The sequence below is a fragment of the Liolophura sinensis genome, chromosome 11 (assembly GCF_032854445.1).
Source record: "Liolophura sinensis isolate JHLJ2023 chromosome 11, CUHK_Ljap_v2, whole genome shotgun sequence".
NCBI lineage: Eukaryota > Metazoa > Mollusca > Polyplacophora > Chitonida > Chitonidae > Liolophura > Liolophura sinensis.
In genome coordinates, this window is record NC_088305.1 from 26,176,142 (window position 1) to 26,227,079 (window position 50,938).

Consider the following 50,938-nt stretch of genomic DNA (forward strand, 5'->3'; position numbering starts at 1 on the left):
GACCGCATGGTGAGAGTCTTCTGGGGAATTACGCTGCGCTAGCGCGCTAATCAACTGAGCCGCGGAAGCCCCCTTTTCAAATACTAGTACTCCAAATGTTGCCAATGTGAGAAAAGAGTGACGTCATCAATGCTCTTAGGGTACAAAATTGAACAGCAAAATAGAGTTTGTACTAAGGTGAACTGGTGGGTCTAATTTGTGGCATTCTGATTGCGAACATTTTGGATATCTCGAGGCCTGGTTATGTAAATGTGACAGAAATTGTATAATCTACCACCAGACTTACACAGATTGTATGTAAGCTTAAATCAATTCAGATTTACTTTTCCGCATAATTAATCATAGATCAAGTCACTCAGTGTACCCATGTCGTGACCTATAAAGAGTACAACCGATTGGCTAAAACATCCATCGTGACGGTGTTAAACTCAAACTTCATGTAACACTGTCATGAAAGATCAACCCCGTATTATTTTAGCTATGCAAATAATGCGGCTCAGCCAGCACGATAAAGCATTCGTTGATGCTAACTGTGATGTACCGTTGTTGTTTTTTTTTTATATATATTATTTGTTTGAAATGACACCGCGCGAATCTTGGAAAAGAATCGGTAGTTATTACATTACTATAGTCTATTCCTTTTAGAGAGTCGCCTACATTCAGCTGTCTGTAAAATTAATCATCCTCGTCACCACAATTGCCTTTAGTCAGTGGCACTTTACAACATGAGCTCTACGCATTGATATGTGGAACGTCCATATCATTGCAAGGACAATAAAGTTAGAACACTGTTTCTAATTCATGATGTTAAAGTCCATATGCTAGGTTTCGACGGCAAAAACCCATTTCCTCAAGTGACGTCATAATTATATAAAAACCAAATAATACAGATTTGTGTTTTACTGATGATCGTACTGGGCTGTCTTGGCAAGTTCGGGGCTTTGTTCGCTACTATTCCTATACCAATAATGGGTGAGTGTTCGTCATTATGTTTGGACATTCGACGGTTTTGTTGGATTTCTGAAATATTTAAATCAGTCTCAGTTGGCTTCAATTTAATTTATTATGTTCTTAGATTAACCATCTTCAATCTTTTGTATAACAGCACGTTGGTGGCATGGACCAATGTATACATACATAAATACCATAAGATCGAGTCATTGGCAGTCAGTGATATGGCTAACTTGATATTTTGTGTCAGAAAATTTTACCAAATTTAACGACAGAAGAGTATCGAATTCAGCCAAAGAACGAAATTAGGATTAAATGACATAAAAAGCTCATCCAAAATGTGATACGAAACTTCTCTTAATTGACGTATCAGCATGGATGGTAGAGAAGCAGAGTGCTGTCCATACGGGTGAGTTCAACATGCCTAAAGAGGCTATAACGGAGCACTTCGGTAAACAAAGTCCATATTATTGAAATCAATGTTTGCCGTTTATCAAACATAGCTCAAATTATTGTTTTTAAAAAAGATCGGACATGCATCTATACTATTTGTGGTATTAAAATGATCCTAAAACTTAAAAACATTATAAAGCGGCCAGTATTACTATAAATTTTACGAAACTTTATTACAGATTTTGAACGGGAATACATGCATTCATTTGACGAGTATCGTGTGCAGGCAATTATTTGAGCTTTTCTAAATTAATAGTAAAAATTTGATCGAATTTTTGTTCATGGATTTTTAGCCAAAAATCACCTGTAATGTCTCTTCAACCCGCCCCATGTTTGTAAACCGTCTGGCTGGAAAACAACCATCAACAAAAATTCTCTTGACATTAACATCCCCAAAGCTTAAAGTAAAAGGAAAACAAAACCTGAAAAATATGTCACTGGAGAAAACAGTGAAAACATTGTCCACAATGAATTATTACATGTATTTTAAGATTTTAGGTTTTTTACGGAACAAACGATAGGCTGATGGAGCGTTTTGCTTTGAATGACGCAACAGTAGCGTTTTCATCCTATTTAAATCGTTCATAAAAATCAAAAAATGTTAAGTAAACTTTTCACACCTGACCTGTTCCCACTCTTACCTTTCAGGAAGTGACATCGCAGACCAAATTTTAACAGTGGCACTGGAATTTTTGTTGGCGGGGTTTTCTGGGTTTGTCCTGGATAACACTACTCCAGGTTAGATGAAACGAAATTATGGCGGCAATCATTGATTGATTTATTTATTTGATTGTTTAAACGCCGTATTTAAGAAATTTTTTATACTATGGCAGCCAGCATTATAGTGGGAGGAAAGCTGGCAGAGCATTATGGTGGGAGGAAACCTGGCAGAGCCACGGGAAACCCACAACAAATCCGCGATTTTCTGACAGACCTACCGGCATACATATACAGCATGAGCTGGGCTTGAACTCACAGTTACAGCATTGGTGAGAGGCTTCTGGGTCATTGTGCTTCACTGGCACGATAACCAATTCAGCCACGGAGCCCGCCCCAAACTCCTCAACCTCGAGTAACTTTTTTTCTATTTTTTTGGCATATCTTTCTTAATTTTCCATAAAGTCATATTTTTCATGTATTCTTCAATGAGCTGTTGGCTTCGAGAACTGCACACTATCGGGGTCACTTTCATGAACACGTTCAGCGTGGCTGACAGTGATCTCTCCAAGACGGACTTATGGACTTATGGACATTCAAAGTTATTAATGTGGATATATATGTATCATTATTTATTTGATCTATTTGGGTCTAATTCATTGGGGTCTTTTCTGTCCTTTTTTTGTTTTTTGTTTTGTTTTTTTTTTTGTTTGTTTGTTTTTGTTTTGTTTTTTGGGTTTTTTGTTGAGCAGGTTAGCAGGAGCCTCTTACCAATGCGGTCACTGTGAGTTCAAGTCAGCTCATGCTGCCTTCATGCAGGCTTAAGCCTGTTTAACCTATAACTCCTATAATTCATAGGCGAATGTAGTATATAGATTTTTATCTGAAAATATGATGGATTCGACGAACACCTATATACGTCTACGCTGTGCGATTCCCCCATCTTCCGGTATACGCGCGAGCCACGAACCCGCTTAAGCCCTACAGCTTCGGGTTTGACCGAGTGATCGCTGGACTTAGACCGTTTATTATTGCCGCCTTGGTGTTACTTTCCACACGCCCTTAAGTCTATTCTACATGTATAAATTTCTTTTGATTTTGTACACACAAAATTGATAACAAAATGTGTCTGAACATACTATAGAACTAGACAAATATACGATAAAAGAAAAAAAATACAGCATCCCTTTCTTTGGTAAGCAGACTTTGATCATTGAAACACATAATCATTGGATTCAAATATCAAATTATTGAGCAAAAAACCTGACTTTCACCAAGAAATGAACCAAACTTTGACTTAAGTTAGGCAGGGCTTTGTGGGAATCGGCACCAGAGTTCATATTTCTCAAGTGTCTTAAGATTTAAATGAAAAATTCAAACACTACTACAGTTAAAATGACTTGCTCTAGGATGTTTATAATTCGTACACATTACACATTACACAATATCACATTACAAACAAATTGTTCACCACGTATTAAGTTTTGCAAAGATATTTATACAGTCGACTAAAATGTACACGATTATGCAGATTCAAAAATTTACATAAATATCCGTTATGAGATGAACAATGAATTGCATGTTGATTTTGGGACACAATTAATTATACTTTTTAGAAAACAATTTATTAGGATTCGGGCTGGTTTTTTGCAGGACAAGACACATATGCTTGCGCTTCAAATAGTGCCGGACCAATTCACGTTTTATTCGGAACACATCACAAACTACTGGTGACAAAAAGGTCCTTTCTGAGGCCTCTGCTACGAAACTCTCAGCCATAACTATTATTTGTTCTATACGCCCATAAACCAAAATACTATGAATATTAAAAAATAATGATAATAATTAGCTAATAATTCAGTTACACTGTAATTTAATCCTAATAAATGTGTTGCAACGCCTAGCGAAAAACTCATCACCTTTTATATACAAATATATGGGGTTTTTTCTTTCAAATGCAATATTGTAATTATTCATTCATGGACGCTTGATTACTTAAATGGCGATGAATTACTTTATATGACGACGGTAAGGTTTTCGGCTTTTTCGCTTTCACTTTCACTTTCACGGTATCAGTTTAATTAGTGAAGGAAGTCAGAGCGTAAACCACTGACCTTTATTAAGTTACTGGCGAACTTTCCCGCATGTGACGTACAGATATGAATACCCACCAGTGAAAGACAAGAGTGCACAAACGTCATCAGGAGTGTCGCCCACCGCTTAATGACACAAAAACGCCGCAAACAGTAACAGAACGTGCCCTACCAATTTTGGTTTACAACGGTACATTGTCGACGCAAAGGCCAATTATGCAGGATCTTGGATAAAAACATTATAACTAATTTAGAATAAATTCAGCCTTCTTCTGAAAGTATAAACTTGTTACCTCCAGAACGTGAACAGAGCCCATTACATTGTTTTTTTATAAAAAAAAATAAGTGTAAAACTATCGCGTTAAGGTAACCACCTTGATCTATATAGGCTATTCCGAGTCAAGACAGAGTTCATATATAGGCTGCTGTGTTTAGACTTGTTTTTATGCAAAATAGGTGAATGCGATACCATACATTTACTTTCGTCGTACCTTTTATGGCTTTATCAATGACCCAGAATGACAGTTACATTGGTGACGTCCATCATCCTGACTGGCCGTTACACTGGTGACATCCATCACCCAGAATGACAGTTACATTGGTGACGTACATCACCCAGAGTGACAATTACATTGGTGACGTCCATCACCCAGAATGACAGTTACATTGGTGATGTCCATCACCCTGACTGGCCGTTACAATGGTGATGTCCATCACCCAGACTGAAAGTTGCATTGGTGGCGCTCATCACCCAGACTGAAAGTTGCATTGGTGGCGCTCATCACCCAGACTGACAGTTACATTGTGGAGCTCATCGCCCAGACTGACAGTTACATTGGCGCAGTCCGGTTATACTAGACCGTACCACTGTAGCTTCAATGTGTAGACAAGATGTTATTGTTCGGCTAGCAAGATCCTCTATATAGCCTATCTACAATGGGTTGTACCCTGGACGCTGCTCCAGGCTATATATCGTAGATAGATGATAGTCGTATACATGTATATCACCTTTGGACATACCACCAATCAGCACGACTGTACCAACCCACTGTGTGCAGGCAGTGCAAATAACACACGACTGGCTTAAATAAAGGCCATGTCACTTTATGATTATTTACAATTCAACATCACCTTTTCACCATATATGTAAGGCGTCATTGAGAGCGCAACGCGACGAGAACGCCTTTGTATTACCACTGTGTACACATACTTGTTAGTGTCAGTTTCACTATCTCAGAGCTGTGAGTCTTTCAATGAATTTCTGCCACACGTTGATGTCCCACTAGCTAGACTTGCAATTCTAAGGGTTTTTCTGAACTGTGGACATCTGATTACTCTTCCAACCCTCCACCCCCCCCCCCCCCACCCCCACCACACACACACACACCCCGGAAAATTGATTTGATTGAAGAACAAATCTCGTCGGAAAGAAAGTACACTTGCTGTTTCGTTCAAAAACGACGTCACATCATAAATATTTATAACACGGAATCATCAACATTGACTGAGCATTATTGTATGTTCGCTGTGCTGTCTTTGGTTTGAAAACTGTACTGCAGAGATGCAGTAGCGCGTGAGCATGTTCTATCACTATGGTTACGAGTCGCTCAAGAAGTGTCCACGAGAATTTCCACCACTTTGCATTTGTTGCCAAAATATTCTTACATTCTCGTGTGTCTCACAAACCACTTGTCACAAACCGCTTGTCACAAAGAACTTGTCATAAACCACTTGTCCTAAGCCGCTTGTCACAAACCACTTGGTCCCTTCAAAACCTCTTTACGTGTTTCACCTCTCTGACGTCACTTCCTTAAGTCCCATTATGGCGTCATCAGTAAGGTAATCCTTCAAACAGTCAAGCGTGTATTTCCACAATTGCTCTTGGTATTCTGTATTTCTGGAACAGAGAGATAAACGAAACTAATTGCTTGAATGAAGATTTATTGATTTATAAGGGATGTAAATTAATTGATTGTTTGAATCATGGATTAACCGATTGGACCCCAGGTGAAACAAAATGATGGATCACGTGACCAAACCCAAAGCTTGTATCCAATGTGCTTAGCTTACCTTTAAAGAGTGGAACCAAGCCTTAGCCTGCCTTTAAACAGTATAATCTATGCACATGTATTAAGCTTGCTTTGAGGGAGTGTAATCAATGTGTTTATATTGCTTTGAGAAAGTGTAATCAATGAGATTGTATTGCTTTAAAACAGTGTAATCAATGTGTTTAGCTTGCATTTAGAGAGTCTAATGCACGTATTTGTCTTGCTTTGAGAAAGTGTAATGAACGTGTTTGTCTTGCCTCGAGAGCGTATCATCATTGTGTTTAGCTTACCTGGATTCCCGAGACGATGTGGCGGGTTTGGCGTCTACAAAATAAACACCTGTAGTACCTCTTAGTTCCGGGTTTACTGCACAGGTCAGTGAGGTTGCTGAACCTTGGTACAGATTCCGGACTACACCTATGTGCAAGTAAAAAAAGAGAATTTTCCGAAATTTAATTGATTTCAGAGAACATGCAGAGTTACGGGGTTTTTAATTCAGGTACTAGTGCATAACAGCAGTAAGATAGGCCTACAGGAAATGTACCACATCCGCATAGTGCTGTATACAGTTACCGGGCAGTGCAACTTGAAGATGTTTTAAACAACCAAGCAATGTGCGGGAAGTTTTTCTGTCCAGAACTATTTAAATAGCGTGCGGTAACGAAGTCCTGCTAGGTAATTAACGTCTTTGATGTGAGGAAGTCGGCCTACAATAAAACTTTTTAAACAAATGACATCTCACCATACAATCTTTCAAAAGACAGACTGTGCTTTTAATCTTCAGTATGTATGTTATGACAACCTTATGGAACGTAAGTACGGTGTTTAAAGTAATAACAAATGAAAATTTATCAACATGAATACCATAAAAGATTACAGCTAGAAGAGTGGAATTTATCATTATGAATGACATAATAGATTACAGCTAGAAGAGTGGAATTTATCAGTATAAATAACATAAAAGATCACAGCTAGAAGAGTGAAATTTATCAGCATGAATAACATAATAGATTACAGCTAGAAGAGTGAAATTTATCAGCATCAATAACATAATAGATTACACCCAGAAGAGTGGAATTTACAGTGTGAATAACATAAAAGATTACAGCTAGGAGAGTGGAATTTATCAGCATGAATAACATAAAAGATTACAGCTAGAGGGGTGGAATTTATCAGTATGAATAACATAAAAGATTACAGCTAGGAGAGTGGAATTTATCAGTATGAATACCATAAAAGATTACAGCTAGAGGAGTGGAATTTATCAGTATGAATACCATAAAAGATTACAGCTAGAAGAGTGGAATTTATCAGTATGAATACCATAAAAGATTACAGCTAGAGGAGTGGAATTTATCAGTATGAATACCATAAAAGATTACAGCTAGAAGAGTGGAATTTATCAGTATGAATACCATAAAAGATTACAGCTAGGAGAGTGGAATTTATCAGTATGAATACCATAAAAGATTACAGCTAGAAGAGTGGAATTTATCAGTATGAATACCATAAAAGATTACAGCTAGAAGACTGGAATTTATCAGTATGAATACCATAAAAGATTACAGCTAGGAGAGTGGAATTTATCAGTATGAATACCATAAAAGATTACAGCTAGAAGAGTGGAATTTATCAGTATGAATACAATAAAAGATTACAGCTAGAAGACTGGAATTTATCAGTATGAATACCATAAAAGATTACAGCAAGAAGAGTGGAATTTATCATTATGAATACCATAAAAGATTACAGCTAGAAGAGTGGAATTTATCATTATGAATACCATAAAAGATTACAGCTAGGAGAGTGGAATTTATCAGTATGAATACCATAAAAGATTACAGCTTGGAGAGTGGAATTTATCAGTATGAATACCATAAAAGATTACAGCTAGAGGAGTGGAATTTATCAGTATGAATACCATAAAAGATTACAGCTAGGAGAGTGAAATTTATCAGTATGAATACCATAAAAGATTACAGCTAGGCGAGTGGAATTTATCAGTATGAATACCATAAAAGATTACAGCTAGAAGAGTGGAATTTATCAGTATGAATACCATAAAAGATTACAGCTAAAAGAGTGGAATTTATCAGTATGAATACCATAAAAGATTACAGCTAGGAGAGTGGAATTTATCAGTATGAATACCATAAAAGATTACAGCTAGAAGAGTGGAATTTATCAGTATGAATAACATAATAGATCACAGCTAGGAGAGTGAAATTTATCACCATCAATAACATAATAGATTACACCCAGAAGAGTGGAATTTACAGTGTGAATAACATAAAAGATTACGGCCAGACAAGTGGAATTTATCAGTATGAATACCATAAAAGATTACAGCTAGAAGAGTGGAATTTATCAGTATGAATACCATAAAAGATTACAGCTAGAAGACTGGAATTTATCAGTATGAATACCATAAAAGATTACAGCTAGAAGAGTGGAATTTATCAGTATGAATAACATAATAGATTACACCCAGAAGAGTGGAATTTACAGTGTGAATAACATAAAAGATTACGGCCAGACAAGTGGAATTTATCAGTATGAATAACATAAAAGATTACAGCTAGAAGAGTGGAATTTATCAGTATGAATACCATAAAAGATTACAGCTAGGAGAGTGGAATTTATCAGTATGAATACCATAAAAGATTACAGCTAGGAGAGTGGAATTTATCAGTATGAATACCATAAAAGATTACAGCTAGGAGAGTGGAATTTATCAGTATGAATACCATAAAAGATTACAGCTAGGAGAGTGGAATTTATCAGTATGAATACCATAAAAGATTACAGCTAGGAGAGTGGAATTTATCAGTATGAATACCATAAAAGATTACAGCTCGAAGAGTGGAATTTATCAGTATGAATACCATAAAAGATTACAGCTAGGAGAGTGGAATTTATCAGTATGAATACCATAAAAGATTACAGCTAGGAGAGTGGAATTTATCAGTATGAATACCATAAAAGATTACAGCTAGAAGAGTGGAATTTATCAGTATGAATACCATAAAAGATTACAGCTAGGAGAGTGGAATTTATCAGTATGAATACCATAAAAGATTACAGCTAGGAGAGTGGAATTTATCAGTATGAATACCATAAAAGATTACAGCTAGGAGAGTGGAATTTATCAGTATGAATACCATAAAAGATTACAGCTAGGCGAGTGGAATTTATCAGTATGAATACCATAAAAGATTACACCTAGAGGAGTGGAATTTATCAGTATGAATAACATAACAAATTACAGCTAGGAGAGTGGAATTTATCATTATGAATACAATAAAAGATTACAGCTAGGAGAGTGGAATTTATCAGTATGAATAACATAAAAGATTACAGCTAGGAGAGTGGAATTTATCATTATGAATACCATAAAAGATTACAGCTAGGAGAGTGGAATTTATCAGTATGAATACCATAAAAGATTACAGCTAGAGGAGTGGAATTTATCAGTATGAATAACATAACAAATTACAGCTAGGAGAGTGGAATTTATCATTATGAATACCATAAAAGATTACAGCTAGGAGAGTGGAATTTATCAGTATGAATAACATAAAAGATTACAGCTAGGAGAGTGGAATTTATCATTATGAATACCATAAAAGATTACAGCTAGGCGAGTGGAATTTATCAGTATGAATACCATAAAAGATTACAGCTAGAGGAGTGGAATTTATCAGTATGAATAACATAACAAATTACAGCTAGGAGAGTGGAATTTATCATTATGAATACCATAAAAGATTACAGCTAGGAGAGTGGAATTTATCAGTATTAATAACATAAAAGATTACAGCTAGGAGAGTGGAATTTATCAGTATGAATAACATAAAAGATTACAGCTAGGAGAGTGGAATTTATCAGTATGAATACCATAAAAGATTACAGCTAGGAGAGTGGGATTTATCAGTATGAATACCATAAAAGATTACAGCTAGAAGAGTGGGATTTATCAGTATGAATAACATAAAAGATTACAGCTAGAAGAGTGGAATTATCAGTATGAATAACATAATAGATCACAGCTAGAGGAGTGGAATTTATCAGTATGAATACCATAAAAGATTACAGCTAGAAGAGTGGAATTTATCAGTATGAACAACACAAAAGATTACAGCTAGAAGAGTGGAATTTACCAGCATGAATAACATAAAAGATCACAGCTAGGAGAGTGGGATTTATCAGTATGAATAACATAAAAGATTACAGCCAGAAGAGTGGAATTTATCAGTATGAACAACACAAAAGATTACAGCCAGAAGAGTGGAATTTATCAGTATGAACAACACAAAAGATTACAGCCAGAAGAGTGGAATTTATCAGTATGAATACCATAAAAGATTACAGCTCGAAGAGTGGGATTTATCAGTATGAATAACATAAAAGATTACAGCTAGTAGACTGGAATTTATCAGTTTGAATAACATAAAAGATAACAGCTTGAAGAGTGGAATTTAACAGTATGAATAACATAAAAGATTACAGCCAGAAGAGTGGAATTTATCAGTATGAACAACACAAAAGATTACAGCAAGAAGAGTGGAATTTATCAGTATGAACAACACAAAAGATTACAGCCAGAAGAGTGGAATTTATCAGTATGAATACCATAAAAGATTACAGCTCGAAGAGTGGGATTTATCAGTATGAATAACATAAAAGATTACAGCTAGAAGACTGGAATTTATCAGTTTGAATAACATAAAAGATAACAGCTTGAAGAGTGGAATTTAACAGTATGAATAACATAAAAGATTACAGCTAGAAGAGTGAAATCAGCCCGGCCACCACAATGTGATACTTCGCAAATACTTCTATGGTCATGTAACATTCCAATAAAAAATTCTCTGATTATAGAAAATTTACGGCAAATAAATGATTAAAAGACCCCTTTCTCCCTATTCCTCAACCATTTAATTATTCCTGAAAAAACGATGTAGGCCCGGCTATAAACTGCATGCACAGCTATTTAAGCTTCGTATCACTTTATTTCCATATACTGATCAAAGTATTCCAACAAATATCTGTTATATCTAATTTAATATACTAATGTATTGTTTGACAGGGGGCAAACCAGTCTCTGATCAATATGGGAGCATGGCAAAAGTTTTCTTACCAAATAATCTGCCAACTGTGTAAATGTGCTTGTAATAAAATCGATCTTGGAAATTTCTGGAAAGCTCTGAGTCAACGATGCCCGGATGTAGTGCCGTCACTGTGATGTTACTGCCTTGCAGACGACGAACCATGGAATACATCTGCATAATCTGCAAAAGGAAAACAAATTCCGTTTTTTATTGTTTATAAATGTAGAAATGTGGTTATAAATGTAGAAATGTGGTTATAAATGTAGAAATGTGGTTATAAATGTAGAAATGTGGTTATAAATGTAGAAATGTGGTTATAAATGTAGATTTTATGCCATTGATAAGCCTTGGAACCGCGTCACGAATATGAGAATGTCTCATTATTAGGGAAATTGACAACTTTTATTTGACATGTTTGAAGCAGCCGCAAACGTCCGACGTTCATTCACCTTATCTTATAACATTGTCACAAAATTCAAGCCAAAGGAATTTAATCGGAGTATCCTTGTAAACTGCTTTTCACGCGTCTAACAATTTTCACTTGTTCGTGACATCGCCAAGTCCGTTCTGATACTCACCAATCAGGTCGATGCTTACCAAGCCAAACTCAGAACAGGAAAGAATTTATATTGTGGTTGGTACATCGTCTTATGGTAAAGAATCAACCATAAACTTTCTAGAGCAAAATATTTTATTTCTAGCTGTGTTTGAATTTTATGCACAAATCTTGAGTTTGTACCTTGCCAAAGGTTGGTGCTTTACTCCACACATTTCTACCTCTCCCACAATAATGCTGGCTGCTGTCCTATAAGAGAAAAATTCTTGAGTACGGCGTAAAACACCAATCAAATAAATAAATACCGGTAAATATACTAATTCGACACATTAATTACCCTTTGTATGCATTTCATTTCTTGAGGTTATCCTTTCATACTTCAACACTAGATGCTTCAGTGAACTCACCTGGTACATCTTGGAGTTGCCGTAGTACTTCATTCTGTTGAAATTGCTCACCTCCTTGCCTTGTATCGTGCTCATGCAAAAGCTTGCGAACTTGTGAGCAATGCTAGAGACGAGGATAATCCGACAGTCGTCACCTGACCTCTTCATGACCGGTAACAGGTGAGCCATGATGAGAAACTGACTCAGATAGTTCACCTGTGCAGAAGACATAACACAAAAGTGGGTTATGAACTGACTTATATAGTTCACCAGTGGCGAAGACAATAAGCAAACGTGTTATGAACTGACTAAGGTAGTTCAACTGCGGCGAAAACATAAAGCAAAGGTGAGTCATGAATTGACTTAGGTACTTCACCTGCGGGGAAGACATAAAATAAACGTATATCATGAACTGACTGAGGTAGTTCACCTGCGGGGAGGACATAAACTACACGTAAGTCATGTACTGTCTTGGGAAATTCACCTGCGCGGAGGTGTCGTGAATTGAATCAGGTAGGTCACTTGCTGGGGACGAGATAAAACAAACATGAGAAACAAATATTAGTCATAGGTAGTTCACCTGCGGAGAAGACTTAAAGTAAAAGAAAGCTAAAATATGAACTAAGGTCCACCATACAGACAACTTAACACTATGCACAAGTATACTTTGTTTTAATCTTTTATAGTTTTCTTTGTGCAGAGAGTTAAAACCGTTTAACCCTCTGAATCTAAAGTGACTTTGTGGACCATACTATCAGAGTTTATGACCTCACCGAAGGTTTTTCCCATGAGTAAAAGATTACTGAAATAATGTTCTCAAAAATTCTTTCCTTCTGATGAACATCGGGGAAAAAAGGTGATGTGACGTCAGAGTTCCTAAATACAGTCAGTACAGCCCATAAAGTAAGCCATAAAGGTCAAAATTTTGAATGCCTTTCAACTCTCTTTAAAAAGTCGACCACACTGGTGGTCATACTCGTGCATACCTGCCGCCGGTGAGCCGCAAGAGTTGTTGCTCATTGGCAAAAACTCCAACTCCATTATTATAATAATAATAATGATAAAGCCAACACTGAGGCGATCGTGGAGGAGGAATTATTATAATAATAATAATGCTAAAGCCAACACTGAGGCGGTCGTGGAGGAGGAATTATTATAATAATAATAATGCTAAAACCAACACTGAGGCGGTCGTGGAGGAGGAATTATTATAATAATAATAATGCTAAAACCAACACTGAGGCGGTCCGTGGAGGAGGAATTATTATAATAATAATAATGCTAAAACCAACACTGAGGCGGTCGTGGAGGAGGAATTATTATAATAATAATAATGCTAAAACCACACTGAGGCGGTCGTGGAGGAGGAATTATTATAAATAATAATAATGCTAAAACCAACATTGAGGCGGTCGTGGAGGAGGAATTATTATAATAACGATAATGCTAAAGCCAACATTGAGGCGGTCGTGGAGAAGGAATTATTATAATAATGCTAAAGCCAACACTGAGGCGGTCGTGGAGGAGAAATTATTATTATAATATTAATAATGCTAAAGCCAACATTGAGGCGGTCGTGGAGGAGGAATTATTATAATAATAATAATGCTAAAACCAACATTGAGGCGGTCGTGGAGGAGGAATTATTATAATAACGATAATGCTAAAGCCAACATTGAGGCGGTCGTGGAGAAGGAATTATTATAATAATGCTAAAGCCAACACTGAGGCGGTCGTGGAGGAGAAATTATTATTATAATATTAATAATGCTAAAGCCAACATTGAGGCGGTCGTGGAGGAGGAATTATTATAATAATAATAATGCTAAAGACAGCATTGAGGCGGTCGTGGAGGAGGAATTATTATAATAATGCTAAAGCCAACATAGAGGCGGCCGTGGAGGAGGAATTATTATAATAATAATAATGCTAAAGCCAACACTGAGGTGATCGTGGAGGAGGAATTATTATTATAATAATAATGCTAAAGCCAGCATTGAGGCGGTCGTGGAGGAGGAATTATAATAATAATAATAATGCTAAAACCAACATTGAGGCGGTCGTGGAGGAGGAAATATTATAATAATGCTAAAGCCAACATTGAGGCGGTCGTGGAGGAGGAATTATTATAATAATAATAATGCTAAAGCCAACACTGAGGCGGTCGTGAGAAGGAATTATTATTATAATAATAATAATGCTAAAGCCAACACTGAGGCGGTCGTGGAGGAGGAATTATTATAATAATAATAATAATAATAATAATGCTGAAGCCAACAGAGAGGCGGTCGTGGAGGAGGAATATTATTATAATATTAATAATGCTAAAGCCAACATTGAGGCGGTCGTGGAGGAGGAATTATTATAATAATAATAATGCTAAAGACAGCATTGAGGCGGTCGTGGAGGAGGAATTATTATAATAATGCTAAAGCCAACATAGAGGCGGCCGTGGAGGAGGAAATTATTATAATAATAATAATGCTAAAGCCAACACTGAGGTGATCGTGGAGGAGGAATTATTATTATATAATAATGCTAAAGCCAGCATTGAGGCGGTCGTGGAGGAGGAATTATAATAATAATAATAATGCTAAAACCAACATTGAGGCGGTCGTGGAGGAGGAAATATTATAATAATGCTAAAGCCAACATTGAGGCGGTCGTGGAGGAGGAATTATTATAATAATAATAATGCTAAAGCCAACACTGAGGCGGTCGTTGAGAAGGAATTATTATTATAATAATAATAATGCTAAAGCCAACACTGAGGCGGTCGTGGAGGAGGAATTATTATAATAATAATAATAATAATAATAATGCTGAAGCCAACAGAGAGGCGGTCGTGGAGGAGGAATTATTATAATAATAATAATGTTAAAGCCAGCATTGAGGCGGTCGTGGAGGAGGAATTATTATAATAATAATAATGCTAAAGTCAGCATTGAGGCGGTCGTGGAGGAGGAATTATAATAATAATAATAATGCTAAAGCCAACAGAGAGGCGGTCGTGGAGGAGGAATTATTATAATAATAATAATGCTAAAGCCAACACTGAGGCGGTCGTGGAGGAGGAATTATAATAATAATAATAATGCTAAAGCCAGCATTGAGGCGGTCGTGGAGGAGGAATTATAATAATAATAATAATGCTGAAGCCAACAGAGAGGCGGTCGTGGAGGAGGAATTATTATAATAATAATAATGCTAAAGCCAGCATTGAGGCAGTCGTGGAGGAGGAATTATTATAATAATAATAATGCTAAAGCCAACATTGAGGCGGTCGTGGAGGAGGAATTATAATAATAATAATAATGCTAAAGCCAACAGAGAGGCGGTCGTGGAGGAGGAATTATAATAATAATAATGCTAAAGCTGCATTGAGGCGGTCGTGGAGGAGGAATTATTTAATAATAATAATGCTAAAGCCAACATTGAGGCGGTCGTGGAGGGGGAATTATTATAATAATAATAATGCTAAAGCCAACACTGAGGCGGGTCGTGGAGGAGGAATTATTATAATAATAATAATGCTAAAGCCAACATTGAGGCGGTCGTGGAGGAGGAAATATTATAATAATGCTAAAGCCAACATTGAGGCGGTCGGAGGAGGAATTATTATAATAATAATAATGCTAAAGCCAACACTGAGGCGGTCGTTGAGAAGGAATTATTATTATAATAATAATAATGCTAAAGCCAACATTGAGGCGGTCGTGGAGGAGTAAAGGCTTTATAATAATAATAATGCTAAAACCAACACTGAGGCGGTCGTGGAGGAGTAAAGGCTTTATAATAACAGGTTAACACTTCCTAAAGAACTGTCAAACTTAACACATTAAACATTAATTAGAAAATCCGTGATTTAACAATATCTTGTGTTCAAATTAACAGTTTCAGATTTTGTTTTCTGCATAATGTTTAAAAGCTTATTATCTAATTTATGCTAACAGCTACAAACAATAACAGCGCGACGAAACACTAAGATTTTTTTGTAAAATTCATATGTTACAGCATTTCAATATGTTTCTATTATTTTACCACTTACAAAATATTGCCATGTTAACATCTGCATTTTAGAGTTTAGTAGATTCTTACAAATATTTATTTATGTGACATGTTTTACACCATATTCAAGAATATTTCACTTATACGATGGAGGCCAGCATTATGTTGGGAGGAAACCGGGCAGAGCGGGGGGGGGGGGGGGGGGAACCCACAACCATACACAGGTTACTGAAAGACCGTCCCACGCACGGCCGGAGACGAAGCCGGCATGAGCTGGACTTGAATTAACAGCGACTGCACTATTGGGAGGCTCCTGGGTCATTGTGCCTCGCTAGCATGCTAAGCACTTCGGCTACGGAGGCGTCACACACGAAGAAGACGCATCGTGACCGTATATGCATGCTTGCATGACCTATTCTCTTTTCGACCTCGACAAAGGTATATTCTGAGGAAAGTTTCGAGGGATCAGAAATCCAGCTCACTGACAAAAATTACGGGCGCCTTGGGTTTAAATTAGAATGATATATTTATCCATTACGAAATACAGTACTACCGCCATGTGTTCGTAATCAGTAAACGGCATGGGGTGTGTTCAGTTAAGCTCCCCCCGCACACGCTATCCCGGGTCAAAACAAACAACAATCGCTTGATCAAAATTCTTTTTGAAATTCTGTCAGTGTTTGGTTTCCGCCTGCGCAATATCAAATTCCAGCTGGATGGGGTTTCTACTAGCGCCCTCCTACGGCTGAGTATATTGGAGGGTGAAATGCTTCAAAGCAGGCTAATTGCCTTAAAAATGGGATATGTCAATTTTAATGGAAAACAACCTTCCCTGATTAGGAATACACTAATGCGGGTTAAAGTGAATGTAGATTGTCTCAATGTGGGCTGTCTTGTGCAATTCCAATTAATCTATGGGCCATCTGAGCTAATCATATTGCGGCACAGCAAATGTTCTACGTTCAATCTATGCAATATTCACCCGATGACCGGGGCCGCCCAAGATGAGAGGGGGCAAATCGCTGGTTCGCTGCGACTAATATAACTTGCGCCTATGACGTCGCAAGTTCGAATCCAGCTATCGTATTATGGGTATGCCTGAGAATTTATTATTTATTTGATTGGTGTTTTATGTCGTACTCAAGAATATTTCACTTATACGACGGCGGCCAGCATTATGGTGGGAGGAAACCGGGCACAGCCCGGAAGAAACCGCAACCATCCGCAGGTTGCTGGTAGACCTTCGCACGTACGGCCGGAGAGGAAGCCAGCATGAGCTGGACTTGAACTCACAGCGACCGCATTGGTGAGAGACACTGGGTCATTACGCTGTGCTAGCGCGCTAACCAACTGAGCCACGGAGGCCCCGGTATGCCTGAGAAAATGGCCATTTTAACTGTAAATGATATAAATTAGATAGTCAGTATACATCTTTAGCTATAGTAACGAATTTTATTTAGGGTATAGTATTGACTTTTAAATTTGATAAATGAAAGAGACACTATAAAATCATAACTTTTCCAACCCTCAAATCACATTCATATTTAGACCACACTTTGGTAGATTTAAAAAAAATAATAAAGAAATACTTAAAAAGGCCGCGCATAGTTATAATTTTAGCGAAGTTCTTTGGACTACATACGAAATCAAAATCATGAAGCCGCATGTAAAATTGCCTGTGAAATGACCCATTATACGAGAATCAACGTTTTTCCACAACTGGGGTCAGTTCTAGTTCAATTAAATTAAACGTTGAGGGTCTATTTCAACAATTTCTGATATTTACCTGCCTCAACGTGTTTTGAATTCAAAAACTCGGCAGGTCCATTCAGCTTAGGACTTTCGCATCGAAGTTGCCGTTGAATCCACTCCAAAACTGCGGCACACACCGATTTCTAGTGAGGACTAAGAAGATATGGTCCTTTTCGATAATTCCTGCAAGTTTCAATCAATTTCAGACGAGTGACATGCAGAAAATCTGATAAAGTGGTGATTTTTCTCTCTTCAAAATCGCGGCGTGCATGCACGACGCATTGGGTTCATACAAAATCCGGATTTTAGCTGAGGCCACGGGCAGAAAACGTGGATAACGAAGCAGTTGCGCACATGATAGCCGGAAGCCTTAACTGGAACCTTCAGAAGCGTGTGCCGCAGTTCTGCGTGGACTTGACGACCAAAATCGTCCCACAAATTGCCTTGCGGAATAGGAATGCTGTGTTTTTTTAATTCCATGATTAAACTTTGAGGCAGGTAAGTATCAGAAACTGCTGAAAATAGACGTCAACTTTTAATTCAATTGAACTGGGGTCAGTTCAAGCGGCCTTCTAATTTTGCTACGAAATTTTGAATTAATTTTCCCAGAAGAAGTACTATATATGTATTTATATATTTATAAAGTCCATATAGAAACGGACAACAGCCTTTCCTGTGAGTATATTTAAATGCATAGTTTGGCAAAGTTCTATCTCGTCAACATAGGGTACCTACTACATACACCTACAAATATACAGCATCTGAAGTTGGCAGTTATCTTTCCCATTTCGTCAAAATACGCCCATCGTAAATGGCAATCATAAATTATGTCAAATTAAGAACGCTGGGCCATGTGTGTAGATGCTGAAGATCCCCGTACGACTCACAAGCGTGTTTGGGTTTTAATATAGCCTTCGTCTCAGTGTGCCCGGGGGATATATTTGTACAGGCTCAGCGTGTTACAGGGTTGAATTGACGTTGAACCGACCCTGGTGGTCTTGAACTTGACACGCTACATGTGATAGCAATGCCATTATCGCTGACGAAGAACCAGACCCACACGTGTCGTCATTGGTAACGAAATAGTGTGTTATATGGCACTTGAAGGAACACTCTTGTAAATCAACATCGCGTTGGAAATGGAAGGGGTGAAGTTTGTTGCGAAAGAAGAAAGGCATTATCCATCATATTTCACCAGATAATTCGCTCCCCTGACACTTGATTCCTTTGAAGTTTTATACCAGACTTATACTTAGGCATATACAATCTACTGAAAGAGAAAGCCCTTGAAGCATTGGTTATAATATTGCTCAAAGCTAACACACGAGTACTCGCAGCCATGATATGGCTACATGATGCTACCAATATGGCGTTTAGCCCTAAGCATTCATTCATTCGAATAGCTCGAATTATATTAAAGAAAAAAGATAAGAACATTGAATTGCATCTAAAATGCCTAGACTTTTGTCAACCAATTCGTAAACCAATCGTCAAACATAACGGACGCTCCTTACTCGCAAGACAAATTTCCAAAACAGTCTTTAGCGGAAATCACCAAGAATAAAGAAAGTAGATATCTTTAGGACGAGATTCATGTAACGCGACGCAGTGCAAACTTGTACTCCTTTAACCCAGCGCGAGGAGACACATGTAGGCGTGATGTGGCAGAAATTTCGTTCAGAGCTATGCTAATCTAGGCGATAAGACAAACATTTGTATACCAGACGTCAACCAAAATGAACGTTCTACGTCAATAACGTTCAACACAAACCACCAAAGAACTAAGAAAGTCTACAAAGTACCACATTAAGACGGAGTCATACAAACAGAAGCAGTTAACAGTTTTCAGTAATATCAGAATTTCGCAAAGGGTTCAAGGTGAATGAATGAAATCAGTATTCGAATCGTGTACCATGCAAGTATATAAGTTGTCGATAATCAAAATATGTATGTCAGTTGTGGGTTGGTTGCAACTGTGCATATATCCAACGTTGCCATCTAATTCAGTCTGGAGAATATACGACTCACAGCCCTCTTGCTACAGGGAATTAGACACAGATATGAAGCAGTGTCGTACGCAAGGAAAACCAAAACAGACTTCCCAGCGGGTTAAATGGGTCACACTGATTTAGCACTGTCAGTCTGCATAGAGAAACACAAGTTAGTCTGTATATCGTTACATGAGTTGTTTGGAAAGATAAGAGGCTTGTTCAGTATTCCGTTAATAGAATACTAGTAACACAGACTGAGCCTTTATCGCAGAAACTGTCAGATAAGTGTAAAAGATCAGTAGGTTATTTAAAGCAAAACACTGCAAGGCTTGTTTTTTTTATATGAAAAAGTTACATTGTCTTAAACACTAGTCTCTTCCAAACGTTGCAATTAAGAATACCATGTGATATCTCTTGCTAAAGAACAGTACATGCCAAGATTATACAAATCCGATTCGTCGTTATATACACGTACTCGTTAAAGTGCTCATATATAACATTAATATAACAATCTTAGTAAAGATGTTTTTTTTATAAAGTCTGGGTATGCGATATTAAAGTAAAACATAACATAACGAGATTACGTTTGGCAGACGTTCGGTATAGTGATAGTTATTTTTAGGATGAAATTAAATTGTAGGCCTATGCGTATAATAGTGACGAACGAAAGAAACCATCCATTTTTAAATTGATCACGTTTTCCTGAAAAAGGCTTTTATCATGTTTGGGAGGCTTTGGAAATGATTTAAGTTATATATAAAACAGTCCTAGCCAATGTTAGATTTACTCTCGTTTAATTATATGTCACTTTCGTATTCTTTCGCTCGTGAGTAAATGTATATATACATACGGACACTTGTCACACTCTTATTCATACATGATAATTGCAAGCTTCTTGTGATAAGTTCCCTTCAACGATGTATTTTAATTTTTCAAGTTCTTTAACTTTTAAGTACACAATAATTTAAACCAGGTTAAATATAAAAAGTATCATTTTTCTTTTTTGGTAGTGATAATGTTATTCTCATGTATATTGTAAATGACGTCATTTGTAAACAGTACAGGAATTTTTTGTGAAGAAATAAGTAGACCATCAACGTTTCTGTACGTATTCTGTATTAAACTGTTTATATTATACACATATATGTTAAAAATACAATTCCCACCATTCTTTTGGTTATACATTCATGAACACTTGTACATCCACGAAAGGACGCCCGCACGCATGCGCCATCCTCAGACGTTGATTGCTGCGATCACCGTGCGGTTAATAGTTTCGTATATATGTGCATATAGACATAGAACACGTGCATAAGCACAAATGCACTTGAGTAGCTCCTACGACCCGCCTAAGCCCTGGAAAGCGTTGGCGAACAACTTAGAAGAGCGAAAAAAAAGAAGGGATAGTGGATTGCTTCCTCAGCGGCTGTCTGAATTTTTGTTTAGTTTCTCAGGGTGTAAATTACGAACTCGATTAAGATGGGAAGGATTCTTTTCAATTTGTCTGGGAAAAAAGATACCCATAACATGCAATTTAGTGTTACTGAATGCCTTCATTATGAAATGATCATCCATGATAACCCACTGAGTCATTGCACATGTACACAAAGGGGCCTGCGTGAGTGATGGGGTTAGCACGCCTGCACAGCGCAACGACGCAGAAGCCTTATACCAATGTGGTCGCTGTGAGTTCAAGTCCAGCTAATGCTGGCTTCCTCTCCGGCCGTACGTGGGAAAGTCTACCAGCAAACTTGCGGATGCTCGTGGGTTTCCCCCGGGCTCTGCCTGGTTTCCTCCCATCATAACGCTGGCCGCCACAGTATAAGTGAAATATTCTTGAGTACGACGTAAACCGACAATCAAAGAAAATAAATAAATACACGTGTACATGCAATTTGACATACCTGGAACATGGATTCGTAACCGTCTTCGGTATAACCTGTAAGAACAAAGGATACCATAGAACTAATCTCATTTATTCATTCATTCATTGGAAATGCGATTCAGTCAAATATCTATTTTCCTTTCCCATACCCCTATTCATTGATTCGTTGAAATATTCTTCCATCCATATTTTCATAAAATTATTCATTCGTTTATTAAAACATTCATTTACATATTCATTCATTCGTTGAAACAAATATTCGATGATCCATTTAAACATTCGTTCATATATTTATTCATTCGAACATGTCATTCATATTTTCCTGTTATGCATTGATTTACTTATCATAAACATACTAAATGAACAGTGTGTCGATTTGTCCGAACAAGACATGAATTGCAGCCGGCTGCTCCCTTAAATCACGAGCTTTATCATGCTCCTGGAGATGTGTGATTGCTTCGTCCCATCTGTGATCTGCTAAATTCCTCCGACCATAAAGCCGACCACCGGCATACAACTGAAAGAGGCTATACTAACCAAGTGAGTCAAAACTATGGCCAGATGAGTTTCATGAATCAGGTGATCTGGTCATATGTTTTTTGAGTTGAATTAGCTCAATTACATAACTCAGACTTTTTTGTCAGTTGACTTAAGCTTTCTTCTCAGGGTGTCGACTACTGAGCCTCACATGTCCAACGAAATGAAAACTACTTCAGCATTACCTGGCGTGAGCGATCGTCCACAAATAAACCACAAATAATCTCAAATACTTTACACACGATCTCTGTCATTGAATTTGGTAACATTTGGCCCGTACCCACCCCCAGCTTCGTTAATTGTCACTATCTTTACAGCAAAGACCTCTGCATGCGTTTATCAAAATGAATATAACAAAGGAACCACATTTAACCACTCTAAAAACTGGTTCGCATTTATCTAGAGAACAATAGCCCATTTTACAGGAAGTACACATCACGTTTGGACATGAAAAGTCGGTCAGTGTTATAAAATAATTCGCCAAAAGCGTGAGGAATGCGATACATTTCGTGCGCGAGAACACCAGAAGTACGAAGAAATGAACGAGCTCGTGTCGGGTTAGTTATTTCGTTCCGCATAATAATGAAGCTAAATATGAGGTCCATCGTGAATGTACATCGCATAAAAGTAGCTGGGGAAAGGTGGAGATATTTAGGCCATACAGATGACCTGCACTAGCGGCCATCTTGCATCTCTAACAGTTCAATCCCTTGTCCGCTGGACAAAGATATAGACACCCTCCCTGCCGGATAGATCATGTACATGTAATACATGGTCTCAAATGCAAATTATCGATTACATAAAGAACTTAAGTCACTTTTAAAAGTGAACATAAAGTCAGCAACTAAAGGTGAACCTTTTAACACAATAGTATTCCAGAAATTTTCTAAAAAATTTTCTAAAAAATATTTAAAAAATTATACACTGCTTATCAAGAAAATATTAAGGAAACAATCGTCAGCACCCAGCCACTCATTTGACGACGCCATTTTGCCATATTATAGCTATCTAGAGTGACGTCACAAAACCTAGGATCTCTCCCGTACCATCGGTATTAAACAATGTGACAATGAGAAAATACAACCAAACACGCCTGATACCCCGCACAAGAGTATCAGCTCTGTTTCGTGTTCAAAGAGCCGTTGTTTCTTTTGCTTTGTCGCTCGGTCTGGGCGATGTTCGTGGACACAGGCGTCGAGTTTTAGCGGTCCCGCTACGTTCTCGACCTGCATAGGTGTAAACATTTCGTCTGGCTGGCTGCACCGACTTCAGGCAATCCACCGAACATAGCAGGACCTTCTGAATTATAACAGACTCTTTCATTCGGGTTCTGGAGAGATATTTGCGTAATAAATCTGACTTTGCTAAGGAAAAATAATATAAAGTCACAATATTTTTCTTTAAGCAATGACTCTCCCGAGGCGGTTTTCTTGCCAGTTCTCCCTGACAGGTTACTGCAGTATTCTGCCCAACATGTACGCATTGTGACAAGGACAGCCGTTCTCTGTTCCCTGCTCACAAATGTGTGGTTCAAAATGCATCAGCTTAATACTTAAACAAAGCGCAAAATCCATTTTATTGCATCGATATCTGTCTATCCACTATAAGAAACCACACTGACAATCGAGAGGGTATAGTTTTTTTAGCGAGTTCATAACGTCTTCTACAACATGGCTACTCAACTACACTGTTTATTAGCGCCATGTCCCCATTGCTGAACTTCATCTTCTCGGCTTTCAAACTTTACAGAATTTTTTTACATATTTTTCTGTGATAAGTGTGTCATTCTATATCATTTCTCTATGGAAATATAGTGGTAGACTTCATGTTCACTTGAATGTGTTAAGTGGTTAGTTGATATACGAGCAGGAAAACAAAACCTCAGCTAGATTTGTGAAGCGAAAGAGCATATATTTTGGCGCACAATATTGATTGGTTGACTGATTCATTCATTGACTGATCGACTGATTGACTGATTGGTTGGTTGATTCATTAAACATTAAACGAAGGTGGCAAGAAAATGACTGAGAAAGAACAAATTTCCGTTTTGTACTCCTGTGATGAGCTGATGTATGTATGTCGAGGTATCCTATGGTAGGGTGGAGTCACTTGCGGTATCGCTATATTGTTAGTATCAAGTACTCTGTATAGACTCTAGAGACTTGTATTTAATAAAAAATAACTTGAAACACGTATTGTTCACTGATGGAGTCAGTTGCTGTATTGCTATATAACCGAATGATGTGTCTCCATTACGCCACGTATCTGTTGGGTTCTCGCTCGACGAACCTGCAAATGGGTTCACTCAAAAGACAACTTGCCCTTCTCCATGAGGTCACATGTTCGAATCCAGCTTCAACTGAATTAGCTGTGATTTTGTCAATGCGGGTGTATCAGATGCCAGAGCAGGTGCGGTGAGCTCGGCTTTTTCTAAAACGTTTAAGTAAAACTAACCGCCGTAAGGGCAATTTTCTTGAGAATGGCGTACAAAATCGACCGAAAGTAAATCAAATATACTAAAAGACTTACAGTATACAGAGAATAACAAGAGAAGCGAGGACAGTGAGAGGCCAATGATCACGCCTAACTGGTGAAATACTGACTCTTGTAAATTTACCTCATGCTGGGTTTTATTTTAACTTATTTATTTGTTTACTTATGTGATTGGTGCTTTACGCCGTGCTCAAGAGTATTTCAAGACGGAGGCCAGTATTATGGTTGGAGGAAACCAAACAGAGCCCGGGGAAAACCCATGACCATCCGCAGGTTGCTGGAAGGTCTTCTCTCGTATGGCCAGAGAGGAAACAAGTATGAGCTGAACTTGAACTCACAGTGACCGCATTGGTGAGAGGTTTCTGGGTTTGATTTTAACTGTCCAAGTAAATACTTAAACACTAGTAAATCACACGCCCTGATCGTAGCACCTGATCTTAAGCAGAACTTGGTAAGCAATGCAGTACAGTGAGGATACTTGCAATTTATTAGGCGTTACTGATACTGTAAAATTACTCAAAATGCTGTGTTGTCATCACCTTTAATAAACAAAAATAACATGAAACATGCTACGAAGATCCCTTGATGACGCTCACGTGGCCCTCTAACGAAATTTCTTTGAAGGCTACTTGACTTCCACCAGTATAGTGTGCGTATCTGTGTGCGACACGCAGGAAAATTAGCTTGCCAAATTTCGGTGGTTTTCCCCGATACGCTTTGGTATTCAACACCAATAAAACTGACCCGCAATCGCATAAGTGAAAAATTCTTAACTTTAGCGTTATACAACAACTACATAAATAAATATAATTATGAGTGAGTGAGTGCTTGGGGTTTAACGTCGTACTTAACATTTTTTCAGTCATGTGACGACAAAGGAGTCCTTAGAGTGCATGTAATGTGCTTACTTGTTGCAGGACGGATTTCCACTGCTCTTTTATCTAGTGCTGCTTCACTGAGAAGACTTATTGAAGGTAAGTAAGCCGCTCCATCCAAGTTATCATACAGATACGGATCAGCCAATCATTGCACTATCCCCTTAATGCCGAACTCCAAGGTGTGTCTCAACCTAGGATTGACCCTAAATCTACCGCTCCCAAATTGGATGCTCCGGTAATATAATTATGAAGATTTTTCATTTTAATACATATTTTGTAATATACACTTTGTCATACATTGAATTATAGTCACTATGTTAAATGTTTGCTTAACTTTTTGTAGAATTATTGTTGACAGTATTGGGATTGTCGACGTATAACCTCTTTCTCAAGTTAACCACTGCTACTTTACGTACGTCAAAGTCCAGCTGGCGCAGCCTTCCACTCCAGCCTGCATCTTGTTTTTCCGACACTTACACAATTACAGCCTAATCTAATAACCACACTGAAAAACAGCTGCCCATGGCATCCGATTATAAAAACGTTTAACAGAAATATTTACTACGCTCCACATGTTTTTTGTCGTGCATATACGTGTAGATCAGACGATGAACTGATTATGCTTAGCTGCACGTCGTAATATGCACGGGGTACGGATGTTTAGACTATGAAGCTATCACTGGTTCAACCGAAAAAGAAGATTTAGCTGATATGAAATGCTGAATTTACTTAAATTAGTCGATTAGGCTGACGTATGACATCTGTATGAGCTTTAGCGGGTCTGTATATGGAAGCCAATCAGTATGGCATCGAGCAGCACATTTCATGTTAGGGGAAAAAAAGAGGCGAAGGTGCATGACGTATGTCATTTGAAGTATTTCGAAAAGTCGTTAATTAAAGCAGATATTTATATGTTGCCGTGGAAACGTAAATTAATGCGTCGAGTAAATAAGGCCATGTTTCACGTATGATTGCAATATGAATAATGCCCACGCAGCGTATGACATGTTTATGAGTATGTATTTTACAGCCGCTGTCAAGATTGGTTCGCCCACATGTAGATAATGGCGGTCAGTCTGTAAGGTGATGAAGTGATGAGACACAAACCAGAAAATACCAAACACCTCACTGTGAAGAAGTGAAACTTATCCACAAAATCAGTGTCGTCCACCTTTTCCTGTCAATGTCGCAATTCACCCTCTTATGTTGCAACACTCGAAATCAAGGCTCGAATAGAAAGAAGGTAAACGCGAGTTATTAAAAAAAAAAACAGAAAGGAAGATCATCCGCCAAGAAAAAGTAGTCCTCCATAAATCGCCCAGTTGGAGAAGCTGAAATTGTCGGGTGATCAACAATGAATCAGAAGCTAATTTCAGAGGCAAAGGGTTGCGCGGGTGCGTATAATTGTGGTCAGATGCACACTTCCACATGCATACATCCTCCGTCGAAAGAAACTAGTCCCTCTCATTTAGAGAAACTGAAGCTGGCATGTAGCCAACACTTCATTAAAAATACTTCAGATCCAGACCCCAGATTTCGATGGATATCATGCATGAAGACATGCGCAAACTTACTTCTCGGAGCGAATCCAATTCCCGCGTTGCAGATTAGCACGTGTAGCGGATTTCCAGAAGCGATGAAGTTCTCGATGAAAGCCATTGTGGATTTTAAAGATGCTAAATCCACAATCATGTACTGAACATTCAGTTTTTCTCTTGTAATGTCGCTGAGTTTGCCGTCTTTCCTGGCACCTTGGAACTCCTGCTGCATCTTTTCCACGGCCTGTCAAAAAATAAATGTGAATCAGTGCTATCATAGCCATTTATGAAGTAGGCCGTGTTCTAGTTGTTAGACTCGCTTGCCTTTAAATCCCCGGGACACAAGAGGTGTGGGTTCAAATCTGAGCTTGGACTTTAGAATTTTTAGATTCCTCTGCCATCACTGCCTGTGGGGCCTTGGTAACAATAAGGTGTCTAACATCCCCTGAGGACCACTTGTCTTCCACAAAAATGGTGTGCACAACTGTACATCACTTAAGGGAAAATTCGCCATTAGCTTGCCAAAGGTGGGTGGTTTACGTCGGGCCTTCCGGTTTCACGACCGTTCATAAAACTGACGCTAAGCCACAATCACATAAATGCATCACGGGCTAAACAGGCGATATGTGACGTGTGACATATATATACAGGAAAATACAAAATGATGAAAAAATGAAAAAGTTTTGCCAGAAAGGCTGAAATTTGATTTTCTTACAACTGTAACATATCTAGTGAATTTTAATTCACGCAGTTGCATATGAATTGATTTGTTGACAACTTACAGACTGAGTGATTTGGCTATAGCTCAGAAGATGTTGCACCAGTTGGCTAACTCAGTAGCTATTAGATGACTGAATTAGGTGATTAAGTGAATGTCATTCGGAGCGTATATCCCACCACATATACACTGATTAAAAACTAGAAAACATACAACTGCTATGGGAAGAAACTTATGTCAGCTTAAATTTTGAAACACAACTTCATGAGTTACAAGTAATAAAATGTTCGCTCACCGCTTTGGCCTTGACCTCATTTCGACACGCGATAATCACGTGACCTCCCATCGTGGCTATTTGTTTTGCAGTTTCATAACCAATTCCTGAAGAATTGAAAATAAAAAAAAACAAGTACAGCACACTGACTTGTGAAAGCACTGCCTTTTTGATTATCAGTTCTCAAGAAAGCCATGTTTCGTTAAGCTTTGAAAACATCTCATGCTAGCAACATATTCATTAAAGTCGTCTTTTACATGTTCTCATGGCATGGACACCGCCCCCCCCCCCCCCCCCACCCCCAACCCTCGTCATGTTTATAGCGCTGCCTCACCGAAACACGATGTCCTGGCGCGTTGAATATGATTCACATGGCTTTCAAGATTACTTCGGTTTTATTACGACGGTATCCTTTTGTAGAGAGCCGACCACAATGGAACGCCTTTTCCCGAGTAGTGGCCACTCGGGTCCAAGCTGGATTAACCATTGTTCTCTTACAATGCATGAGAAATGCTATACCAGTTATTTACCAGTTTTCCACCAAAACTCCATCGCAAAGGCAGAGGTGAACAATAAACTTCATGGCTACATCAAACCCGAATCATTTAAAGTAAAAGAAACCTAATATATGAAAGTCAGGTTCAACATGCAGACAACTGAAAACTATGCATAAAAATACTTTTATTCATTGCGTATTAATGCTTTCATTTCATTTTTTTTAGATTTTTTGTGAGATTTTTTAGAGTGTTGACAAAGCATTCAATCATTTGAATACTATGGTGGGCTTTATGAGCCATGCTGACGGTATCTAGGAACTCCGATGTCACATCACCTTTTTGTCCCGATGATCACCAGAAGGAAGGAATATTCAGGAACATTATTTCAGTAATCTTTTACTCATACGTAAAAAGAGTTGTTCCAACAATCAATGTCGTGATTAGATTTGGATAAACTTCCTGTGACATTAGAATTCCTAACCTCTGATAGTACGGTCCATAAAGCCCACCTTAGAATTCAAATTTTTAAGCGCCTTTAACTCCTTTCACAAAAATATTTAAACAAATTAATGAAAGTTAATTTGTGCATAGTTTTTAGTGGTATATTTAGTGATGCCTACTTCGATAATTAGAGGTCTTTTCCTTTAAATGTTCCCGATTCCAACACGTATATACTTTTGGTTCACCGCCTATGTCGAAATCTTGATAAATTTGGACGCCTTTCCATCGTTGGATTGAGTTTCGCTATCACAATCTCACAAAAAAATCGCAACTTTGTGATACATTTTAGTTATTACATCTTGCATAAAAGTAAGATATAGTTTTTGCCTTCCGTTCCATGCTAGATGGTGTCATTTTATACAAATGGATAAAATAGCCAAATTCCCTTTGGCGTTTATGACGGACGGTCATGTTTATGCATTTGCTTGCCCTTGTCAAGGACATAAGCAGAAAGTGAGAAAAATGAGGGAGGGTCAAAATCAGATAATGTGTCCCCTGGGGATTCCTATATATTCTGGAGTATTAATTCCTTGCATGGAATTCCAGTCCTCGATGTAGCCTCAACGAACCAATAAAAACGTGTTTATAAATATTAATGAACTTTTATGTAACACTCTTAAGTGCATGTGCACCCGTCTTGCTAAGCCGTCAACCTATATTATGTAATGTTTGTAACGTGTGGTGCCACAGTGACATTTCTGAGGGTTATTAACACTTCTGCACAACTGAGCCTATGAATACCCACGAATTTATCTCCCTGAAGGTGGAGATAAATCTTTAACGCATATATGTCAATCGTGTTCTGGCATAAAAAGCGGTATTCGACTTCCACGAAAATCTCGCAAAGAGCCACGGGATTTTGCGATAAAGGGATAGGGATTAAGGGAAGGCATGCCACTTTTAGACCCTGGATTTCTTGGTCTGACACAAATCAGGCTTCACCCGATACGTGTTTACAAGTTTATATTTAGAAGTAAGGTTCCTGGTCCCTTTGCATTGATTAAATGTTACTGTATGTAAAATGTGATGACAACACAGCATTTTGAGTAATTCTAGACGCCTAATAAAAGTGCACTTAACATGTTAACATGTTATTTGCTTCCATTTATGCATTTATATGACAAGAGGCCATATTTCATCGGCTACGAGAGACCATTTGCCAGCTATCACACTGTCATCACCGCTATGGTTTTATTCTTGATGCTGCGCGTCTTTAATTATATTGATAGACAAATTATTGAGATTTCCACACAAAATAAATATCGCGTTTCCCGCTTGGCTTCAGTACACATTTGGGCATTTGGGCTGAGCAGCATATAGAACGCCCGAGTGACGAGTGTTATCGACATGTTATTCCAGTGATGCAGCACGACATATATAGCTGTGCCTTAGGTTGATATTTTTCAAGAGATATCGTTGTGATATAAACCAAATGAGATATTGAAAGTGAATTTAAACTCCGAGCCTTAGCAAATCAAAACAGATGTTTATTTATTTATTTATTTGATTGGTGTTTTATGCCGTACTCAACAATATTTCACTTATACTCACGGCGTGAGTGAAATATTCTTGAATACGACATAAAACAGCAGTCAAATAAATAAATAACAGACATTACAACATCGAACAGAAGTATATAAGGGATTCCATCCTGGTGTCGGGCTTAGACAGGAGTGCAATTCTTTTCACTTCTTCAACAATCCAATACTCTGCTGCCTGATATTAAACGAAATTCTCACTCGTAATGGATGCATAAAAACAGAACAGTTTCTCTTCTTTTTCGACGTCCTTTTAGAAAGGAACTGTGAGCATTCTTCACAATATGCAGCCCTATGAATTGCATGTAATATTCAATTCTTTTCATCATAAGAGCCATTGTGCAAAGATAATTCATTCCATTAAGCCAGTGCTGATAAGATAAAAAAAAAATATTTTTTTTTTACAACACGCACTAAAATTTCTCCATATTTGTGGGGCGGTAATATAATACGCATGACTTAATTACTTCCGCCCATTAGTTTTCTGGCACGCGCCAACTTCAGTTATCCAGCAGCGCGTAGCGGAAGACGCGGAACGGTAAATTTACTTAGGTAGAAGAAATCCATTAGAGATAATTCCTTATGACGTAGATTATTCTAATCTTGGGTCATGTTAGCTTGTTCCAATACCAGATATTATCCTTCAGAACGACAGCATATAATATATCGTGTCCTCAACTCGAAAATTTTGTTATCGTCCGATAAAATCATTTTATGTCAATACATACATGGGATGTTGCAGGGTTGGATTATTTTGGTTGGACAATCGATCGGCTGATCGATTGATTGACTGCTTGACTGATTCGCTGATTGACTGATTTATTGATTGGTATATTGATTGATTGATTGATTAAGGGAGTCATTATTGAAATCCTTATGACAGTGAGGAGTAAATTAAACTCCCAGACAGAGCATATATAAACCGACCACTTGAGACAAAGTACATAATAATGTTGCTTTTAATGACCTACAAAATGCTCTTCTCAAACAGTTGCTGCTAGTCTACAGGTATGAGCACTTTCTAACACGTCATAAAGGTGTCTTCATTTTTCAAGTACTTCAAGTCATGTTCACTGATCTCGGATCGTCTATGTACAATTAAACCAAATGGACCCGGGGTTTGACCTGTCACGGATTCGAATCCCTGACCTTCCGCCTGTCATATCTAGTAGACAAACGTGCTAACCGCACGAGGCCGTTCTCAGCGTAAGGGAACACTGCTTGTCAGTGCCCTTTGAGATAGGGGTGGATGGGGACGGTGGCAAACACAACCGTGGTTAGGGGCCTTCTGGTCCGTATTAATTACGAACAGACGGGTGTTGTCTGTGAGAACTTAGAGAAGGTTGATTAGTACATACATAATTAGATGTATCCGGACAAGCGGTTGAAAGTCCAGAGGTAACCACACGCCCGTATCCGGGCCTAGCGTTCATTTTATCTTAACACTCACCTACCCACTTTTCATGCAATCCAAAGGTCGTCTTAGACTTAAAAATTGCGATGTCAATTGTCCCTTAAACGTTGCACCACCCTCTTACTATGTAATGTATTAATTTATTTATCTATTTATTTATGTATGTGTTTATGCTTAACATTATACTCAAGGATGCTTCACTTATACGCTAATGGCGGAGGAATCCGGAGTAATCGACGTAAACAACCCACCTTTGGCACCGATATGCACACCATATTGGTGGAAGACAAGTGGTCTTCAACGAAAGTTAAACTACGCAAGTGGCCATACGAATGTTGTCCAGGGGATCAATTTTTTTGTCCAAGGTTGGGTATGAACACGGACCTCTTGCGTCCCGTGGACAATTAATGTATATTTACAGCAAAACCTGGTGGCAGTTTGGGACACATTACCTTTCACCGAAGACAAAGTTCTCTGACTGTAAGATGATCTTATAGTAATACCTCGCCGCATGCATTTTTCGCAGCCAAATCGCTGTATAGGTATACACAAAAATAAAATATCCAGCAATATGATGTAAATTACAGCTATACCTGAGGTACCAGTGTACCTGAAGTGTACGTAATTCGATTATATGTGATGCTTGTGTTTGTACAGTATGCTTTGTACACCTACTCCATGTATTTAAATGTAAGTGTTTACACTCCTTTTTTGTCGTATAAAATAGAGCATTTATTTATTTGAATGGTGTTTTACGCCGTACTCAAGAATATTTCACTTATGCGACGATGACCAGCATTATGGTGGTGTAGGAAAACCCACGATGATGCTAAACCTTCTCACGTACGACCTGAGAGGACATAATTGTCTAAAAGCGCTGCGTATTTTACGTAAATTCAATTAATACCATTAACTTTGGAAGCACTTCCTTTCAATTATAGACTTAGCGGGAAGAGCCGCACTTTTTTCATCATTTCTTTAATTTGTTTAACCCCAAGGTTTCACAGATTCGCTGTATTGGAGTGAAATCACCCAGTCGGCTTCCGCACTTATAAAACACACATCATGTCTTGGTCTTCATTCTATACTAGGTCAAGAAAAAGTGTATACTGCAAAAGTTTGGGCAAACATATTACAAAGAGAGAGTATATAGAAAAAAGAACACCCATTTAACTTCTATCACATTGTCATAAAATGTCATTTTGGCTGTGTTTAAAAAATAAATTGGGGAATAAAACACATTCATTTAAGGTGTTTTATAGCAATTTAAAATAGACAACTATGCTATTTTATTATTTTTAAGATTTTTCTATTTTCTGCTCTAAGAAAGAAAAAGGAAACAAACAAAACAAACAACTGACTTCAGACAATACTCTAAAAATATAGATTTGAGTTTCAGTCGTTGCTCTTCCCACCGACTTTCTTTTTTCGTGTAACTTAATAAGAACATATCTAATTTCAAACATTAGCGGATTTCCATTTTATTTGTCATTTCCGTGGCTAATTTTTGACCAACATGGCGTTGTGTTAAAGTGGGAGATCCCATAAGGTCTCCAACTCAATGCCTGGCTTATTGATTTTCATAAATATATCGGACAGTTTAAGAGTTTACCGAGTACAAAGACGTTCTCTGTCATTTTGGATATCTGGCTATCGTTTGAGCTTTCCGTTTCATCATAATTCTGGGGTTGTTCGGTGAACATTTGCTCCATTTCCCGCACAGAACAATCACGACCTTGTAATAGTACACTGGTATCACGAACATTTCAGGCTTCATTTGACTGAATGACTGACTGCTTCACATATTCACTGTAATAACGTTAGATTTTTTTGCAGCGGATATCTAGAGGTTAATATAAACTTAAAAAGTACTTCTTTACAATTCCTTCGGTTTTTCTCCTTTGAAATATCCATTCCTTAATTAGTTTTCACAGCATACGTCCTCCCTTGGAGCTGTGGGGTGGGTGGTGATGGTGGGGGGTACAAATTACTGAGACTGTGGTTCACTATGTTCATGGAATCTTAGCATACTCAGTGCACTCATCCCCACAGAACAGACACGACTCTGTAAACGACATCAGCTCCACCGGAGCCTGGCTGATTGGAAGGATTACCGACCCTGATCAGAATGTGTAAACAGTTTGAGATATCCCCAAGCACAGAACAGACAGGCACAGAAACATCCACGCCCAGTTTAATCTGAACGAGTTGTCAAGAACTACTCGTGGCGGACATATTGCAGCCTATATACTCTATACACCACTTCATATTGAAGAAAAAGGTTTTCGCCTTTCTTTATTATATGTATTTCAAAAGAAAATATTTGTTGTTTGTCGAAAACGGGATATTCAAATGAACAGTATTACAGTTAATCTCATTTTCTGAAATAATAGTCCTATGTATTCAAGAGATCCGCACGTGGGCGGCCATTTCTTAACTAAAGTCTTATTTTTGGCCAATCACGTTGCCTCATTTTTCACTCATCGGGTCAGTCACTCTAGTAGACTGTCTCCTGTTTGTTTCGTCACTGTGATGGCGTCAGGTATGGTATAAATCTTGTATTGTTTATTGTCTCATTTGTGGTGTTTATAATTTGACCGAAAGATTTGTATTTTGAATGTTTTTATCATTCACTGATTGGTTTTTAATCATCCGCTTAAGTTATGGGTTAAATTGTTACAGTTTTGATTGCTAAAATGATTGAATCTTACTTGGTTTGTTAATTAATTGAGTCCTTGGTTGGTAGAAAGGTAGACTTGTTGCGTTATCAATATATGCATTGACTGATTAAGTGAATTTTCAGGCTCGTCACTTATGAATGTGGTTACAGTAAATCAACTGGTACCCCACCAATAATGAGTTATTCATTTATTACCCAAAAGTGAAGAGCCTGGAAAGATGCTGGGAAGGGTGTACAAATTACCGGAACGGCTCCTTTCCCGAACAGATAACCACATTGTAGCAGTGTCTCGCGAAATGAAATCAACGAGCCTCCGCTCAATTAGGTTTCTCAACAAATGTGTTGGATGGCAAAAAAAAAATATCAAGTTACATAAACAGTTTGGGGTAGACTTTATCTAATAAGATAAACGTGGGGCAATATGCACGCCCTATTTACACCGTGATTTACCCTAACTCTGTTTGGCTAACGGAGACGACCTGAAAGTTATGTTTTGTTACGCGAGCTACCATTCATCTGTATAGCTGCAGAAACTATAGATTAGATTTGCGCAAGGGCTATTGGGGTTTCAGAGGGACCCCCCTCAAACTCCCTCCATCGCTACGTTCCTATAGTGACCTGTACCTGCTGATTATAATGTGCAATGACAGCAACACTGTTTGATCGAGGTTTTACCACCACACGCTTGTTTTAACAGATCTGCATTAAATTTTGTTTCTTGCTGTCATATTCACACATTTCCTAGCAAGACTAAATTTTATTTATTTATTTCACTGGGTTTTATATCGCCGTCCTCAAGAACATCTACAAGGGAAATTCTTAGATTATAAACTGTGCCAGCGTAGACCTATACCGAGGTATAGTACATCCACACAACTTTGGGTAGCGAAATCTTCCATTCATGTCGACATAACGTTATATGGAAATGATCGATGTTTACCTGGTTTACAAGCCAACAACTGCGAGCCTATACGACCAAGCAGATTCAAATTCACAGGCGTATGACAATATTAAGACCAATTAGATATATTCAGAGAAGAGAGGGAGCACTTCTAGAAACTTTGGTCATGATGCAATTTGTCACCAGAGTATGTGTATTTCCAAACCAGGCATATACAGCATTTTGAAGTTACACATACAAGAGTGTGCATATGTCACGTGTTCCATATTTCATCTGATAAAATATTAATCCTATCTAGTTTATTCGGTGTTGAGCATTAAATAATTGCACCCTGGCAATTTGATAAGGTCGAGAGGTGGACTCCAGCTTTCACAGTTTTGTGTTTTTTAAAGCATCGAAAGAAATACTGTTGTCTCCTTCCTTGATTTTATAAAAGGTTGACATAAGTGAAATATATTTTAACATGGCGTAAAATACTAGTTAGATGATAAATGTGATAAATCACATCATATTATTTGAAAGAAAACAAAAGTTAACCTCAGACAAATTGCCAACTGCTGGGTTCGATCCTACAGTTTTCGTGAACCGCATAACATTTAAGAACTTCTCCAGCACGGGTCATTTTGAGTGCGACGCTTGAAACGTTAGATACATCTGTGTTACATATTTAAACATCAAAAGCGTGAAGCAGGCTTGAACAGATATGTATTGTGTAAATTGCGAAGATATCAAACGTGGCTTTGCTACTTTCTGACACATGGCCAAGCAATTAAGGGTTACTTAGGGGAATCTGGGTAGAAAAAATAGCGTGTTGAAACAGCCGAATCTCCTTAACGAATAACCCATTTCCATATTGATGATGGCGAACCGATGTCACATTTGAGCGAATGGAGGGCAAATTGGGTCTACAAAGATATTGACTTTTCTTAACGCCGAACAGAAACTGTTGTCAGTCACGACTTCCGGGCAGGGAGAATCACAGGCAAAAATACCGTAAATTCAACGGTGATATGTTCTATGCAGTGCACAAAACAGTGGCAAAACGGAACATGGGACGAACATGCAGAGTTGGGTGGGTGAAGAATGATGTAAAAGCTGGAAGACTGATACAACGGTTGGAAGGTTGAGACAGACGCTGGAAGGCTGATACAGACGCTGGAATTCAAAGATTGATATAAAAGGTGGAATATTGATACATAAGCTGGAAATCAAAGACTGGTATAGAGGGTGGAATATTGACACAAAGGCTGGAAATCAAAGATTGCCATAGACGTTGGAAGATTGATACACAAGATGGAAACCGAAGACTGACTCAGAAGCTGGAATACAAAGATTGATACAGACACTGGAATTCAGAGATTAGTACAGAGGCTGGAATTCAAAGATTAACGCAGAGGCTGGAGGAGTAATACAGAAACAGGAATTCCAAGACTGGTACACAGGCTGGAATTCAACAACTGGTACAGAGGATGGAATTCAAATATTAATACAGACGATGGAATTCAAAGATTGACATCGAGGCTAAAAGTTTGAATGAGATGCTGGAATTCAAACAAATAGCACAGGGGATGCAAAGTTAATACAGGAGCTGGAATTCCACGATTGGCACAGAGGACGGAAGGGTGGTACAGAAGCTGGAATTCAACAATTGAAACAGCGGCTGGAAGGTTGATCTTTGGAAGCTGATATTCGACGATTGAGTCTGTAAATATGACTTCCTGGAAGAATGTGGTTCTGAATGTAAAGCCTCAGTCTCGGTTGAATGCAGCTGATTGATTCATGGAGTAATAAGTGAGGTTGCGTGCTTCGTTTCATGGAGTAACAAGTGAGGTTGCGGGCTTCGGTTCATGGAGTAACAAGTGAGGTTGCGTGCTTCGTTTCATGGTGTAATAAGTGAGGTTGCAGGCTTCGCTTCATGGAGTAACAAGTGAGGTTGCGTGCTTCGTTTCATGAAGTAATAAGTGAGGTTGCGGGCTTCGCTTCATGGAGTAACAAGTGAGGTTGCAGGCTACGTTTCATGGAGTAACAAGTGAGATTGCGTGCTTCGTTTCATGGAGCAACAAGTGAGGTTGCGGGCGCGAAGCCAGCGTTTATTGCCTGTCGGTTCTGTAACGCTCAGTCAAAACTGGGCCTACTAGTATTGCTATATAGTGCTTGGTGCCAGTCCGTCAGGCCGTCCGTCCATTATTTTCTTAATAAAAGTCTCTTAAACGGTTGTAGCCAGGATTACCTAAATTATAACACATGTACGCTTAATTAGATATGGAATAAATTCTATTCGTTTTCTTTGATCTTGGACATTTTTTTCAGGGTCACGGCATCATTAAAATTTATATTTTGTAAGCTCTCTATCTCTACTAACAATTTTCTTCGAACTAGCACAACATAACGTGTATGTAGTCATCTAGAAGAAACCTGCTTATTTCAGTCACCTTGACCTATTTCTCAAGATCATTGGGCATGTGACTCCATTACCTGGTAAACACACTGTCACAACAGCTACTGTACAATCGAGGGGTACTAACAGTGCATTGCCGCATGGTATGTTTTCTTAGCTAGACGATATGGAAAATTCGAAAACAACTCTTTTTGAACATTCCCATTGGCTTATAGTTTAATATCCGTTTTACAAGCATGGTGGTACTGTATAAATAAAATAATGTGTACACACATTTCAGTTACCAAATATTCTGATTCGTATATCAAATTAAACGCACGTGAATCAATGATTGGTAACGGAAGTAGAAGCAAACATTACATAATTTGCCCAGAAAGACTTTTTTAAAATATAAAAATAACGGTAAATATGACGACTTTCCGCACATATTTAAACCATTCTGTTCTAAAAAAAATCGCGCAAGTGTTTTACTCTGCACTCAAGAATATTTCACTTAAAATATGTGCGATGATCACCAGTATTATTGATGGAGAAAACTGGTATTTTATTGACAGCTTAATGGCTATCGTCCTATAGCTAAATGACTAGGATGATAGAATTTCTTCTGGAGCTACATTATTATTAACAACGTCAGCAATTCCGTCTCCTCAAGAAATGCATGTAAGCAATCAATCTTCCCCGAAACACCAGCCAAGAAGTGAGCACTTAACTAGAAGTGTGATCGCTGTTGGCACACTACAAATCTAACGGCTATACATGCCAGGCAAATTTCCAGGCTGAACGCCTCACTCTTTAGATAGTATGCGTTCTTGACTTTACATCAGCTGTTTCCCCCCCAGGTGTCATTAGACCGAGAGAAAAAAATCTAGGTACAAGCACCTCGGCAAGAACACATCCGCTGTAATGTAGCTTTTTCATCACTGTACCAGCGAATGGTAATTTCTGGACTTTTATTCATTCCGTGACTTTGACAGTAAAAAAAGACACACAACAATCAGAATACAATCCGCTTTGTAGTAGTATATTCAGCCATATATCTCATATGTGGTTGTTATCAAGAACGGCTAATGAACCGGCTATTTTTAGATTATAAGGTTTTCTCCGAAAATGCGACAACATTACACACCGGGTTAAACACGCGTAGTATCTTCACCGTTTGTACGAAAATGCAGTGTTTATATTACACTTCTGACGTCGGAAGTTCCATGTTAGCTCAACCCAGGAAATAATCGCATAAAAAGAACTTCTTGAAAGATAATCTTAATGGTACTGGTATCTTGGGCATTAGAGTTTTGTGTTAATACCCATCTGTCTTTGCATTTATTTTGTGATAACAAATCTTTGTCGTCCGTAAAAATGAAACAAATCCAAATAGCGATAACTCCAGCGGGATGAACTGGATTCGAACCGTGAACCGCAGCTGCTTTCAATCGGACCACCCGAGTAGGGTGTAAGTGATGGCGAGTAAGTGATCGTGTTGTGGATACAATCTACTGACAGTTCCACATGGGCAGGAGTGAGTTACTGATACAGTGGGAGTCACGTGAAACAACCCACATAAACTGTATATGGCTCCTGAACAAAATGACAGAAGTGGGTGTGGAATTGTGCCGGAGAAAATCCACATTTCATCAATAACAGAAAAAAGGGGGCGTCTCCCTCGGGAAGCGAAATATATGTGTGAAAACCACATGCAGGCATACATTACGATATATATTCCAGGTCACATCAGAGATTGCTTTGAGCTCGTACATTTACGGTGTCGACACGATCTGTGTGGCTGATTGGCTGGCTATAGCTGGCCGGCTGAATTGTCGACTGACCATAAACGGCTTCATATGAAAAAATATAGGCAATATGTATCCCATTCAGGCATGTTGGTAGAAGAGAGTGGCGCCTTGGTGTATAAAAAGTGAATACGTTGCTGGAGAAAAAAAATAGCACGAACAAGACGCGTATGTCCCTGGCTAAGCTCCACGGCATCTCTACAGATCTTTTTACACCTTGGAGTGTCCATTTAATAACAAAAGCTTGAGCCGCTAACCTGATTGAACGACGGACTGACTAACACTGACTATAAAATATGGACGTTTCCCGATGAATCCCGTTCTTTGGGGCATTTCACACCGTTATCTGTTTACATTATTTGCACTAAAACAGTTATTGTTCCGTTCACAAAAAAAGCTAATAGGCTCTGTGGTGTGAAAAAGAACGTGTGTTCGGATGACATTGTAAATATCTCATATAATGTAATACCTAATTAACGGACACTTTACTTGACAAACAAGCTTACTTTACCTGACTAACTGGCATGATTCCTGAAAGACGAGCTTACTTTGCCTGACTAACGGACAATTTACCTGACTAACAGGCTTACTTTGACTGACTAACGGCACTTCACCTGACTAACGAGCTTACTTTGCATAACTAACTGACACTTTACCTGACTAACGAGCTTACTAACGGCACTTCACCTGACTAACAGGCTTTCTTTGCCTTACTAACGGACATTCTACCTAAGTAATGCACGCCTTACATGACAACAGGTTTAATTTACCTGACTAACGGACACTTTACCAGACTAATTGGCTTATTTCACCTGACTAACGGATTTATTTTATCTAACTAACGGGCTTATTTTACCTGACTAACGGGCTTACTTTACCTGAATAACTGACACTTTAACTGAATATGGGACTAGTTTACCTGACTAACGGACTTCAACGGAGTTCAACGATTGATAGAGCGTCTGGAAGATTGCTATAGAAGCTAGAAGAATGACACAGAAGCTGGAATTCAAAGACTGGTACAGAGGACGGAATTCGAAGACTGGTACAGAGACTGTAATTCAAAAGTCAACCAAGATCCTGGAAGATTGATAAACAAGCCGGTAAGACTGACAAAGAAACTGGGATTCAATCTGGTACATAGTCTGGAATTCAAAGACTGATACTGAAGCTGATTACCGTCGAACATTACCGCTAAGTATATACATCAGTACGTATAATAAGTATGTAACGTATATACATAGTATAACACATACTGATCAGGGCTTCAGGTTTAACTAGTATTAGTTTATCAAGGGACGTCACACCTGGGTAACTATATATACCAAATACCTTCACAAGCTGTATAAATCTATGTGTGCAAATCAATAAAACTGAGACCCTTTCGTACAGATGCTGAGCAATGGATCCCATTATTGTCGTATTAAGAGCACGGAATTTAATCGACACGGTGATTCACAGATTGCTTTGTTTAAGGCTAAGCTTCAACACACTTTAGACACAGGGGCGACCTATAAATTATGGCCGCATGCATGCACAATATTCGACCGGAAGGTCTCCATTTGTGCATAAAGACATTCCTCCAGACATATATATATATATATATATATATATATATATGTATATATATATATATACATATATATATAAATGTAATACATTAGTATCAAGCTAATAAGTCATACAAAGATAGGAATGTACATCGGTATACATTTAAAGATCGGCTGGTATTATAAGGTATAACAGTTGGTGTATCTTAATACATATATATTTCGTACCCTTATATCAAATATAACAAAACGTCTATGAAAATCAATTATACAATCTAAGATTAGTCTGAGGTACAATAGGTACTGTCTGTCCATCAGTCTGTCTGTCCGTGAGTCTTTCAGTCCGTCAGTCTTTCAGTTCGGTAAAGAATGACTTTTCCAGAATTTTTTTTTTGTCAAAACAGTTCGTCACATAGAATTGGGATGGATCATACCGATTCAAAATGATGAGTTACAGACCAAGTTCGAGCTTCAGACTTTTCGTGACATTTTGAGCTGTTCTCAACACAGTTTTCTGGACATTTTTCCACAACCGTTTGTAATGAATTGAAGTTTAGTACGTGGCTTCATCGTTACAAGCTGTTGACTTTGCGCTGTTTTGTTTCATCATGAACGAAATTTTGGTCGCTTTTCCCGGGCGTCTTTTTCCAGATTGTTGGTTGTTCGTAAGTGAGATTTATGACATAGCTTAAATCTGCAATACTGCTTGTTTGATTAGCGTTTAAAGTTACAGCTTAACCCCTTACCCTTAACTTTTGATTGTGATAAGCCAATGATACGGCGTTGGCTAGTAGACGCTATCGGCTTGCATAGCTAAGGGCCCTCTACTTTCATGATTATCTGAACAACTGTGCTCATGTTTACAGGAAGAGCAACAAACAGGTCATAGTGCGGTTGACCATTATCAGACTTCCTGACGTAAAATCAGCCAAGTCATTCAGTCAGCACCGGCATCTGGATTCGAACTCGCGACTTCATTCACCAAGGGTTGTGGTCCGCATGAAAGACGGCTTCTAACACTTGATGATTTCTATAGCACCGATGATTTCTATAGCACCGAGCTAGCGGTAGGTGTGTCTTGCTACTTTATGAAAGATGATTTCTAGCGTTAAATCCATGAAGGCCTTGTTTTCGCTACTTCATGAAGACTTCTAGCGTTCAGCAACCGAAAGTCTTCACTTGCTAATTTAATAAAGACGACTTCTAGCACTTAACCAGCGAACGTATACGATTTCTAGTATACTGAGCTAACGAAAGCTCTGTTTCACTACTTTATGAAAGACTCTTTTTAGCACTGAGCCATCGAAAGCCTTTCGCTACTTTTTTAAAACGATCTCTATCAATGAGTTAACGAAAGGCTTGTATCGATCCTTCATGAATAATGACATCTAGCACTGAGCCAGCGAAGTACTTGCCTTGCTTCTCCATGATAGACTTGTAGCATTTATCCAGCGAAAGTTTTGTCTCGGTATTTCATGAAGACTTCGGGTTTTCAACCAGCGAAAGCAATATCTCACTATTCTCTGAAAGGCAACTTCTAGCACTGAGCCAGCGAAAGTCTTGACATGCTACTTTATGAACAACTTTTATGAACAAGACTTCTACAACTGAGCCGGTGAAAGCCTTGTCTTGCTACTTTGCGAAAGTTTACTTGTAACACTCAGACAACGAAACTTCTGTGGTGCTTCATCACAAAATAACTTCTTGCAATGGCAGTTAGCCTTAATTGCCTTGCTGCTTTTCTTTTGTAATCCGTTTCATATTATAGCTGTTGATTGCTGTGTGCATTAAATTAATGGACTAGCTCAAGCTGAGCCAGTTAAATGCCACAGAAGCTGGAAAATGATTGAAGCAGAATTTCTGACGATATTCATAATTTAATTTATTTATATATTTGATTGGTGTTTTACGCCGTACTCAAGAATATTTCACTTATACGACGGCGGCCAGTTTTACGGTGGGAGGAAACCAGGCAGAGCCCGGGGGATACCCACGACCATCCACAGGCTGCTGCCAGACCTTCCCACGTACGGCCCGAGAGGAAGCCAGCATGAGCTGGACTTGAACTCCCAGCGACCACATTGAGATTCATAATTACCATATTTAAACCTAGCTGGCTACCTGCTCTCATAAAGTGGCCTGTGTATATGGAAACATTTTAAAGTGTATACATCTTATAGAGTTTTTATTACAGAAACTATCTTGCGATATATTCAATTTATAATTTTAGATACATAACAAGCGTTCTTGTAACATAGTGTAAGAAGATGACCACGTACCTGTATTGCCTCCAGTAATTAAAAAAATCCGATCTTCAGGCAATTGAACGATAGGAAATGACAGAGTGGAGCCCATGTTTAGACTGTAATCCAGTACGGTACGTTCTGTACAGATGGACGGTTAGTGGCTGGCTGAAGCTTTCCTCTGAGCCGGCCCGCTTTCACCGCTGGCTGCTTCAAACTGCGGTCTGCTACCGTACTCTACCCGTCACTCGTATATATGTGAATCTGCCAGCCAGATGTGGGTGAACGAGGGAGAGCGCCGTAACAACCCTAATAAACACACCAGCAGGCAAAGAAAATATCGTCTTAACAGATGTAGTCCAGATTAAAAAATATAACAGGTCTAGCTAATAAAGGGCTGCTATAGGCGATATTCCTTTCATCTTTATCCCTATAGCCGATGAGAAAACGACGGCCGAATTCACTGACGCCAATTAGTACGTTTACTTCATCAACACTCAAGTTGACTTCCTTGGCTTATGGTTTACCGCATGTAGTGTTGTCAGAATGACAAGAATGTGAGCGGTTGCGATGAAAGATTTGCTAATTGGTACATAAATGGGTGAGATGTGGGCAAATGCTTGACGACAGGCCAACCTACTTGAGCAGGCAATCAACAGGTTGTTTCTCAAACCGTGCAAAGGCAACAAATTAGGAAGCTATGGTGTCGAACTCAAGGCAAACCTCCATGAACAAACCATCCTCTTAAAAAGAGGATGTTGAGAATGTTACATAGAAAACCTGGTTAAATTCGTGTAATAATGAAGTAAATACAAAGGAGTGTCATCGATTTTATCGCACCCTGTAATGTAACTCATACATGTATGTGTACCCCGCCGGTTGAATATCAAAAGACTGCTTGTTGGTCCTTGATGATAATAAACAGTCGACGACGCTTGGGAGACAGTTTGTGTCGACTAACGTTTGTGGAAGACCGTTTACTTACCACAAGTATGGTAAACATATCTGTACGCCACATGTGGAAAAGTCCGTCAGTGACTTGCCAGAGGTTTATAGTTTACGCCGGACACGCCGGGGTGTTTTTTCGATCCATAACACTGACCACCAGTTTAAGTGAAAAACCCTTGAGTATGAGGTTAAACAATAATGAAATAAACCAGAACTGCCTGCAGTTTCACGGCTTCCAAGTAGTCTGTACACTTGTTGTTTATTACCAATGGCGAGATTCTAAACGGATATTGATGTCATTTTCAAGTTTTTTGTAACCAGTATTGCTCTACGTACATATCAAATTTCAGAGATATCTGTATGCCATTGGTTCTTGAGAAGAAAATATTTAAAGGATTTAATCGGAATCCAATGTGACCGCCAAACTAAGTGACCTACATACATTAAAACTCCTAAAGATAATATCAGCGACATGTTTACTACATGTACCAAATTTCAAAAAGCTGTCGTTGCAGTTTTCTACAGAGCACTGATCGAAAAGTATAATATTAATATTCCCAGCAAGGACAAATGGCTTCCAGCTTTCGGCGTATCAAAACGAATGGCATTAAGCCCAGTTTGTATGTATATGAAATACAGAGTTAATATAAGTTGTCAATCACCAGAGCCTCCCAATTTCATTAACGCCTTTAACGCAAAATTGTAACTACTGTTTAGCAAAGTTTATGCAAATAAAATAAAAAATATACAGGTAACGGTACATTAAAATACTGGTTAACATCGAGTGCCCGTATATAGATTACGGGTAAAACGGCAACGCCAAGAGCAAATTCATGTATCAGTTTCTTTTGTTTAGTCTGTCGGGTACTCTCTAAAACTTATTTATTTATTTCATTGGTCTTTTACGCTGCACTCAAGAATGTTTCGCTTGTATTATGGTCGGAGGAAACCCGCCTTGGAGCTGGAGGGCACGACCATCCGTAGGTTGCTGCAATACCTTTCCACATACGACCGGTGAGGAAGTCCACCTGGACTTGAACCCACAGCGATTAATTGATGAGAGGCTCCTGGGTCATTGTGCTAGCACGCTAAAAGCTAGTCAATATACAACTGTGTATATTGACATTTGCACATTCAAATTGATATATGTATGTGTATCGGTGGTACACAACTGATACATGATATTGTGGACGTGTTACATAAATTTTACCCTTTTGTGGTGCCAATGGCGAAATAGTGCTGCCTCACTGAAACATTATGCCAAAGACACCTGACATACAGCCCCAACAGTCATAGATACCACGCCACACACTATCTTGTCATGTCTCCTTATTCACTGAGTAACAGGACGTGGAAGTGTCATGCAAATATATTCGAAAAGTAAAATTATTTCCTACTCAGCTCTTGAGCAGGTTAATAACCCCCATCACCAGTTCCCAAAACGAGGTTTAACTCAAACCACCAAATAACTGAAAACGTATTTGAGGTACGAAATCAGAACGGAGTCATACAAAAACAAGCAATACTATTCACGAACGAGACCAGCGAGAATTTGTTTTTGAGGTTTCGTCAGCGTAATTAGCAGATATACATCTTGGCTTTGTGTACGTATCATGCAGTGGTACAGATTGCATGTTGTTTGCATAACGCATCCACAATGACGTGTGTACCTTACACAAAGTATGTAATTGTACTACCGATACACGTCACTCTAAATGAGCAACTTTCTACACTTGTATGAGGTTTTACAGTAAAAGTAAACAAGGTGAAAAAAATACAATTTGTTGCCATCAACATTTCACTTCTCTCAGCGTTTACTTTTATGACTGGACTTCTCTTTTAACGAATTTCTCCAGAATAAGCCAGTTAAAAAATCCCTAGGGTGTTACGTAAAACACCCGATCAAAGAAATAAACAAATAAACACAGGCTATCCCCAGTCGAGTAATAAATTCTTAGACAAATAATCAAACCAACAATTTGCAAAACAACCTTTTAGCGAAAATTCCCAAGTCATGTAGTGTTAGGTCAACTGGTCGACCTAAGTATGCAGGTTTGGAGGTTATCTTGCACGATCAAAGTTTCCAGTTGCTTTACATCAGAAATATACACTTTCATGATCAGATTTCTATGACAACATTGCTTAACACGCAGACGATGCCATGCAGTCCCCCCGTCCTTGACCCACACACGACACTCACATGCCTAAGTAGCACACTGTTGCACGCTGATTGGTGCAAATTAAGACTCGTGATAAAGACAAACATTTTAAGAATTAGTACGCATGTATAGGGCATGTGTACTAGATTTTACTTTGAATTTCCTGTTGTTGTTGTTTTTTTGTTTGTTTGTTTGTTTTTTGGGGGGTTTTTTCTCTAAAAATCTAAAATATGTCTCTAAAACTACAATTCCTGGTCATAAAAAGTTACATAGACGAAGCAAAGCAAGTTAGATCAAGGCGCCAACAACAGGGACTTTTGTATTCAACAACCTACCCTATCCACAGGTAAACTCCATCCAATCTATATCACTTAGTTACGGGTTGGTTACCAATTAGCTCCGAGATGAGTCGTATACTGCGAAGAATGACCCTCATGGGCACAGTTTCTCAGACTGCCACACATTCTGTAAATATGTAGTCAGAGGCATGTTTTACCAACAAGTTCAGTTAAAACCACTGTTCAGTATCCAATTATAGAACATGACAGTTTGTTAATGCTAAAAACCCTATTGGTTGTCAATCAACACGACACACCAAGTAACTCTATATTCGGTCATTGAGGATCCCAAGTACGTCTGTTGTATTCGGTCAGTGGGGATCCCTAGTACGTCTGTATTCGGTCATTGAGGATCCCAAGTACGTCTGTTGTATTCGGTCAGTGGGGATCCCTAGTACGTCTGTATTCGGTCATTGAGGATCCCAAGTACGTCTGTTGTATTCGGTCAGTGGGGATCCCTAGTACGTCTGTATTCGGTCATTGAGGATCCCAAGTACGTCTGTTGTATTCGGTCAGTGGGGATCCCTAGTACGTCTGTATTCGGTCATTGAGGATCCCAAGTACGTCTGTTGTATTCGGTCAGTGGGGATCCCTAGTACGTCTGTATTAGGTCACTGAAGACTTCAAGCCTGTCTGTATTCGGTCACTGGTGATCCCAACTACATCTGCACATACACTTGGTCAAAGATTTATTCTGACCATATCCCGGATGTTACGGTATCTTGAATTAACGATGGTCATGAGCGTATTACATCTCTGCGTCAGGAGTATAGTGCATTGGTATATGATATGGTGATTTGATTGGTTGAAAAGTCATCTGCCTCTATGAAAAAGTACAAAATACTTCCGACAAACTGACATGACACTAGGCCTACTGTGCGACTCCTGTTTAGTTGGGGCATCCATTATGCACGTTGATCTCACTCACTCTCACTACAAAATGTCCTTCATAAGCCTGTTAAGAATCCCACTAAGAAGTCTTCCACGCAGCTGTGAACTTTTTGTCCAACTGCATCTATATTTTAACTTTTTACATTTCACGCGCTATTTCAAGTAAAAATTACCTCTGTAATGACGTATAGTAATAACATACATCTTCAGCTCTATAGCTTCATGGCGAAGGATGTAATAATGGCAACAGCGCGCATGACAACTGATGGTTTGTTTTGCAGTGCATGGTGCACAAAAATCCCAGGAATTATAAATCATGACACACTGCACTTGTCATGTTTTTTGTCCTGGAAATAGCAACGAGCCATTTTTTCCTATTTAATTGTTCGACGCCCAGTCAGTTATGTTTTTGACATTTCATGTAGTTTTTACGACTTGCAACTGAGAGGATAATTGAGTAAAATTCACACCTGGTCGTTGGCAAATTCAAAACGAGGCATGTAAACAAAAAACAATGAAGGAAACCAAACGTTGTTGGATAAAAGAGATATTAATCATATTTAACTCGGTAACTCGGACAGAAACAGGATAACGGTTTAACGGCTTTAACGGGCAACCGAAAAACTGGCAAAGTGCTTAGTTTAAAAACCAGACTTTCTCGGTCCGTTTTTTGCCTGTAACTTGTCAAACAGTCGGAAAATCTGCAGTGGTTATCAAAAACAAAAAGCACCAGTCTTGTGGTGGCGCCAAGGGTATAACGAAGTCAGTTTGTACAGTTCAGTCTCGAATCGTACATCAGTCGACGCCTGGCATGAAGGGAGTAGAGGAAAACCATTTGGCTATACACGAACAAAATAAGAGACTTTTTGTCAAAAAAATATGTCAAGGTTTTCCAAAAAACGAGGTTAAGAGGACTTGTCTATAACAATTGTTTATTGAATTAGAAAATGCATTACCGATATATACAAGTACGAACCTCTGGAATTCCTGTCAAAGGAAACATTAATGATACTCCCTTCGTCATTTTTTTAGTGGAGGTGGTTAATTGTGACATCAGAGATATATTTATATTTGTCATATTAATATATCACCAAATATTATGATATTGTATAACAGTTTTCTCTATGCTGAGGGTTAGCCTATACTGAGTGGAATAATATACCATTAATAAATAGGGGAAAATACAGCGTTCTGGTAGCATATTTGAAGACAAAAGCCGTCTTTCGTTCTTTGACCAGGATATTCTCAGGATCTATTTGCAAATAGTTAATACTGAACAATTTTTAATATGTGTATACATACATGTATCGCTGCATATGTGACAGTTGCATTGTCAGCACTGGTTTTGAGCTGCGTGAATAACGTCACACCAAAGTTATTTCTAATTACACCTACAATTCTCCCAATATTTAAAAAAAAATATCGTGGATTAATACGCTTTATTTTTGCCAAACTATTACATTATTTCAAACTATCGGGCTTAAATTCGATTGGTTAACTACCGAAATTAAGACAGGTTATAATATGCTGTATATGATTTTAATTCTGTGTAATAATGTCATCCTTCTCAATATCACGTTATTTTGTAGCTACATTTATACATTCCATAAAATATAGTTTATAGCTGTCAGTGCGTACCTACTGCTTGTACGGAATTCCCGTTCCTATTATACTGTAGAAACTAAACTGTTAAAATGGCAGGACACTGTTATCTGAGTGATGGCAGAATATATTATGTTATTGCTACAGGCTGTGAGTGCTTGGGGTTTAACGTCGTACTCAACAATTTTTCAGTCATATGACGACGAAGGAATCCTTAGGGTGCATGTACGTGTAATGTGCCTCCTTGTTGCAGGACGGATTTCCACCGCTCTTTTATTTAGTGCTGCTTCACTGAGACGACTTACCGAAGGCAAGTAAGCTGCCCCGCCCGAGTCATTATACTGATACGGGTCACCCAGTCGTTGCACTATCTCCTTCATGCTGAACACCAAGCGAGGAAGTGACAACTTAGGTTCCCCTTTTAAAGTCTTAGGTGTGACACGATCAAGGATTGATCCTGGATCTACCAGTCCCGAAGCAGACGCTCTACCAACTGTGCTATCCGGGCCGGTGTTATGTTATTGCTACAGGCTGTTATGTTATATAGCAAAGACTTATTCTGTTATTCCAACAGAAACATCCAGTTCGCGTTACTTGACAGTGTATGTATGTATGTATGTATGTATGTATGTATGTATGTATGTATGTATGTATGTATGTATGTATGTATATTTTGAGTTTAACGTCATATTTAGCAATTTTTCAGTCATATGTCAGTATAGGTGTTGTCCTTACTACCGAAGTATCAAACACACCAGACATGACACCCTACCCTGTCACATGAAACTGACGTCGGGCCGATCAGTCCTGTTTCCTGGCACTAACCTCTCAGCTCTGAGTGATAAGTGGGCACAAGCAAGTAAAATTTTTAGTATAATTCTTGTAAGTAAATATGGGCAGAGCGCCCCGAACCTCTGGCACTCTGTTTCATGCTTGTGTCTAATCCCGCTTAAGCTGGGGTTAGCACTGTGTATATCCATCGTGTTAAATTAGCTCGCCACTTCAATTGGATCTATGAACAGTTGCAATCAAAATAAAATCGACAGTTGATATTCTAGCATGGTACATGGTTTGAATACTGATTTCACTCACTCGCCTAGAAGATACCATGCCCCTTTCCAACTACACTGAAAACTGTTTACTGATTCTCTTTGCATGATTC

General features: G+C 38.5%; 1 protein-coding gene across 1 annotated transcript; it reads right to left on the bottom strand.

The window, feature by feature from the left end:
• Positions 1–5,543: 5,543 nt before the first annotated feature.
• Positions 5,544–43,977, bottom strand: LOC135477962 (retinol dehydrogenase 12-like). The gene is made up of 8 exons (XM_064758199.1): positions 43,875–43,977; positions 28,351–28,436; positions 27,374–27,581; positions 21,911–21,945; positions 12,277–12,471; positions 11,343–11,493; positions 6,493–6,619; positions 5,544–6,051 (listed from the first exon to the last, which is right to left on the bottom strand). The coding sequence occupies exons 1-8, from the start codon at positions 43,948–43,950 to the stop codon at positions 5,943–5,945; spliced, it is 987 nt and encodes a 328-aa protein (XP_064614269.1). The 5' UTR covers positions 43,951–43,977; the 3' UTR covers positions 5,544–5,942.
• Between the last annotated feature and the right edge of the window lie 6,961 nt (positions 43,978–50,938).

Coding starts and splice junctions, on each gene's coding strand:
- LOC135477962 (XM_064758199.1), bottom strand. CDS start 43,950: ATGGGCTCCACTCTGTCATTTCCTATCGTTCAATTGCCTGAAGATCGG. Junction 21,946..27,373: donor AATTGGATTCGCTCCGAGAA/GTAAGTTTGCGC, acceptor TTGTTCTTACAG/GTTATACCGAAGACGGTTAC. Junction 11,494..12,276: donor GCAACTCCAAGATGTACCAG/GTGAGTTCACTG, acceptor TTCCTTTTGCAG/ATTATGCAGATGTATTCCAT.